General features: G+C 41.4%; 1 pseudogene; it reads left to right on the forward strand.

The window, feature by feature from the left end:
* The first annotated feature begins 408 nt into the window (after positions 1 to 408).
* Positions 409 to 15,873, forward strand: LOC120049510 (annotated as a pseudogene).
* The last annotated feature ends 41,270 nt before the right edge of the window (positions 15,874 to 57,143 follow it).

Genomic DNA, 57,143 nt, shown 5'->3' on the forward strand with positions numbered 1-57,143 from the left:
TGTAATCAATGGCTTCTGGTTGGGGTATGTATGTACAGTCACTGTGGGGACGACGTCCTCAATGCAATTGATGAAGCCAGGGACTGATGTGGTGTTCCAACATGTTCCAGTCTGTGATAGCAAAACAGTCCTGTAGTTTATCATGGAGACAGAGTAAGATTGACTGCATCCATCAAGTATAACCAGAATGTTCAGTGCAGTACTTCTTCCTGATTTCTAACATGTAAATGTGATATCACCGATTACAGTCATTAATGTAGGACTTTGTTCTCTGTGTTTCAGGTTTGGTCTCTGTTTTGGTTTCTCAGTCTCAGACTATGATGGTCCGTACTGGGGATACCATCACCTGTGGGACACATAGCATGGTTCACGCGAGTCAACGGATCAGAGCCTGTGTGTATCTCGTCTATGTACAGCTTTAATTCAACACCTGATCTCCACAATGGTTTTCAAAGGAGCCATTTTGAAATGTTCAGCAACAACACCACTATCTTTCTGAAAATCACAAATGTGGAAATAGCTGACTGTGGTCTGTATTTCTGTGGACTGTATCCACATAGCCACATGTTCTTTGTCAACAGAACAGTTCTAAAAACTCTACGTAAGTTTTCAACTATTTATCTGGCTTTGGATAAAATGTTATCAATCGATATGTCCATTGATGGACATATTTTTTTGCATTATAATTTTGAGAAAAAATACTTCTCTATTCTTACTAATCTCAATGTTACAGGGCACAATGGAGGTGAGGAAACACCAGAGTCACCTAAGTATAATGAGTTTCTCAATGTTACAGGGCACAACGGAGGTGAGGAAACACCAGAGTCACCTAAAGAGAGTGAGTTTCTCAATGTTACAGGGCACAACGGAGGTGAGGAAACACCAGAGTCACCTAAAGAGAGTGAGTTTCTCAATGTTACAGGGCACAACGGAGGTGAGGAAACACCAGAGTCACCTAAAGAGAGTGAGTTTCTCAATGTTACAGGGCACAACGGAGGTGAGGAAACACCAGAGTCACCTAAAGAGAGTGAGTTTCTCAATGTTACAGGGCACAACGGAGGTGAGGACACACCAGAGTCACCTAAAGAGAGTGAGTTTCTCAATGTTACAGGGCACAACGGAGGTGAGGACACACCAGAGTCACCTAAAGAGAGTGAGTTTCTCAATGTTACAGGGCACAACGGAGGTGAGGAAACACCAGAGTCACCTAAATATAATGAGTTTCTCAATGTTACAGGGCACAACGGAGGTGAGGAAACACCAGAGTCATCTAAAGAGAGTGAGTTTCTCAATGTTTGTCAAGTAGATGTAAACATTATAATTAAGGAACAAAAACGCAAAATGTTCAGGTCTGTGATTAAAGGATCACCAAGTGATTTAATAAAATGTCATCTAATAGGAGATTGTAATGGAACTATCAGTCTAGTAGGAGAGGATGATGATGGCACCATGTACCTCCTTCCCCTGGTTGTGATCCTGGGTGTTGTGACTGCTGTTCTACTGATAGTCATCCTCATCCTGGTCCTCAAGATCCGACGAGACACAAACAGACACAACACATGTAGGATTCCACTTCATGATTATATTGGACCTGTGAACTACACCTTTAATGATGATGTTTTTCCCATGAGTCAGTGAGTTCACTAGAATGGAATGATCCATGAATCCGTTGTCTCGTCTATCTTTTATATCATATTCAGGACCTGATTCTCAAAGACAACAACACAATGATCAGGTAAATACTGTATGATTAAATAGTGAAATATAAGCAGTTCAGAAATCTTGAAAATAGCATATGTTGATTATGTCATGGTGTTTGAATTATGCCACTCTGAATTTCACCTCTAAGAAGAGGAAGATGGAGAGGAGAAGAGAGAAGGAGCTGGACCCCCATGTAGTGTATGCTGCTACAAGATGATAAAGTGGAGGAGGATGGAAGTTTGGTTGGCCATATCTTTGAATACATTGATTTGCCATGTCTTTGAATTCAAGTTTAAATCCTTCTATATTGTATGTGTAGATAAATTAAATGTATTGAAATGTAAATCAGTAAATATCTCTGTAAGTACCTCAGGGCCACTGTAGCCCTCTCCAACTCAGTTAGTTCACACAGCTCAGTGGTACAGGGTGTGGTTAGAGAGGAGGAGTTAGAAATAAAAACACTGTTTAATGGCTGTAGAGGAGTTGCCTCATTTGGCCTCTCTTAACTTAGATCTCTGTTGTGTGTGTTAGTAATTTTGTTATTTTTTTATAGGATGACCCTGAGGGACAAACTACCCAGCAGTAGACAACTGTATTATACTGATCACTTCTAAAGACAAATAAAGAGCTAAAGCAAAATTGCCTTTGTCATGATGTTATTCCCCCTTAGTATTTCCTGTCTTGGCTTTGTACTGATCACAGCCCCCTATTCCGAGAAGCACCCTATAAGGAGAATATGATTGGGGTCTGAGGTACAGGAGGGCCCAGTGAGGGTACGCATCACTTCCTGTGGTGTGAGTGGCAGGAAGGAGCAGCTCAGTGTACAGTGAGACCTGCTGAGGTGAACATCACTGGGTCTCTCATAGACTAACATTGCGGGATGAAATGTCCCTTATGCTCTCTCTCTCTCTCTCTCTCTCTCTCTCTCTCTCTCTCTCTCTCTCTCTCTCTCTCTCTCTCTCTCTCTCTCTCTCTCTCTCTCTCTCTCTCTCTCTCTCTCTCTCTCTCTCTCTCTCTCTCTCTCTCTCTCTCTCTCTCTCTCTCTCTCTCTCAGTATGTCTCGCCATATTTCCAGTCCACCTGCCAACAGATAGAATGTGCAAAATAGTTGTGTGTAAGAGTAAATGCCTGGGTGATTTGAGGGTGTGGGACACTTTACACACCTCTCTTCTTCTGAACGGTAAACACCAGACCCTTGCCGCTCAGTTAGATGTGCCAACCATGTCAAGAATACTAGCAACAAGCTGAAGCATTTTCCAAACCCCAAAATGTGCAGGGTTTCTTAAACTATGGGGTCTGAGAATACATCTATAATCACACACTATTTCGTCTTACTTTGAGTCATTGGAAGTTGATTTGTCACGGTGGGACAGTCAATTTCTCATTTGGGTCTCGAGTTAACATTTAAGAACCCGAAAGCATTCAGGAAGAGGGAATAGTGCAGATAAAGATTGAGTGTAATCTCAATAGTTTTGTCAACTCTTCCTCCTCTTTGCACTGGAGGCCTAGTGCGTGGAGCTGACACAGGTGGTACCGGACTGGTGACACGCTCTTCAGGGCGAGTGCGAGGAGGAGACACAGGACATACCGGACTGGGAAGGCGCACTGGAGGCCTAGTGCGCGGAGCCGACACAAGTGGTACCGGACTGGTGACACGTTCTTCATGGCGAGTGCGAGGAGGAGACACAGGACTGGGGAGGCGCACTGGAGACGTGAAGGGTGGAGCCAGCCCAAGTTGCACCAGACTGCTGCTAACCGGATCCCCTGGTCGGATGTTGAGCAGAACACACTTGCACAACATCTCTCTCATCTCTCTCTCTCCTAACCTCACCAATGCCTCCCTGACCATCTCTGGCACTTCAGGGCGAGTGCAGGAAGCAGGCACAGGACGTACCGGGCTGGAGACACGCACTTCAGGGAGAGTGCGAGGAGGAGACACAGGACGTACCGGACTGGGGAGGCGCACTGGAGGCCAGATGCGTGGAGCCGGCCCAGGTTTCACCGGACTGATGACACGCTCCTCCAAACGCCTGCGTTGAAGCATACTCCTAGCCAACTCCATTCTCCGGTATCCCTCCTCACACTGTTCCATTGACTCCCAGGTGGGCTCTGGTACTCTCCTTGGGTCGACCGACAACCTCTCTATCTCCTCCCATATGTTCTCTGGCTCTTCCCTCTGCTCAGCCGGCCAGGTCCATGTGCTCCCCCCCCAAAAAAATTATTGGGGTTTCTGTGGTCGCGGTCCCTGGCGTCGTCGCCGTCCTTCTTGCGTCCACTGCGACTCCTGCCAAGGAAGGGTCTCCTGTCCTTCCATGATTTCTTCCCAGGTCCAACTTATTTTCCCCATCGTAGCACGCTGCTTGGTCCTTGGTTGGTGGGATATTCTGTCACAGTTGTCGTGAGAACGGGACCAAGGCGCAGCAGATGTTGAGTTCCACATATTTATTGCAAAGTGAAACTTAAAGAAAAAAACAATAAATCAAATAAACGAACAACTAAATGTGACTAAGTGGTGCACATGCACAAACACAAAACAATATCCCACAAATACAGGTGGGGAAAAAGCCTACGTAAATATGATCCCCAATCAGAGGCAACGATAAACAGCTGCCTCTAATTGGGAACCACATTAGCACCAACATAGAAATATTTATACTAGATCACCCAAAGTCACGCCCTGACCTACAACACCATAGAGAACTAAGGGCTCTCTATGGTCAGGGCGTGACAAACAGATACGTCTCAACATCAACTGTTCAGAGGAGACTGTGTGAATCAGGCCTACATGGTCTAACTACTGCAAAGACACAAATAAGAAGAAGAGACTTAATGGGCCAAGAAACACGAGCAATGGCCATTAGACTGGTGGAAATCTGTCTTTTGGTCATGATGAGTCCAAATTTGAGATTTTTGGTTCCAACCGCCGTGTCTTTGTGAGACGCAGAGTAGATGAATGGATGATCTCCGCATGTTTGGTTCCCGCCGTGAAGCACGGAGGAGGAGGTGTTATGGTGTGGGGGTGCTTTGCTGGTGACACTGCCAGTCATTTATTTAGAATTCAAGGCACACTTAACCAGCATGGCTACGACAGCATTCTGAAGCGATACACCATCCCATCTGGTTTGCGCTTAGTGGGACTATCATTGTTTTTCATCAGAACAATGACCCAACACACCTCCAGGCTGTGCAAGGGCTATTTGACCGAGAAGGAGAGTGATGGAGGGCTGCATCAGATGACCTGGCCTCCACAATCACCCATCCGCAACCCAATTGAGATGGTTTGGGATGAGTTGGACTGCAGAGTGAAGGAAAAGCTGCCAACCAGTGCTCAGCATATGTGGGAACTCAAGACTATTGGAAAAGCATTCCAGCTGAAGCTGGTTGAGAGAATGTCAAGAGTGTGCAAAGCTGTCATCAAGGCAAATGTTGGCTACTTTGAAGAATCTAAAATCTAAAATATAATTGTATTTGTTTAATACTTTTTTTGGTTACTACATGATTCCATATGTGTTTAAAAGTGTTGATGTCTTCACTATTATTCTACAATGTAGAAAACAGAGTTACAGTGTAAAAAAAAAACTTGAATGAGTAGGTGTGTCCAAACTTTTGACTGGTACCGTATATTATTGAATGCTATTGCGGTTACAAATAATATTCGTATTTAATGTTGGAGGCTTATGATGAAAACCAATAGCCAGAAATGCAGTGGTGGGTAAATTTACATTATGAATCACTTTAACCCTTGGGCTGGGCTGGGCTGGGCTGAGTTGGTATGGGGTCGGTAGTATTAGCAGCACTAGAGATATTTCTTGTCCAAACATCTCATTTCAGAAAATGTAAAAATTTTCTCAAAAAAGAAACAGCCATATCAGGCAAATATTTGATTGCCTTGATCTAGTAACTCTGAATCGCTTTATAATGTCTTCTTGAAAAGTCATTCCCGTGAAGCTCAAACTATGGTAAGCCAGAGGACACACTTCTGAGATTGTAGTCAGCCAATAAAATCTCTAGTTTCAGTGTTCCCTCCTACTGTATGATGGGTACATGTAAAGTGCCATCATATACAAGGTGCATATAAAGTCACCCACTGTCAGACCCACACACTATACAGTGAAGAAGGGACTAATGTTACAATGATGAATAGAGAAGTATTTATATTTTACATCAACTTGGGTAAGTGTAAGACATTTAATTGAGTTCCTTATTTAATCATTTGTAGTATGTATGTAGTTTAAATATGATAAGTGAAGTGGATGTTGTCTGTAATGGGTAGAAATGCCTGTGACTTTGTTCCATTTTGTTTGTTTGCTTTGACAGTTTGTGCTTTCACCGAACCAAACGTAATCCAACCAACCCCTGTGATGGTTACTGAGCTGGGAGGCACTGTGACTCTCACTTGCCTTTGTCCTAATGTGTCGGTGACCAGATTTAATTGGTTCAAGCAGAGTTTTGGACAGAAACCACTCCACATGACGTCATCTCTTTATGTTGGCAAAGACAGTTATCATTCGAACAACTTTATCAAGGACTTTACCGATACAAAACATTTGGGTGTGAGGAGAGGAGACTACAGCTGTAACTTGACCATATCCAACACAGAGCCAGGGGACTCAGCTACATACTATTGTTCCACTACAGCCATCTATGAGCAAACATTTGGAGAGGGAACTGTTTTAATTGTCAAAAGTAACTAAACATTTGCTTCTTCAATGTCAAAATGTGTGGCCTTGTATGTTGGTGTGTTAGTACAACTGCTTCATCAAATGCTAGTAATGAATACATGGCTTTTCATGATTTTCACCCACTTAGTCTTACTTTAGTTACTCACTCTCTTCAGACTCAGAGTCCAACAGCATGTCTGTGCTCCAGCAGCCTGTGTCTGAGTCAGTCCATCCAGGAAACTCTGTGACTCTCAACTGTACAATACACACTGAGACCTGTGTAGGAGAACACAATGTCTATTGGTTCAGACGTGGCACAGGAGAATCTCGTCCAGGAATCATTTACACCCATGGAGGCAAGAGTGACCAGCATGAGAAAAGCCCTGAGGCTGGGTCTCCTACACAGAGCTGTGTCTACAACCTCCCCAAGAGGAACTTCAGCCTCTCTGATGCTGGGACTTACTACTGTGCTGTGGCCTCATGTGGGGAGATACTCTTTGGGAACGGGACCAAGCTGGACATTGAGGGTATATGATACAGCTTCTATTTCATTTTATATCTACTGTATAGTCTACTGTGTAGAACATACATTTACTTGCCATTCTGGTTTCTTCTACTACTGTTTGAAATTCAACAGACCATAGAACAGATCCTCTTCTCTTGGTGTCCTGCCTGGGTGTAGTATTGGGTGTCACGTTCACCTTGATCATTGTCCTGGTTTGCATCATGTACAAGATGAACAACACAACATGTGTGCAGTGCAGAGGTAAGTTACTATCCCTTGCTATTCGTTGATGTCACCATTTGTTGTTGTTTCAGTAGTAGAAGAAGAGGAAGTATCCAAATCTTTTGTGTCATTCTTTTCAGGACTCGTCTCACAGACCAAAGGTCCTGCAGTTACCAGGTCAGACGCAGGGGTAAGCAGAAATCATTTTATATTGTTTGAAGTCTATTGTGAAGCCTGTCTTTAACCAACGTCACTATTGTGGGTAAAAAAATAAAGAATAATAATAATTTTATGTCAACAATGCTAATTTGTGCTTCACAGGACCAAGATGGAGACAGTCTCCATTACGTAGCTCTGAATCTGAGCAACAAGAAGAACAGGTCTAGAAGACAGAGAGGTCACATGGAGACAGTGGAGTACGCTGGGATCAGACAGTAGAACTGGATGAATTAACCAATGATCCGTTTATACTAGATAACCCTTTAATAACTCGTTCTAGCTTCATTAACTATCTATGAACGCATAAGCAGTCAAATGTGATGAAAACAGTGGTCATAGCTTTTTTGTTATTCAATGTTGGAATAATTGAATGCATTGCTATTTTTTTATTTGAATAATAATAATAATAATAATAATTTGGGGTGGTGCTTATATTTGTCTTGGTACACAAGTGTGTAATGAAAATGTTGTTGTTGTTGCTAATCCCAACTCCCCCTGAGACACCCGCAGGGAGTGGGTTCACAGCCAGGGTCACCATTGTACAGCACCCCTGGAGCAATTAGGGTTAAGTGCCTTGCTCAAGGGCACCTCGACAGATTGTTATTATTTGTATTTATTTGTGTGCCCATTTTAGCAACAGTAAACTAGTTACTTGTGTAAAGAAAAATAAAGTGTTTCCAACTGTTTGAATTTGAATAAATTGAACTCATTGCATACTATGATGATATGGCGCTTTTTACAGACAGATGCTCTTAACTGTCTCAGACATTATGGTCTGTTTACAAAGTCTTGTGGTGAAGGTGGAAGTTTTGCAGTAACTTTCCACTGATGGAAACTAACCTCTTATAGACATTTAACACAGGAAGACTGACCTGCACCCACACTGCTCTCTACTTTGTCCCTTAGGGCCCCTTACTGTTCACACTACTTAGTGGGTGTGAAACAGACCCTTAGTGCAGCAAAGGCCAATCAACACAAATGTGTAGGTCAAAGTTGACTTAATGATGTGATGTCTAGCAGTACCACATGTTATGGAAAATGATTTAGGCCTCTTGCAATAGATCTACTCATAGTGAAAGTTGCACAGTAGCCAGCACCACAGAACGAGGACAGGCCATAGTCAAGATGCTGGAGGAAACAGGTACAAAAGTATCAATATCCACAGTAAAACGAGTCGTATATTGAAATAACCTGAAAGGCTGCTCAGCAAGGAAGAAGCCGCTGTTCCAAAACCAGACTACGGTAGCCAGACTACGGTTTGCAACTGCACATGGGGACAAAGATCTTACTTTTTGGAGAAATGTTCTCTGGTCTGATGAAACAAAAATAGAACGGTTTGGCCATAATGACCATTGTTATGTTTGGAGGAAAAAGGGAGAGGCTTGCAAGTGACCATCACAAAGCCCTGACTTCAATCCCATAGAACATTTTTGGGCAGAATTGAAAAAGCGTGTGCAAGCAAGGAGGCCTACGAACCTGACTCAGTTACACCAGCTGTGTCAGGAGAAATGGGCCAAAATTCACCCAACTTATTGTGGTAAGCTTGTGGAAGCCTACCCGAAACGTTTGACCCAAGTTAAACAATTTAATGGCAATGCTACCAAATACTAATTGAGTGTATGTAAACTTCTGACCTACTGGGAATGTGATGAAAGAAATAAAAGCTGAAATAAATCAACTATTATTCTGACATTTCACATTCTTAAAATAAAGTGGTGATCCTAACTGACCTAAGACAGGGAAGTTTTACTGGGATTAAATGTCAGGAATTGTGAATAACTGAGTTTAAATGTATTTGGCTAAGGTGTATGTAAACTTCCGACTTCAACTGTACACATTGCCGCTCTTGCTGCTGGTGAGTCTCTGATCCACCTCTACGTAGACGACACCATTCTGTATACTTCTGGCCCTTCTTTGAAAACTGTGTTAACCACCCTCCAGACGAGCTTCAATGCCATACAACTCTCCTTCCGTATCTTCCAACTGCTCTTAAATACAACTAAAACTAAATGCATGCTCTTCAACCGATCGCTGCCTACACCTGCCCGCCCGCTCAGCATCACTACTATGGACGGTTCTGACTTAGAATATGTGGACAACTACAGATACCTAGGTGTCTGGTTAGACTGTAAACTCTCCTTCCAGACTCACATTAAACATCTCCCAGTAAGTTAAATCTAGAATTGGCTTCCTATTTCGCAACAAAGCATCCTTCACTCATGCTGCCAAATATATCCCCGTAAAACTGACCATCCTACCGATCCTTGACTTCGGCGATGTCATTTACAAAATAGCCTCCAACACGCTACTCAACAAATTGGATGCAGTCTATCACAGTGCCATCCACTTTGTCACCAAAGCCCCATAGATGACCCCATTATTATCTGTATGGTGATTCTGCATCTCACTTGTAAGTAATGTATGTGCATATCTACAGTAGAATGCCTAGTCCATTTCTCATGTGTTTAAGTAGCTATTTACAGTAAAGATAACTGACATTGTCTTCTACCTTGGCTCAAATTACTGACATGGCTTCACTGTAACTCTTATGCAAACTGTGCATTTATATATTTTACTTCTACATCAATTAGCCAAACTTGAGCCCTTTACCTCTGAATGATTTACACCATCTGCAAATAAAGGGGCGAACTGGGACCAAAAATCATAGTTTTTTAGTATTTTGATACTTTGTTCAAGTTGATAAGTATTAAAAACTTTATAGATTGGGCCTCCCGATTGGCACAGCGGTCTGAAACACTGCATCGCAGTACAAACTACGTTGCTACAGATGCTGGTTTGATACCCATGCCGGTTGCGACTGGGAGACCCATGAGGCGACGCACAATTGGCCCAGCATTGTCCGGGTTAGCGGAGGGTTTGACCAGCTGGGATGTCCTTATCCCATCGCGCTGTAGTGACTCCTGTGGCGGGCCAGGCACATGCATGCTGACATGGTCACCGGGTGTACAGTGTTTCCTCTGACACATTGGTGCGGCTGCATTCCGGGATAAGTATGCATTGCCTCTTAGCGCTAGGGGTCAGATTTAAATAACGTGCCCAACGTAAACGGAAATTTTCTCTGGCCCAGAAAACCCTCCAAAGTTTCCAAAACTGTCAAAATATTGTCTGTGAGAATAACAATGCTTATTCTGCAAGCGAAAACCTGAGAAAATGTAACCCGGAAGTTATATATATTTTTTTTAATCTGTGTTCCCTGGCCCGTCTAACCACCATTTAAAGGGGTATCAACCAGATTCCTTTTCCAATGGCTTCCTCAGGCTGTGACCAGGCTTTAGACATAGTTTCAGGCTTTTATTTTGAAAAGTGTCCTCCGAATATTTCTTGCGCGCGCGGGAGAAACTCACCATTTTCCGTTTGTCTCTTATTGAATAGGTTATGCTCCGGTTGAAATATTATCGATTATGTTTTTTAATGACAACCTGAGGATTGATTATAAAAAACATTTGAAATGTTTCTACGACCATTACGGATACTTTTTGGAATTTGTCGAACGGAACACGGCTTTTGTTTTCTCAACATAATGCGCAACCCAAATGGCGTTTTTTTGTGATAAAAGTAATATTTATCGAACAAAAATAACATTTGTTGTGTAACTGGGAGACTCGTGAGTGGAAACATCCAAAGATTATCAAAGGTAAGCGATTAATTTTATTGCTTTTCTTACTTTCGTGACCAAGCTAACCAAGCTAATATAAGGCTAAGCTGTTGTAGCATTGAAAGCTACACTCACAAAAGCTTGGATTTCTTTCGCTGTAAAATATATTTTCAAAATCTGACACGATAGGTGGATTAACAACAAGCTAAGCTGTGTTTTGGTATATTTCACTTGTGATTGCATGATTATAAATATTTTTTGAAAATATTTTTTAATCTGATACGTTTGGAAATTTTCATCTTCCTTTCAGGACCGGAACGAGGCTGTAGTTTTCTCATCATAACACGCAACCCAAATGGCTTTTTTGTGTGATAAAAGTAATATTTATCGAACAAAAAGAAGATTTGTTGTGTAACTGGGAGTCTCCTGAGTGGAAACGTCCGAAGATTATCTAAGGTAAGCGATTAATTTTATTGCTTTTCTGACTTTCGTGACCATGCTAATTTGGGGCTAGCTGTTGTAGCATTGAATGCTACACTCACAAAAGCTTGGATTTCTTTCGCTGTAAAATATATTTTCAAAATCTGACATGATAGGTGGATTAACAACAAGCTAAGCTGTGTTTTGGTATATTTCACTTGTGATTGCATGATTATAAATATTTTTAGCAATATTTATGCATTTGGCGCCCTGCAATTCTAGCGGTTGTTTAGGAAAGTGATCCCGTAAAAGGGATGCGTAGCGCAGAGAAGTTTTAAGAAGCAGTGCGGCTTGGCGGAGTTGTTTTTCGGAGGTCGCACGGCTCTCGACCTTCCCCTCTCCGGAGGCTGTACGGGAGTTGCAGCGATGGAACAAGACAACTTGATATCACGAAAATATCAAGTGCAATAAATACAATTATTTAAAAAAATTGTGGATGGGAATAATTTGTATGTAAAAAATGTATAATAGTAATATTTAAAATGAGTAAATCGGGTAATTTTGTATACATTTATTTAAAATTGCATCGGGACGCTTTATGGGGGGATTCTGGTAAGATGCCAGCATAGTCGCCTGAATTCATTTAGACGGAAATGGCCCGATGTACTTGGGCCGATTCTGGGCAGTCATTAATTTTGATTCCGTGCCGAGTCCGACACCAGATTCCAGGCGGATTCAATCAGTTCCGGTCCCCTGGAAGAAGGCCGCTTCTGGCCAGATTCCTCATTGCTAGCTGGGTAGTGGATAGTTCGTTTGAACTGGTATAATCCATCTGTAGGGGACAATACAAATAAAGCCTTAAGACCACTAACCCTGATAAGGTGAAGTCTTGTCGTCACCTATTAACCCCACTAAACCCAAACACCTACTGTATATGAACCCAAACACTTATCTCCATTTTAATTCAACATAACTATGCTAAACTTTTGTTTTTACACTCCATATAAAATGTCTCTGTCAATTCTGCTCTCTGTAAATAGACATTGTGGTCCAATACCAACTACCACGCCCACTACCAATGAAATCACCTTTGATCTCAGAGTGAATGAAGAGGTGTTCTCTGATTCACAACCAGACAGAGCAGAATAGATCTACACACAGAATGGCGAGAACCTTCCTACCAGCTCTACTGCTCTATGGATTGAGTAAGTAAGCTACTGTTAAATCTAACATGGAGACAGAGTAAGATTTCCTGCATCCATCAAGTATAACCAGAATGTTCAGTGCAGTACTTCTTCCTGATTTCTAACGTGATTTCAATGACTATAGTAATTAACTTTGTTCTATCTGTTTCAGGTTTGGTCTCTGTTTTGGTTTCTCAGTTTCGGACTATGGTGGTCCGTACTGGGGATACCATCACCTTGCAGTGCTCCAATGTTACAACGGTTGTGGGACATACAGCCTGGTTCAAGCAAGTCAACGGATCAGAGCCTGTGTGTATCTCGTCTATGTACGGCTGTAATTCAACACCCGATCTCCACAATAGTTTTCAAAGTAGCCATTTTGAAATGTTCAGCAACAACACCACTATCTTTCTGAGAATCACAAAAGTGGAAATAGCTGACTGTGGCCTGTATTTCTGTGGATTGTATCCACATAGCCACATGTTCTTTGTCAACGCAACAGTTCTAAAAATTCAAGGTACGTTTTCAATTATTTATCTGGCTTTTGATACATTTGAAAATGAGTAGCAACCTAATCAGGAGTTGTCATAAAACAAAGGCAAACCTTTGCTGGACATATTTTTTATTATAAAAATGTTGAGAAAAAATGAATTCATTATTTTGACTAATCTCGATGTTATAGGGCACAACGGAGGTGAGGAAATACCAGAGTCATCGACAAAAAGTGAGTTTCTCTTTCTTTCTCATGTACAGCGCCTTCAGAAACTATTCATACCCCTTGACTTATTCCACATTTTGTTGTGTTACAGCCTGAATTCAAAATGGATTAAAAAAATAATTACCTCACCTATCTACACACAATACCCTATAATGACAAAGATAAAATGCCTATCGACCGAATCAGGTGTTATCATGAAACAAAGGCAAACCGTTGATGGACATATTTTTCATCATTATATTTTTTTTGCAAAAAATACATATGTTTTCTTACTAATCTCGATGTTATAGGGCACAACGGAGGTGAGGAAATACCAGAGATGTCTCAAGAGTTTCTCTGTCTTTCTCATGTACAGTGCCTTCAGAAAGTATTCACACCCTTAGACGTATTCCACATTTTGTTGTGTTACAGCCTGAATTCAAAACTGATTAAATAGATTGACACAAAATACCCATAATGACAAAGTGAAAACATGTTTTTAGACATGTTAGCAAATTTATTGAAAATTAAATGCAGAAATATATTTATTTAGCTAGGCGAGTCAATTAAGAACTCATTCTTATTTTCAATGTTCCTAGCCTAGGAACAGTGGGTTAACTACCTTGATCAGAACGACAGATTTTTGTCAGCCTTGTCAGCTCAGCGATTCGATCTGGCAACCTTTCGGTTACTAGTCCAAAGCTCTAACCACTAGGCTACCTGCCGCCCCTGTAAAATATAATTTACATTAGTATTCACACCCCTGAGTCAATACATGTTAGAATCAACTTTGGCAGTGATTACAGCTGTGAGTCTTTCTGGGTAAGTCTCTAAGAATGTACAATCTGGAATGATCAATATTTGACCATTATTTATTTTTTTATTCATCAAGCTCTGTTAATCGGCTAGAAAATCTATGAAAAGACTTGAAGATGTCTGTCTAGCAATGACAAACATATTGCTAGACAATCATTTTCAAGTCATGCAATAGATTTTCAAGCCACTTTAAGTCAGAACTGTAACTCAGCCACTCAGGAACATTCAATGTTGTCTTGGTAAGCAACTCCAGTGTATATTTGGCCTTGTGTTTTAAGTTATTATCATGCTGAAAGGTGAATTTGTCTCCCATTGTCTGTTGGAAAGTAGACTGAACCAGGTTTTCCTCAAGGATTTTTCCTCTGCTTAGCGCTATTATGTATGTTTTTATATTTTTTTTTTAACTCCCTAGTCATTGTCGATGACAAGCCTACCCATAACATGATGCAGCCACCACCATGCTTGAAAATATGAAGAGTGATACTCAGTGATGTGTTGTGTTGGATTTGCCCCAAATATAATGCTTTCTACTCAGGACATGAAGATAATTTCTTTGAAACATTTTTATCAGTTTTACTTTAGTGCCTTATTGCAAACAATAATATTTTTTTTATTTTGTTCAGACTTTCTTTCCCTCTGTCATTTAGGTTAGTATTGTGGAGTAACTACAATGTTTTTGACCCATCCTCAGTTTTCTCCTATCACAGCCATTAAACTCTGTAACTCATTGTGAAATCCCTGAGTGGTTTCCTTCTTCACCTTCAACTGAGTGAGGAAGGACGACTGTATCTTTGTAGTGACTGGGTGTATTGATACACCGTCCAAAGTGTAATTAATAACTTTACCATGCTCAAAGGGACTTTCAATGTCTTATTTTTTTACTCATCTATCAATAGGTGCCCTTCTTTGTGAGGTATTGGAAAACCTCCCTGGTCTTTGTGGTTACATCTGTGTTTGAAATACACTTCTCAGCTGAGGGACCTTACCGATAACTGTATGTGTGGGGTAGAGAGATGAGGTAGTCATTCAGAAATCATGTTAATAAACACTAATATTGCACACAGAGTGAGTCCATGCAACTTATTATGTAACTTGTTATTAATCACATTAATCTGAACTTATTTAGGCTTGCTCTAACAAAGTGCATGAATACTTATTGAACCAAGACATTTCAGCTTTTCATTTTTTATTAATTTGTAAACATTTCTAAAACATATTTTCACTTTGACTTTCTGAAGGCACTGCCGAAGCAATACCAAAACATTGTAATGAAACTATCAGTCTAGTAGGAGAGGATGACGATGGAACGACGTACCTCCCTTCCCTGGTTGTGATCCTGGGTGTTGTGACTGCTGTTCTACTGATAGTCGTCCTCATCCTGGTCCTCGAGATCAGACGAGACACAAAAACACACAACACAGGTACGATGGAGGACCATAAACATTTTCTAAAAGGTGTATATATCAGATTATATCAATTGAACGCAAACCACACACACACATGCTTAGGGTATTTCTCTCTGACCAAATTTCTTTACAGTAAGACACAACGTAAAATGTATGTTTGAATAACTGTTTGTGTACTGACCCAAATTACTCTTTCCTTATTCAGGTATCGAGGCTCAACTGCAGCCACAAAATAGCCAGGTAATAGAAACGGTCATATTTCGTAAATGACATCCAGATACTTGTACTTGATTAGAATTGTGTGTTTAATTGAGATTTGTTTGATACCTCTAACCTTATTATATGTTTTCTACAGGATCCGGATCAGGACCCAGAGTCTCTGAACTACTCAACACTGAGTTTCCTTCAGAAGAGGTCCAGAAATAAGAAGACAGCTGAAGGTCAAATGATGGAGTCGAATGTTGTTTATGCTGCCACAAGATAATTGTCAAATGTTTTAATGTTGATATCAGTGTACTGTAGCACTGATAAAGAACTGATGTAATATATTGAATAGTAGTAGTCAACAATCCCCTTGTGACAGCCATCGTGATTGAGTGCTGAGGTAGAGGAGGGGCCAGTGAGGAACACATCACTTCCTGTGTTGTGAGTGACAGTAAGGAGCAGCTCAGTGTTGAGTGGGACCTGCTGAGGTGAACATCACTGGGCCTATCATAGTCTTGACAGAAAGATAGTGTAATATTATTATATATTTTTTTACTGATCACCAATATTATACTACTTTTTGATATTAAAGATGACATGGCCCTGGGTGTGTATCTCTAATTCTGTGTAATAAGATTTAGGATGCAAACCGCAACAAAATGGGGGCACTAGTTTATGTAATATATTTGAATATATGATAATAATAATGTATGATAATGGTGACACTGATAGGCCTTGTTATTTTCCACTGAGGTAAAGTCCTCTCATTCTCTCTCTTTCTGCAAGCAACCTGCACCACAGGAAGACTGGCCTGGAGCTCTCTCTCTCTCTCTGTCTCTCTCTCTCTCTGTCTCTCTCTCTCTCTCTGTCTCTCTCTCTGTCTCTCTCTCTGTCTCTCTCTCTGTGTCTCTGTGTCTCTGTGTCTCTGTGTCTCTCTGTCTCTCTGTCTCTCTGTCTCTCTCTCTCTCTGTCTCTCTGTCTCTCTCTCTCTCTCTCTCTCTCTCTCTCTCTCTCTCTCTCTCTCTCTCTCTCTCTCTCTCTCTGTTTCTCTCTCTCTCTGTGTTTCTCTCTCTCTCTCTGTCTCTGCATCTAACCACACACTCTCTTCTCAGCATTCAGGCCCCACATCAATTTCCATCCATACCGCCAGACTGAAAATACCTGACCAAAACCAAACTACTCCAGGCTCTAGACTAGAGAGTTGTGTACAATGTGTGAAGTGTACAATGACAAACACTATAATACTTCAAAACATCTGCTGTTGTTATCATAATTGTATGGTTGAATTTATTTAAATGCATGATGTACAATGATTTGGGTGGACATCTGGGGTTTGGGACACCTGTACACCACCTGTACACCGCCACCTGTACACCGCCAATAAAGGTGGGGGAAAAAATAAACAATCTGCTGTTTAGTAAAATAACCATGCATTTAGTGGGCGATGTTCAAAAGTCCATAAAATGTTTTTTTTTTCAACTTCTTGAACACTTTTGTGCACTTGTAGACATTCTTCAATCATAGCATCCATAAACTATAGGCCTACTGCACTAATGTTGTGTGTGCCGAGGCAGGTGTCAATGCTCTCAGCCTGGTCTCATACACTAGACGTAACATAGTAAATGTAAATCAGGGAAGTTCTAATTAGTATGATATGTTACGTTTGGTATGGTTACATAAGACAGAATTACCCAAAGGTTGCTTGTTCCAGTCTCATCATGGACAACCTTAGCATTTTAGCTAATTAATAACTTTGCAACTACTTACTACATTTTAGCTACTTAGCAACTAGTTAGCTTGTTAGCTAACCATTCCTCTAAACGTAACCCTTTACCCAACTCCTAACCCTAACATTAACATTAACCCTAACCTTGACCCTAACCTTTACCCCTAACCCTAACCCCTGTCCTAGCTAACGTTAGCCACCTACCCAACGTTAGCATTAGCCTCCTAGCTGCCTAGCTAACGTTAGCCACAATAAATTGGAATTTGTAACAAATAGCATGTTTTGCAAATTCATAACATATTTTATGAATTGCAATTTGTAACATATCATATGAATTGTATTTCGTAACTTAAAACTTCTTAATGCTTGGGGGCAGTATTTCGACGTCTGGATGAGAAGCGTGCCCAAAGTAAACTGCCTGTTACTCAGGCCCAGAAGCTAGGATATGCATATAATTGGTATTTGGATAGAAAACACTCTACATTTTCCAAAACTGTTAAAATAATGTCTGTGAATATAACATAACTGATATGGCAGGCAAAAACCTGAGGAAAATCCATCCAGGAAGCGCAATTTGTTTGATGTGGGTAGTTTTCAATTGAATGCCTATTGAGTATCTAATGGGTTAGGACCCAGATTGCAGTTCCTATGGCTTCCACTCGATGTCAACAGTTTTTAGACATTGTTTCAGGCTTGTTTTCTGAAAAATGAAGAAGAATGAGACCTTTCTGTCAGTGGACTGAGGAAGCATGCAGTGCTGGTTTGCGTGCGTGACCTTTGTTGTTTTTCCTGTCTATTGAATAAGCTATTGTCCGGTTGAAATATTATCGATTATTTAGACAATTGACAACCTGAGGATTAATTATAAACATCGTTTGACATGTTTCGACGAACTTTACCGGTAATATTAGGATGTATTCGTCTGCATGTTTTGACCGCCTTTGAGCCAGTGTATCACTGAACAAATTGCGCCAACAAAACAGAGTTTTTGGGATATAAAGAGGGACATTATCGAACAAAACAAACATTTAGCTGTGTAGCTGGGACTCTTGTGACTGCAACCAGATGGAGATCTTCAAAGGTAAGTGATTCATTTTATCGCTATTTCTGACTTTCATGACTCCTCTACTTGGTTGGGAAATGTTTGTATGCTTTTGGAAGCGTGGCGCTATCCTCAGATAATTGCATGGTATGCTTTCGCCGTAAAGCCTTTTTCAAATCTGACAAAGCAGCTGGATTACCAAGAAGTTCATCTTTAAGCCGATGTATAACACTTATAACACTATCGTAACATATTATACAAATTGAGTGTCCCAGATTTACATTTACTATGTAACGTCTACTCCTGAGTCCAGGTTGAGGCTCTCTGCAAACTCTCATCTGATGCATTCGCTGCAGACACAACATCCTCGACCTGTGGTCAGTGTCACCTTGCTGGTGTGAACAGGGATGGAAAAAACACGTACATCTTATACAAAGGTCTTTGTGGTGAGAAGTTTCCACTGAACAACAAAACATACATGTTTTTTTCTTTGGTACTTTTGATTTCACACCTCATCTGTTCTGTGCTATATTTGTTATGGTTTGTTACCAAGGCAGTTTGATGTGCATACAAATAATCATGTTGCTAATTGTGTTGCTAAGGTCTTGGACACGCCTTGTTGTGTTTTTGGTCAACACATTCTATTTCACTATTTCTGCTGGACAGAGGGATTCTGAGGAGGTTGATAACAAACCCTCAGGTCCAACAGTTTCAGCCCATAGTTTTTATATTGTTACTTTCAGGGAGGCAGGAGGGTGGGCCGTGCACACATCAGGGCTTAGTTTACTTTTCGCTGACAAAACTGTTATCTTTCTACAGCATCAACCAAATAACAAGTGTGCTTCTGAAATGGCACCCTATGGGCCTTGGTCAAAAGAAGTGCCTCTGGTCAGAGGTACAGGACAGGTATGTGCACTATATAGGGAATATAGTGAACTTTCACCAAACCCTCTTTCTGAACCACACTCATACCACATGTTTATATGCAGACCACAACCATTTTTTGTCACTATACTCATCAGACAACGGAAAAAAATACTTTATATGACATGCAATGCCTGACATCTATCAGAATTCTTTCAATAACTTGAGAAAGTATTGTGAGGATATACAAATTATATAGATACAATCTCTTTCTGTGAGCCCTATGGAGATATAGTAGGTATGAGGAAGTACAGAGTCAGGGCCTACAGTATTATTGGTCATTTTCAGAGCATCAGAATGAGACAATATGTAAATGTAAAAGCACTCTTCCGTTTATACATTCAACAGTATCATATCACAGAAAAGTGCATGACTAGTGTGCTCTCTGAGAAGGCATTCATAAGCAGAATAATAATACTGATACCTTTGACTGTGTACATATGAGATGGCCAATCATAATCATGCCATCCCATAAAAATTATAATTCAAAAACTGAAATGAGAACAAGTGTCACGTTCCTGACCTGTTTTCTGTTGTTTGGTATGTGTTTTATTGGTCAGGGCGTGAGTTGGGGTGGGTAGTCTATGTTATGTGTTTTCTATGTTGGGTTAATGGGTTGCCTGGTATGGCTCTCAATTAGAGGCAGGTGTTTGACGTTTCCTCTGATTGAGAGCCATATTAAGGTAGGTTGTTCTCACTGTTTGTTTGTGGGTGATTGTTCCTGTGTCTGTGTAATCCACATGGGACTGTTTCGTTTGTTCGTTCGTTTTAGGTAGTCTGTTCCTGTTCTTGCGTCCTTCGTCTATATGTAAGTTCGTTTGTTTCAGGTCTGTTGCCTTCGTTTATTGTTTTGTAGTTTGTTCTAGTGTTTTGTCAGTGTTTTCGTCTGTTCATTAAAGTCAGTATGTATTCATCACCCGCTGCGCCTTGGTCCGTTAATACACCACCAGACGAACGTTACAGAATCACCCACCAAACCCGGATCAAGCAGCGGGTTAACGGACAGCAGCGACAGCAGCAGTGGGTCAAGGAGGAATGGACATGGGAAGAGATTCTGGACGGAGAAGGACCCTGGGCAGAGCCAGAGGAGTGTCGCCGCCCCAAGGCGGAGCTGGAGGCATCTAAAGCGGAGAGGCGACGATATGAGGAGGCAGCACGGAAGCAAGGCTGGAAGCCCGCAAGTACAACCCAAAAATTTCTTGGGGGCGGGCTAAGAGGTAGTGGGTCTAGGGCAGGTAGGAGACCTGCGCCCACTTCCCAGGCTAACCGTGGAGAGCGGGAGTACAGGCAGACACCGTGTTACGCAGTAGAGCGCACGGTGTCTCCTGTACGTGTGCATAGCCCGGTGCGGGTTATTCCACCTCCCCGCACTGGTAGGGCTAGATTGAGCATTGAGCCAAGTGCCATGAAGCCGGCTCTACATATCTGGCCACCAGTACGTCTCCTTGGGCCGGCTTACATGGCACCAGCCTTACGCATGGTGTCCCCGGTTCGCCTACATAGCCCGGTGCGGGTTATTCAACCTCCCCGCACTGGTCAGGCGAAGGGGAGCATACAACCAGGTAAGGTTGGGCAGGCTCAGTGCTCAAGGGAGCCAGTACGCCTACACGGTCCGGTATATCCGGCGCCACCTTCCCGCCCCAGCTCAGTGCCACCAGTGCCTACACCACGCACCAGGCTTCCAGTGCGTCTCCAGAGCCCTGTTCCTCCTCCACGCACTCTCCCTGTGGTGCGTGTCTCAAGCTCAGTGCCTCCAGTTTCGGCACCACGCATCAAGCCTCCTGTGCGTCTCCAGAGCCCTGTACGCACTGTTCCTTCTCCCCGCACTCGCCCTGAGGTGCGTGCCCTCAGCCCGGTACCTCCAGTTCCGGTACCACGCACCAGGCCTATAGTGCGCATCGAGAGTCCAGTGTGCCCTGTTCCTGCTCCCCGCACTAGCCTTGAGGTGCGTGTCTCCAGTCCGGTACCACCAGTTCCGGCACCACGCACCAGGCCTACTGTGCGCCTCAGCAGGTCAGAGTCGGCTGTCTGCCCAACGCCGCCTGCACTGCTCGTCTGCCCAGCACCGTCTGAGCCATCTGTCTGCCCAGCACCGTCTGAGCCATCTGTCTGCCCAGCACCGTCTGAGCCATCTGTCTGCCCAGCGCCGTCTGAGCCATCTGTCTGTCCAGCGCCGTCTGAGCCATCCGTCTTTCCAGCGCCGTCTGAGCCATCCGTCTGTCCAGCGCCGTCTGAGCCATCCGTCTGCCCAACGCCGTCTGAGCCATCCGTCTGCCCAGCGCCTTCTGAGCCATGCGTCTGCCCAGCGCCTTCTGAGCCATCCGTCTGCCACGAGCCATTAGAGCCGTCCGTCAGTCAGGAGCCGCTAGAGCCGTCCGTCAGTCAGGAGCTGCCAGAGCCGCCAGCCAGTCAGGAGCTGCCAGAGCCGCCAGCCAGTCAGGAGCTGCCAGAGCCGCCAGCCAGTCAGGAGCTGCCAGAGCCGCCAGACAGTCATGAGCTGCCCTACAGTCATGAGCTGCCCTCCAGTCATGAGCTGCCCTCCAGTCATGAGCTGCCCTCCAGTCATGAGCTGCCTTCCAGTCATGAGCTGCCTTCCAGTCATGAGCTGCCTTCCAGTCATGAGCTGCCCTACAGTCATGAGCTGCCCTACAGTCATGAGCTGCCCTCCAGTCATGAGCTGCCCTACAGTCCGGAGCTGCCCTACAGTCCGGAGCTGCCCTACAGTCCGGAGCTGCCCTACAGTCCGGAGCTGCCCTACAGTCCGGAGCTGCCACTCAGTCCGGAGCTGCCACTCAGTCCGGAGCTGCCACTCAGTCCGGAGCTGCCACTAGTCCAGAGTTGTCCCTCTGTCCTGAGCTACCTCTTTGTCCTGAGCTACCTCTTTGTCCTGAGCTACCTCTCTGTCCTGAGTTGTCTCCTCTATTGTAGAGGGGCGTTGGTGAAGGTTCCTGGACCATGGTCGGGGGCGAGGGTCGCCACTCAAGGGACGCTAAGGAGGTGGACAAAGACAGTGGTGGAGTGGTGTCCTCGTCCACCGCCGGAGCCGCCACCGCGGACAGATGCCCACCCAGACCCTCCCCTTGAGTTTTAGGGGTGCGCCCGGAGTTCGCACCTTGAGGGGGGGGTTCTGTCACGTTCCTGACCTGTTTTCTGTTGTTTGGTATGTGTTTTATTGGTCAGGGCGTGAGTTGGGGTGGGTAGTCTATGTTATGTGTTTTCTATGTTGGGTTAATGGGTTGCCTGGTATGGCTCTCAATTAGAGGCAGGTGTTTGACGTTTCCTCTGATTGAGAGCCATATTAAGGTAGGTTGTTCTCACTGTTTGTTTGTGGGTGATTGTTCCTGTGTCTGTGTAATCCACATGGGACTGTTTCGTTTGTTCGTTCGTTTTAGGTAGTCTGTTCCTGTTCTTGCGTCCTTCGTCTATATGTAAGTTCGTTTGTTTCAGGTCTGTTGCCTTCGTTTATTGTTTTGTAGTTTGTTCTAGTGTTTTGTCAGTGTTTTCGTCTGTTCATTAAAGTCAGTATGTATTCATCACCCGCTGCGCCTTGGTCCGTTAATACACCACCAGACGAACGTTACAACAAGTATTTATCCATATCGTACATATTGTCACACCTACTCCCGCTCCCTCCAGTGCTTGACGTTGCCGGTCTACTAACCACCGTCCCTGGCAACAGTTATTACGCAGACCTGCTCGCCATCATTACGCACACCTGGTCATCATTATCTCCTTGATTACTCCCCCTCAATCATTAGGTAGTATTGTTTTCTCGTGCGTTTTGTACGTCATCGCATCTATGTGCACACGGGGGTAACATATCGGCTGTTTACCTGGGCACACACATCCCTCGCCACTGGATCACCCAGGTATCACCCGCACCATCCAATCCCTCTCCGATAAGTACTGGTGGTCCACCTTGGCGCAGGACGTCGTACACTATGTCAACCCCTAATCCCACTCCCTCTATCTAGCACTCGACGTAGCCGGTCTACTAACCAAAAAGTTGTTTTTTTTACCACAAAAGTAGTGCACTGGGCCTTTCCTAGCCATCTGCAGTGGCACAAAAAAGTATCTGCATCTGTCCCGTTGTAACGTCCTGACCAGAGTTCTTATGTGTTTTGCTTGTTTAGTGTTGGTCAGGACGTGAGCTGGGTGGGAATTCTATGTTGTGTCTAGTTCGTCTGTTTCTGTGTCCAGCCTAATATGGTTCTCAATCAGAGGCAGCTGTCAATCGTTGTCCCTGATTGAGAATCATATATAGGTGGCTTGTTTTGTGTTGGGGATTGTGGGTGGTTGTTTCCTGTCTCTGTGAGAGAGAAATGAGAGAACAGCTCACTGAACATTACTGACCCTAGCAGAGCTGGTTAGGCTGTTATGTTATCCAGAGCGTTGTTGACTGCAACTGTGCTGTCAGATTGTCAGTTCGTAAATTCAGAGCGTTTCGCTCTCGAAGCGTTCAGAGCACACACTGGACGCTCTGGCCGATGAGTAGGGTTGCTCCTGATCGTTCTGACCTCACAACGGCATTCAAGCACCGAAGCTAACTAGCTAACATTGGCTAGCTTGCTAGCTACTTACAGATACAAATGAGAGAACACCCCACTGACCATTTTCCTCACCCTAGCAGAGCTGGTTAGGCTGTTTATCATGTTTATCATGTTATCCAGAGCATTGGTGACTGTAACTGTGCTGCTAGCAACAATTTAATTCTGCTTTTTTGCCGACGTTTACGGACACCGGCCATATTCAATAGGTGTTGAGCGTTCGTAAATTCATCAGTTATTCTGTGCTCTGGCACACTCAGACGAGAGTGCTCATCGGAGTATATGGCCAGACTGAATTTACGAACGCACCTGAAATGGTTACTTGCATGGTGGATTATTTTGTTAACTTCTACTTCCACACAATCCCGGATCCGGGAGCACCCCCATCAGTAAAAAAGCTGACTAGCATAGCCTAGCATAGCGTCACAAGTAAATACTAGCATCTAAATATCATTAAATCACAAGTCCAAGACACCAGATGAAAGATACACATCTTGTGAATCCAGCCATCATTTCTGATTTTTAAAATGTTTTACAGGGAAGACACAATATGTAAATCTATTAGCTAACCACGTTAGCAAAAGACACCACTTTTTTTACTCCACCATTTTTTCCTGCATAGGTAGCTATCACAAATTCGACCAAATAAAGATATAAATAGCCACTAACCAAGAAACAACTTCATCAGATGACAGTCTGATAACATATTTATTGTATAGCATATGTTTTGTTAGAAAAATGTGCATATTTCAGGTATAAATCATAGTTTACCATTGCAGCCACCATCACAACTCTCACCAAAGCGACTAGAATAACTACAGAGAGCAACGTGAATTACCTAAATACTCATCATAAAACATTTTTGAAAAATACACAGCGTACAGCAAATGAAAGACAAAGATCTTGTGAATCCAGCCAATATTTCAGATTTTCTAAGTGTTTTACAGCGAAAACACAATATAGCATTATATTAGCTTACCACAATAGCAAACCACACAACAGCATTGATTCAAGCCAAAAATAGCGATAACGTATAAACCAGCAAAAGATATTAATTTTTTCACTGACCTGCTCAGAATTCTTCAGATGACAGTCTTATAACATCATATTACACAATACATATAGAGTTTGTTCGAAAATTTTAGGATTAGTTACTGATTAGACTAGGTGCCTCTCCCAAGATTTCTCCCGACATATTGTTGGCAGTTTGGCTACTTTTCTCATTGTATAACCACGATTTGTGCCGCTAAATATGCACATTTTCGAACAAACTCTATATGTATTGTGTAATATGATGTTAAAGGACTGTCATCTGAAGAAGTTTGAGAAGGTTAGTGAAAAAATTTATATCTTTTGCTGGTTTATTCGTTATCGCTATTGTTGGCCTGAATCAATGCTGTTGTGTGTTTGGCTACTGTAGTGAGCTAATATAATGCTATATTGTGTTTTCCCTGTAAAACACTTAAAAAATCGGAAATATTGGCTGGATTCACAAGATGTTTATCTTTCATTTGCTGTACACCATGTATTTTTCATAAATGTTTTATGATGAGTATTTAGGTATTTCACGTTGCTCTCTGTAATTATTCTGGCTGCTTTGGTGATATTTTTGATGGTAGCTGCAATGTAAAACTATGATTTATACCTCAAATATGCACATTTTCGAACAAAACATACATTTATTGTATAACATGTTATAAGACTGTCATCTGATGAAGTTGTTTCTTGGTTAGTGACTAATTATATCTCTATTTGGTCGGTTTTGTGATAGCTACCTATGCGGTAGAAAAATGCTGAAAATATGCGGTTGAGTCTTTTGCTATTGTGGTTAGCTAATAGAAATACATATTGTGTTTTCGCTGTAAAACATTTTAAAAATCGGAAATGATGGCTGGATTCACAAGATGTTTATCTTTCATTTGCTGTATTGGAATTGTGATTTCATGAAATTATATTATATGATATCCCTGTGGCGTTAGGCTAGGCTATGCTAGTCAGCTTTTTTGATGGGGGGGATCCCGGATCCGGGAGAGATTAACTTGGCTTTCGAAGATTTAACAGTAGCCTCTGACTGTAAGATTTGACAGAAGCCTGACAGTATGCCTACATACCTCACATAGATATATACTGTATATGATTTACAATAAATGCTCTCTTTGTGTGCAATACAGCGTCTGTTCACCCACTTACCTACAATACAGGAAGGGTGTGATTTGAAGTCTCAAACACCAATCAAGTTACTACATCACATTACGGCATCAGTCCATTTGGACTAAGGTCAGGTCAGGGGTTAAAGGTCAGGTCAAAATGACCCCGATATCTATCTGTACGGTGATTTTGCATCTCCGTTGTAAGTACTATATGGACAGTAACATACATACATGGACTAGCAAGTATAGCGGCTATTATTTAGATTTCACTTAAACTAATGGCATGACTTAACTTCTTAGCGCTAGGGGTCAGAATTTTTATTTTTATTTTTTTAATAACGTGCCCAACGTAAACGGACATTTTCTCTGGCCCAGATTGTAGAATATGCATATAATTTACAGATTAGGATAGAAAACACTCCAAAGTTTCCAAAACTGTCAAAATATTGTCTGTGAGTATAACAATACTTATTCTGCAAGCAAAACCCTGAGAAAATGTAACCCGGAAATTATATTTTTAAGAAGAAAACTGTGTTTCCTGGCCCGTCTAACCATTTAAAGGGGTATCAACCAGATTCCTTTTCCAATGGCTTCCTCAGGCTGTGACCAGGCTTTAGACATAGTTTCAGGCTTTTATTTTGAAAAATGAGCGACATTTTTCAAAAGTAGTCAAGTGTCCTCTGAATATTTTCTGCGTGCGACAGAGGGGCTCACCATTTTCCGTTTCTCTCTTAAAGAATAGGTTATGGTCCTGGTGAAATATTATCGATTATGTTTGTTAAAAACAACCTGATGATTGATTATAAAAAACATTTGAAATGTTTCTACGACCATTACGGATACTTTTTGGAATTTGTCGAACGGAACACGGCTTTTGTTTTCTCAACATAATGCGCAACCCAAATGGCGTTTTTTTGTGATAAAAGTAATATTTATCGAACAAAAAGAAGATTTGTTGTGTAACTGGGAGTCTCGTGAGTGGAAACATCCGAAGATTATCAAAGGTAAGCGATTAATTTTATTGCTTTTCTTACTTTCGTGACCATGCTAATTTGGGGCTAGCTGTTGTAGCATTGAAAGCTACACTCACAAAAACTTGGATTTCTTTCGCTGTAAAATATATTTTCAAAATCTGACACGATAGGTGGATTAACAACAAGCTAAGCTGTGTTTTGGTATATTTCACTTGTGATTGCATGATTATAAATATTTTTAGTAATATTTATGCATTTGGCGCCCTGCAATTCTAGCGGTTGTTTAGGAAAGTGATCCCGTAAAAGGGATCCGTAGCACAGAGAAGTTAACTGTAGTCGTTACCTACATTAAGACAGATAGATAGATGTACTGTATGCATTAATTAGTCAAATGTGAGCCCTTTAACTCTGAATGATTCACACCATTAGCAGATATTTCCTTCTTCAACTATGTACTCTGTCCTGTTTGTTCTGGATGTTGCTATGCATTCCATTGTATCAGCCTTTGAAGACAGCTATAGTCCCCATAGAGGGTTCTCTGACCCTTGAATGCTCCTCCACATTAAAGAAAGTAGAAGTAAACATTAAAGTATGTTGTTGTTGTAAAAATATGTTAATAGTGTATACAAGAAATACCATATTTTGAGTACTAGATCATGTTTTGTTACGTTATAATGCATAGATCTGCAGTTTGGTGATGCGTTATCATAGTGGATAGTCAAACATCTAAGAAGAGGAGGGATGTAGTGTATTAGCGACACCTAGTGGTGCTATACCAGCGGAGCACTAGGATACACTAGAGGAACGGAGGGGGGCGATGCTTGGGAAGACGAGAAATAAGGTCAATGAATCCCGTGAGTCAAGTTGATACATTACAGGTCCAAAGTAGCACCGATCCACAGCAGCACATCACAATGTCGTCTTGCTTTGTAGAATAGAATAACAATTTATGATGTTATTTCGTATTTCTGTGGAAAATGTTTAGTCCTATTCTCCGCCCTTTTAGCGGGCGCTGTCTCGCAATAACGCAAGCTGTATGTCGTACTAAAGTTATTTTAAAAAATCTAACACAGCGGTTGCATTAAGAACCAGTGTATCTTTCATTTGCTGTACAACATGTATTTTTTAGTAAAGTTTATGATGAGTAAAAAAATCGGAAATATTGGCTGGATTCACAAGATGTTTATGTTTCATTTGCTAAAAGTATGTTGTAGCACCGATCCACAGCAGCACATCACAATGTCGTCTTGCTTTGTAGAATATATATTTAGGTGAAATATCCCTTCTTTCATCAATACACTAAAAGCCCATTGCTAGAACATGTGATCAAGATTACTGTTGAAACGGCATTCAACTGTCACGTTGTCCCCAACTTTGCAGCTAGGAATGGAGCAGGCTGAGAAATCTCAGATGATTTGGTCACATCTGAAACAAAATCAGGTATTTCCATTGAGAAAAAGACAGAATACCAAACACTTATTATTGAACCCAGATTGAAAGTAGACTTTCTTAGGAAATATGTCACGTACAGGAGTTGCAGAGAAGAAGAAAGACCAAGAGCTCAACCATCTTGTCCTCTCCTCTAGATTTTCTGGAGCTGGAGTGATTTGTTAAGTGCATCCTGTGCTAAGTCTCAGAATCACACATCTTATGTCTGATTGGTTAGATCTAGATGGCATCTGATTGATCTGTCAGATTTGTTAAGCTGAACACCCGATTGGCTGCCCAGTAGGTCTTTTGTGGAACAGGAACAGTCTTTCTATGAAGTTTGAATCAGTGTCACTTTGCAAGAAAGGATACAAGAAAATACAACCTGAAAATATGATGTTTGGTCACCCATGTTGTCAGTCTCATGTCTTCCCTTTGACTTTACAATTCTCATCTTTTTTAACAGTTTAATATATCTAAACGTAACATATAACACGTGATTAAAATACACTGGGGAGTAATAACAAACTCATAATGGAAGCAGTGATTTTTGATCAGCAACATTTATTCAGTTATGAGGCAATTTGTATATTTAAGACATTAGAGAAACAATGAAAGCCTACTCATCGAAGTTGCTTTTATGGGTTACAAGTACATATATTTCCTATTTTATTTAGTTATTAGTTACGTACTAAAATCATTTTTTTTTTACCAGTCATCACAAGGCCTTCAAAGTTATCTCTAATGTATATGGATGTGGTTTGCGTTCAATGTGGTGAGGTTCTTCCCATGTCTTACTCCTGCTGAAGGTACCTGACCTCAGAGTACTCTGCATCCTCTCTGCTGGTCTGGGCTCTCTCTCTTCTGGAGGAGGGGCTTTTCTTGGTGGTGAAACTCACAGCTGCATAGTTTACCACGTCACTGTCTTGGTTCTGTGTGAGAGAGGTGGAGCCATAACAAGACATTATACTGGTCACATCTACTAGATAAACCCTTTTGAGATGGAGAAAAAAGTGATACAACAAAGAGTTTACCTGACCGACTGGTGACCTATCAGTCGCATCTTCAAATTAAAAACAAGATGAAAAACACATTACATATACAAGCTATCTCGGTCAGGGGTGAAAGTAGATAGAATTTCTTACCAGTACGGGACACCCAAGCACGCACAATTTTTATTTATAGCCAAGGTGTAATTATAGAATTACATATAGAATCCCTATTAATTTAATGTATGATCTCTATGCGCCTAGAAGCCTTGGCCTAGTAAAAGATTTGTCATATCACTTTTAACGTTTTGACATGTAGGGGTGTGATCAGTCTACAGTGGTCCCTGCAGCTTATGCTCAAGCCTTTGTGATTAGAACACTTATTTTGAACGTCCAGTTACGATTGACGCAACAGTCAGCGTTTGAGCTGGCCACACTGTTTTTATACTGAAACATTTTGCACAAACACAGTCTTTACAACTTTATGAACTCAATGTGAGTAGTTCATTATAATTAGAAATTGACAAGTTGAAACAGCCTATAGATAATTAGCAGGCAGCGTGCCTTGGTTTGGGGCGCGTCTTCCTTTTTCCCAACGCAGTTATGCCAAAACCACGCCCCATTATTCAGAGGGACATTCACCTACGCTCCTATTGGCTAGCTAGCATTATCTCACTCACAGGCAATCAGCGCAGAGACAGTGACCTTCCAAGGTAAGGATGGAAAGTGTAATTTAACAATTAGCTGCCTACCGTAATGCAGGCCTATTATTATCATTTTTGGTAACATTTGCCCATGTACTTACTTTCAGAGCTTCAATGAGTTGTAAAAATGTCTCAGAAAACTCTGCTGAATTCCCTCAATTGAAGGTCAGCTAAGTTAACCTAGGCTACTGAACGTTACTAGCTCGGTATTTGAAGTTGTTTTATCATTAGTAGTCTATTATCAGGTAAAAGCATATGTTTGTTATTCATCATTTCTCAAATATTTACTAGCTTATCATTCAGTCGAATATGCTATGTTACAGCCATTGAATCTGTGTTTGAGCGATAAGGGACGTTAATGGCTAGCTCGGTTCAATCTTGAAATACAAGGGCGAATGTAGTTAATCAGTGACTGAAATTTCGCGCTACGTGATTTTCACTTCCAGACTTGGAGACTTGGAGAGCGCTTAAAGCTTGTAGAATGCTGCTCTGAATAACAGAGCGTGGTTTTGCCTTAACATCGTTGGGGAAAAGAAAGACGTGTTTGGGGGGGAACCCATTAGACATATTTGGAACTCACGCATGAAAAGGTTAACATTTATTACCTTTTAATGTGGCATAAACACAACCAGTCATGATGTTTTCATCTGATTGTCAAACAATCACTTCAAAAAGACATGCCTCTAGGCTACTGTCAGGTCTACTCCTGCTCCCCCTCTCCGGCGTTTGACGTCACCGGTTTACTAACCACCGGTCCTGGCAACCATTATTACTCACACCTGGCATCAATCATTACGCACTCCTACTCCTCATGATGAGGCACACCTGGACTCCATTTTCTCACTCATTACCTCCCCTATATCTGGCACTAACTTAGGTTTATTCCCCAAGCATTATTGATGTTGTTTCATGTCCATACGCTACCCTTGTTTCTTGTATTGGTCCATGTTTCGTTTTTTATTACTAAACTCACCACCTGCACTTGCTTCCCAACTCAAAACATCTACGTTACAGAATATTGCCTCAACAAATGGAAGCAGCAGGAAATCAGGACATCTCCCAGACGGTCAATGAACAGGGATACCTACTACTTCGTCAACACCACGACCAGCTGGCGCAACTGGGGAAGGCTGTGGAAGAGGTCCTTTGCAGTCTTCAACGTCTCAGAGGATACTCTGCCACTAGACGACCCAGGGAGCCAGCACACCAGTCCATTCAGCAGTCCGCTCAGGTCAGCGATGCCCGTTTGTCCCTCCCGGATAAATATGATGGAACCCCATCTAAATGCGGTGGCTTCCTACCCCAGTGCTCCATCTATTTTGCGCACCAGATGGGAGCCCCCACCACTGAGAGGTCCACGGTTGCCACAATTATTTCTCTGCTGACTGGACAGGCGTTGGATTGGGCTATGGCCGTCTGGGAGAGAGGAGAGGAGGAGCTGGATTTGTATGAGGGGTTCATGGCTCTGTACAGAGGTATCTTCCATCATCCGCTGGAGGGCAGAGAGGGGGGTGAGCGCCTATTCCAACTACAGCAGGATGACCAGACCACTGCCGAGTACGAGCTCACCCTCCGGACTCTAGCAGCAAACAGCGGATGGAATGAGCCGGTGCTCCGTATGCTATTCAGAAGAGGACAGCTCGAGGAAGTCCAAACAGTACTGGCATGTCGTGACGACCACCTCTCCTTGGACACACTCATCGCGGTGGCCATCCGTCTGGATAACCTACTTTGGGCGCGTCGGTACCCTCATCGCTTCTCTCCCTTCCTCAGTGACCACTCTGTATCAGAGCCTGAACCTATGGAGGTAGGGGTCACAGGCCTCCTCGCGGCTGAACGATGGAGATGGAAACAGCTGGGGCAGTGTCCGGTACGTCCCAACTCTGGATCCACGAGTGCAGAGGGACAGTCACGTGATCTTCCACCTCCTAACGCAGGTGTGAGTATCCCATCTTCCAAATTTTCTGCCAAACCCTTTTTAGTGTCGATCACACTAGCTGGCTGTCCATCATGTACTGTTTCTACAGCGCTAGTGGATTCTGGTGCCGGTCAGCCTCACTTCCGGGTACCGGCCTCAGTCCAACAGACAGGTGGAGAGGATGAACCAGGAGCCGGGGAGGACAGGCAGGGGAAGTGAGCCTGATTCCTTCCATGGGAAGAATACGCCCAGAATGCATTACATCACTCCTCCACCAGGCTTACCCCCTTCCAGTGTGTTCTGTGTTATTAGCCGGCCCTGGCTCCATGGACTCCGAGCCAGACCGAAGCCCCTGCAGTGGACGAATGGAGTGATGCTCATGTGAGGCTCCACCGTGTTCCATCCCGGTGATCGTATCTGGCTCTCCACCAGGAACCTCCCACTCCTCCTGCCCTGTAAGAAGCTGAGTCCCTGGTTTGTGGGGCCATTCAAGGTTCTCCGGAGTTTCAATGAGGTTTTGTATAGATTACAGCTCCCCACTGGCTACCGTATCTCACCCTCCTTTCATGTCTCCCTGGTCCCCTGGCTGAGGCTGTCCCCCACGACACCCCTCCGCAATCCCTTGGACGCTGAGGGAGATCCCGCCTATGCCGTCAGATCCTTCCTGGATTCCCGATGATGTGTGGGTCGGCTCCATAACCTGGTGGACTGGGAGGGGTACGGTCCTGAGGAGCGGTGTTAGGTTCCGGTGGAGGGCATTCTGTATCCTAACATCATCTGTGATATCCACCTTCCCCGTACTGACCGTCCTGCTCCTCACCCTCGGGGCCGTCCCCCTGAATCGCTCATCATCAAATTCATTGTAGAATAGCACATCATTCAGGTACGTGGAAGATTTAGCAATTTTGTACCATACCATATAGTTAATGTTTTCCCTGATCATGTGGCACTCAGTAGCCACGTTGCCTACAAGCTCTGCTCTCTGAAAAGAAGCAGGCTGAACAATTATTTGTGTTTGAGATGGACCGGATTTAAAATAATAAATGTACCATGTTGACAACACATGCACCAAATTTAGTAAGAACATGTAATGTATGTTTAACAGTTATAAGATTAGTAAATTGAGCTAGATGTTACTTACAAGCTTTCCGGATGAAAAGATGAAGAGTTTTTTCATCTTGCTTGTTCCTTCAAGTGACGAGATTGACCTGTGTGAAATGCAGTCTCTCTACAGAACAGAAAGTAAACTTGCATTAGCTTTCATTGGTTGATCTTTGGTATCGTCTGATCTGGATGTTCAGATTTGATTGGCTGGCCAGTAGGTCATGAATGCAACAAACACTGTCCATTCATGTTTTTGTACAGTTGAACATGTGCTGCACAACTTTATCATATTGCAAGTTTGAATATGTCAATTTTTAGTTGTATTTTTAAACTGAATGTGACTACTGTGTTTTTATCCTTTATTAGACCTAAATACAGCTCATACTGTCTACAATACTATGTACTACAGCCGTCCACCTGAGGGCTTGTCCACCTGAATGTATAAGACATAACCACAAGCATCAATGGATCACTTTACTTAATCTGTTGTTCTTGCCATTGTTGTCCATGGGAGTCATACAGTAGTTGTGACCTTGTTGGCCGCATGTTATGACACTGTCATCCTGTAGGGCTTCTAACACAAAGAAACATCTACAGAAAACATGATAATAGTCTTTGCTTAACCAGCAATATCTCATATACAATTTATTTTCCAATGTATAGATGGATATAAGCCCTCCCATGATATAAATATGAGGAGGCTCCTTCTTCTTGGCCCTGATTTTGATAATACTTTACATCACACTTAAAACTGTCATGTGTGTGTGGCAAAGTACTTCAGATGTTTAGGTTAAATTACCCAATAGATAGTTCATTATGTTTTTTCACAGATTTCAGTTTACTATGAATAAATAAAAAACTGCCTTATGAAAATAGTGGTCTACTGTTGCATAGATGGTCAACTTGAAGAGCCAGTAGATTGTGACACACCTGAGACAGTCTGCAGAGAACCACACAGAGACAGAGAGAGAGAGAGAGAGAGACATAGAGAAAAAAAGAGCAATAGAAATACATACAGTACCAGTCAAAAGTTTGGACACACCTACTCATTTAAGGGTTTGCTTTATTTTTACTATTTTCTACATTGTAGATTGATAGTGAAGACATCAAAACTATGAAATAACACATATGGAATCATGTAGTTACCAAAAAAGTGTTAAACAAATCAAAATACTGTATATTAGCTAATAAGAATTGAGATATCTGAAAGAGCCATGTGAGGAATTATAATTATTGTATTTATCCCAAGGGCACAACAGCCACTGGCTGCAAAAGACATGGATTGTTTTAGGGGGCATTACGACCACACAAAGGGGATGCTGCTGGGAAATTCGAGCCATTGTCAAGTGCTTGTCGAATTGTGAATGAGAGACTGATGAAGTGTGTGCAGCCTGTGTAAAAAAAACTAAGCAGAGCTCGTGCCTTTCATGTGACCTTTTTCAAATCATCATTAGAGTCGCATCATGCAGCCTTAGAATGTATAAAAAATCTAAACATATAGCCAAATGTTTATATCACAACTAATGTTGCATAAATAACTCTAAATTAAGCATATAGGAGGACCTGTTTCTTTGTTAAGCGCTCAACACAGAATAACCGCATGTGCACACTCCGTCAAATTGTTTGGAGAAAATGTCCTTTATTTTATTCAGCTATGTTCAATTGTATTCTTCATACTATAAAATAATATAAAATAATGCCATCAGAATTCTAAGCAAATCTTGTCTGCTAAAGGAACTAGTGTAGCCCACAGCCATATGGCATAGCCAGATCAGGGCCTAACATAAGGACAACTCAGAGTATGCTTTGCTGTTCCTCTGAAAAATACAACATTTTCTTCATGTCATGTTTCTTTAGACCTGTCTAAAATAAATAATGATTTATTGAGATGGTGTAGGCTATATTAAATGGATTTAATAGATTTAAAAAATATACTGTAGATGTTCGAATGGTCTGCATCAGTGGCTTGTAGGCTATGCTTGGAACCAGGAGATGCTAAATGTGTTTATGTTAATTAACGGCAAGTACAATGAGACTGTCAAGCAAATAACTGCCGATCTCAGGCTGACAAAATGTCATGACCGCCACAGCCTTACCTCAGAGTACCTCTAAATAGGTTAAATGTGTATGTGAGGGGGTGTATGTGGCATGCAATGAACAGGTCTATATCTTAAAGAGAAAACAAACATATTCCTACCCTACTAGAGAATGAGGCATAACAATAGCCTGCCCTCCTTCTCTAGTGGTGGCTGTTGTGCAACTTTCACTATGAGTAGTTCTGTTGTAAGAGACCTAAATAATTTACCGTATCATGGTGTGGTACTAGACTTCACATAATTAAGTAAACATTGACCTAAACATTTGGGTTGAGAGGCCCTTGTTGCACTAAGTGTCTGTTTCACGCTAAGGGGTGTGAACAATACAGATCCATAAGGGACAATGTAGAGAGCAGTGTGCAGGTCAGTATAAAAAGTATAAAACAATATAAAATGATTTTGACCGGGTAGATGCAGGAAGAAGTGGAAATATCAGACACAGTGTGATCATCTTTGAAATTGTCATCCTTCTCACAACCTGTCTTGAGTGGAAAAAGTCCACCTATGTAAACAACACTTCAACAATGGAGTTACAGATGATTGGTCAAACTGGAGGCGTCATTCTTGTTGTCATTCTTGCATCTATCACCACACAGTCACTTCACCTCACTAAAAAACATCTATGGAAAAAGACATAACAATAACAGTACAATAGTCTTGTTTTAGTGATTCCTCATTCAGGATTTACACTCAATTGTATATATGGATAGAGTGCCCTCCCATGATATTGTTCTTCAGTAGGTCAATGGTTCTAGTGGCCTAACATCATCACACTTATAATCAACGTCGGTGTTTGATTGACAATACCGATCTCTACGTCAAATGACCTGATAAATAGCTTATTGTGTTTTTTGCATGGTTCAGTCAACAATACATAGGTAATCTGCCTCAAAAAAATAGTTGGTTTACTGTTGTTAAAATGTCCAACTTGAAGAGCAAGTAGTATAGCATACAGTGGCGTGCCGTGGGCCTGGGGCCTGGGCCTTCAGTGAGGTATTACACAGTCCCACCCGAATTAATCCACCTCATTATGATGCCATGGCTTTAGACACTATACATTTAGACAGAAACGCAGTATAACCAGGCGTTGCGTCACCTTGAAATTGACAAATTGACATTTTTGGGTAAACAGTGTTTACCCAAAAACATGACACAATCAATGAGTCTTTTCAATATTTCCCTTCACCTTTTCATTGTGCAGCTCCGTTGCCCTGCGCGCGTGTTCTTTGAGCTGTAGATCCACTCCGGTGTCCCCAAAAGTTTTCAAAAGCACCATTGCTTGTTAGTGCCCAGCCGTACTTTGGTGTCTCGTTGCTGCCTTGGTTAGACAACTCAAGTTTGCAAAGCCAGTGTGGCTCCAAACACCAAATCGATCACTTGCAAATAATAGGCATTCCCAGCAGTACAGTTTGCAGTGCTTCTCGGAGCCAAGGAGCCATTGACAGCGCTCGTAGTTGAAACTTTGAAAGTGGCGAGCGAACGAAGCCCTTTCCCGCCTGTGACAGTCTTTGTGGCGTCGGGCGACCTCTCCTTACAATGTCTAACTTTTCTTGAAAAGTTCGTCTTGAGAATGGCGTTATAATTATATCCTCGACCAAATCGATATCTTCTCCTCCTTCCGCCATTGTGGGTTGAAAAAACAGCTTAGTAGTACGCGAATTAATTCGTTTATCAAATTCAGTTTCCTAGATCTCCATAGGACCTGCCTCTCAATATTGGTAATCCAATCAAAAGACGTGCACGCACTACGCCTGCTAGCTGGCTCCTGTGTAACACTGGAGCCAGCCAGCAGGCGTACAATAGCCAACTCTAAAGCTGATTGGTTGACACTAAATTTTCATTTCCATTCACTATAAGCGACAAGCGCCCGCACTGTTGATTCTGAAGGCCTGAGGGCAGATTTTAGACCCCTGGCAACACATGATGGCTGAATATGATTGGATAAAAGATCTAACATAAAGACAAGCCCTCCAAATCTCAACCTGGGGCTGGAAGCAGTGCAACCAAGAGGAAAGCTATGAAATGAAGAGTATAACTCTTACTCTGGGGAATAATTTAATACATATTTGTGGGAAAATATATTTAAAAAAATTATATTCTGATGATGTTTAGGCCAGCAGAGAAGGCCTTGCAGGCCCTGACGGCCCACCACTGATAGCATACAATATGAGAGTGCTAAGAGTTCTGAGACATTCGGCTGAAAACCACACAGAGAGAGAGAGCGAGAGAGAGAGAGAGAGAGAGTGTAGAAGGTCCTGTGTGTACAAGGCCAGCAGGCCCAAACTAATCATGGAGAAATCGTAATCTTGTGTTCAGCACAGACCTCTGAGTACATGTAAATAGGTTGCTGTATATGTGAGGGGGTGTCAGTGGCATGAGAAGAGAAAAAACTGTTCAACACTTAAAGATGCCTGAGTATGGCCTAAATAAATAAATTTGTCAGGATTGTTGTTACGTGCTTTATTCATCTTATGACAAGCAAGTCCATTTCAAATGAGTTTGGTAGAGAAGCAATGTACTTAATTCATTAGTAGCAACAGTTACAGTAATTAAGCTAATACAGTTGATAAAGCTAGTGTCGCGACTTCCGCAGAAGTCGGCTCCTCTCCTTGTTCGGGCGGCGTTCGGCGGATGACGTCACCGGCCTTCTAGCTATCGCCGCTCCACTTTTCATTGTTCCATGTGTTTTGTCTTGTTTCCCCGCACACCTGGTTTATATTCCCTAATCACACTACATATATATTCCCTCTGTTCCCCCCCATGTCTTTGTGTGGAATTGTTTTTGTTACGTGTTTTGTGTGACGCGCCAGGCTGTTTTTTCTCCGGGTACCATGTTCAACCCCTAGTATGTTTAATTGTTAAAAAAAAATTCATCTTTGTGACTTTGTTGCGCTTTTCACTTTTGCTTTTGGCTGGAGGTTTGTTTGACGCAGTTGCGTCCGTCTGTTGTTTGCTTCTGCCAAATAAAGTGTGCGCCTGATCACAACTCTCTGCTCTCCTGCACCTGACTTCTACACCAGTAGCGCACAACTTGACAGCTAGAGCTAATAAATAGCTATTTAATAAGGCTGGTTAATCTATCCACTTTTACTGTCATATTCCAGAGTACCCTGTCTCTTCCTCCATGTTGCTTCTCTGTCTTCTACACCTGTTCTTCTTGTTTCTCAGATTCAGAGCTACGTAATGGAGATGGTCTGCATCTTGGGCCTGTGAAGAACAATGAGAAAATGGGGGAAATATGACTATATGTTACTATAAAATGTAACAATTATCACACATATAAAATATAAGGACTTCTACTTACCCCTGCATCCGTACAAGACACTGCTGGACATGTTGTCAGAGAGACGGGTCCTGAAAAGAAATACCGCAAAGATAAAAATACAACCCCTTCTTCCACTACAGATACATCTGTAGATGGTGATATAAGGCTAGGTCTCCCGCTAGACAACATCTGGTGAAATTGGAGGGCGCGCAATTCAAATAAATAATCGTAATATTAAACATTTATGAACACACAAGTATCTTATATCGGCTGAAAGCTTACATTCTCGTTAATCTAACTTCGTTGTCCGATTTACAATAGGCTTTACAGCGAAAGCATACCATGCGATTGTTTGAGGACGGCGCCACACATCAACATATTTTTCAACCAGCACAGGCTTCATAAAATCACAAATAGCGATTAAATAATCACTTAGTTTTTGAAAATCTTCCTCTGTTTGCAATGCAAAGGGTCCCAGCTACAACATGAATGGTTGTTTTGTTAGATAAAATCCTTCTTTATATCCAAAAAAGTCAGTTTAGTTGGCGCCATCGATTTCAGTAATCCACTCGTTCAACATGCAGACAAAGGAATCCAAAAAGCTACCGCTAAACTGGGTAAGAAGGTTTGCTGTGTCTGTCAGCGTAGTGTCCAGAGCATGGAGGCGCTACCAGGAGACAGGCCAGTACATCAGGAGAGGTGGAGGAGGCCGTAGGAGGGCAACAACCCAGCAGCAGGACCGCTACCTCTGCCTTTGTGCAAGGAGTAGCACTGCCAGAGCCCTGCAAAATGACCTCCAGCAGGCCACAAATGTGCATGTGTCTGCTCAAACGGTCAGAAACAGACTCCATGAGGGTGGTATGAGGGCCCGACGTCAACAGGTGGGGGTTGTGCTTACAGCCCAACACCGTGCAGGACGTTTGGCATTTGCCAGAGAACACCAATATTGGCAAATTCGCCACTGGCGCCCTGTGCTCTTCACAGATGAAAGCAGGTTCACACTGAGCACATGAGCACATGTGACAGACGTGACAGAGTCTGGAGACGCCGTGGAGAACGTTCTGCTGCCTGCAACATCCTCCAGCATGACCGGTTTGGCGGTGGGTCAGTCATGGTGTGGGGTGGCATTTCTTTGTGGGGCCGCACAGCCCTCCATGTGCTCGCCAGAGGTAGCCTGACTGCCATTAGGTACCGAGATGAGATCCTCAGAGCCCTTGTGAGACCATATGCTGACACATGCACATTTGTGGCCTGCTGGAGGTCATTTTGCAGGGCTCTGGCAGTGCTACTCCTTGCACAAAGGCGGAGGTAGCGGTCCTGCTGCTGGGTTGTTGCCCTCCTACGGCCTCCTCCACCACTCCTGATGTACTGGCCTGTCTCCTGGTAGCGCCTCCATGCTCTGGACACTACGCTGACAGACACAGCAAACCTTCTGCCACAGCTCGCATTGATGTGCCATCCTGGATGAGCTGCACTACCTGAGCCACTTGTGTGGGTTGTAGACTCCGTCTCATGTTACCACTAGAGTGAGAGCACCGCCAGCATTCAAAAGTGACCAAAACATCAGCCAGGAAGCATAGGAACTGAGAAGTGGTCTGTGGTCACCACCTGCAGAATCACTCCTTTATTGGGGGTGTCTTGCTAATTGCCTATAATTTCCACCTTTTGTCTATTCCATTTGCACAACAGCATGTGCAATTTATTGTCGATCAGTGTTGCTTCCTAAGTGGACAGTTTGATTTCACAGAAGTGTGATTGACTTGGAGTTACATTGTGTTGTTTAAGTGTTCCCTTTATTTTTTTGAGCAGTGTATTTCATACGGAAAGAAATATGTTCAATAGAAAATCAAAATTAGCAAGTGCGCATCCTCTTCGTTTCGCGCCCACAGACTGATTTCCAAAACTTCAAATTCTTCCTCGTTTTGGAAGAAACAAGCCTGAAACCTTGAACAAAGACTGTTGACATCTAGTGGAAGCCATAGGAATTCCAATCTGGGATCTGGAATTGCATAGGACTCATAGTTTTCCATTATAAGAGCCTGGGATCTCAACATTTTTTATATTCTGGTTGGTTTTTCATTGGATTTTCTCCTGCCATATCAATTATGTTATAGTCTCATACATTATTTTAACATTTCTACAAACTCCAAAGTGTTTTCCTTCCAGTGCAACCAATTATATGCATATCCTGGAGTCTGAGCCTGAGTAACACGCAGTTTACTTTGGGCACGTCAGTCAGGCAGATATTCTGAAAAAAAGGACTCTAGCCCTAACAAGTTTTTAAAGAAGAGCAACTTCTAAAAGGGAGTCACTTACCTCTGCACTGCAGACACTTTCTCTGGTTCATATTGTACATGATGCGAGCAAGGACAATGATCAGGATGAGAGAGAGAGCCAATGCTACTCCCAGGCAGTACACAAAGAGAAAAAGGTCACCGCCATTTTGTTTGAAAATAAATATGGTTATAGAAGTATAGTAACTACATGTACGCTTGCACGTTTTCTTATGTGATCTAAAGATACAGTTTGACCAGAGCATGTGAGTGGAGTTGAGCAGTTGGAAATCCCACTCATTGCTCATGGAGCCTTGCTCAAGCACCTCTCCAGTGCTCCATGTTCTTTCCAACCGCTCCATGCTCACAGGGAAAAAAACTGCCGCTCCAAATTCGCTCCATTCATTAAAATCACAATTTAACCAAACCCCATCTATTTTTGTGACTACCTGGACCTCCAATTTGGTTTTGAAGTATTGAAACCAAACCATATGGATTTGAATGAAAAGTATTGAATAAACATGAAAAGGTGAAAATACAGTAAGAAGCACACATCAATCAATCAATCAAATGTAATTATAAAGCCCTTTTCCATCAGCAGATGTCACAAAGTGCTATACCCAGCCTAAAACCCCAAACAGCAAGCAATGCAGATGTAGAAGCACGGTGGCTAGGAACCTAGGAAGAAACCTAGAGAGGAAACAGGCTCTGAGGGGTGACCAGTCCTCTTCTGGCTGTGCCGGGTGGAGATTATAAGAATACATGGCATTTAAGGCCATATATACTATCAAGATGTTCAAACGTTCATAGATGACCAGCAGGGTCAAATAATTTACATGTACCCATCATATAGTAGGAGGGAACACTGAAACAAGAGATTTTATTGGCTGACTAAAATCTTAGAAATGTGTCCTCTGGTTTACCATAGTTTGAGCTTTTCAGAGTTACTGAATCAAGGCAATCAAATATTTGCTTGACACAGCTGCTTATTTTTTGAGAGAAATTAAACATTTACTGATAGGATTTCTCTTTTGATGTTTGGACAGGATACAGTCAATGATCTCTAGTGCTGCTAATATTACCGACCCCAACCCAGCCCAGCCCGAGGGTTAAAGTAGACATCCATAATGCACATTTACCCACCACCTAATAAAAGCTGCATTTCTGGCTCTTGGTTTTCATCATAGGCGTCCAACATTAAATACTAATATTAGAAGTAACACTAACAGCATTGAAGGAAATATGCAGTTGAAGTCGGAAGTTTACATACACTTAAGTTGGAGTCATTAAAACTTGTTTTTAAACCACTCCACAAAATTCTTGTTAACAAACTATTGTTTTGGCAAGTCGGTTAGGACATCAACTTTGAGCATGACACAAGTAATTTTTCCAACAATTGTTTACAGACAGACTATTTCACTTATAACTCACTGTATCACAATTCCAGTGGGTCAGAAGTTTACACACACTGAGATGATTGTGCCTTTAAACAGCTTGGAAAATTCCAGAAAATGATGTCATGGCTTTAAAAGCTTCTGTTAGGCTAATTGACATAATTTGATTCAATTGGAGGTGTACGTGTGGATGTATTTCAAGGCCTACCTTCAAACTCAGTGCCTCTTTGCTTGACATCATGGGAAAATCAAAAGAAATCAGCCAAGACCTCAGAAAAAACATTGTAGACCTCCACAAGTCTGGTTCATCCTTGGGAGTGTCGTGGAAAATCGGTTCAAACCATAACACTTACAAGAACTTGTAAATTCAAATAGACTTTTAATACTATGTATCACAAGCCGGAACGATCCGCGGATCCCACCTCTTCCCAGAGCACTGGTTCGCTCTTTATACACATCCACACACATGAGATCATTACATACATTAATTAAATTACTTCTCCTATGGTCATCTGCCACCATTATCCTTCATTTCAGGCTTCCTGCTTGTCTACGCCCAATAACGCCTGTATCCGCTCTTGATTAGATTATAATGGGGGCAGGACCCCCTTGTCCCCTAAAATTAATATATGTCTATCTTGCCCTAAGCACTTATGGCCTTTACCCTAAGCACTTATGGCTGTTCCTGTCAATTTTATCTTCATAATGGTGTCCTGCTTTTTCCATACATGTACTTTAAAGCACGTATGACTTTGGCCATCTGCTAATCTTTGGTTTCCTGTATTTACCAGAATGGCAAATGCACTCACGTCTGCCTTCTTCTCCTATTTTCTAGTGTACACCTGTCTATTGTTTAATAGTGTGATATCTACCTACATATGTATCAATTACTCCTACATAATCCCTCCTCTTGAGGGTAATTAGCCTCAAAAACTATACTAAAATGACATATAGAGAGTAGATATCAATACCAACAATTGACTAAAACATTATCAAAATAAAGCTTACAAATCACTTGGACCAAACATCTCCAATACATAAACACAGACAGGAAGAAAAGATCCAATTGAAACATAATACACTTACAAAACCCAACTAGACCAAACATCTCCAATTAATAACATAAAATAGGAGTGAAAGATCTAGTTAAAATAAAAACACTTATAATCAACCATTATATTTTGATGAAGCATGAGCATGTAGTATGAAGCCTTGCCTGAGGTTACAAAGAACACAAAGCATTAGGCAAAATAGATATGCTAAAACCCCTTTACATAAGAGCACAGTCCTCATCCTTACATATAAGACAATCTCCTCTTTGACACTTTGACAGAAAAAAGGTTCTAGGTGATGATAATGACCATCCTCATGAATTTTTGTACACCACTTGCAATTGTGACGCAAATGACACTTTTTGTGGACATGTATGAGTAAACATTCATCTGAACTGGGTAATTGAACATATACAGGGAAACCGTGACACGCATGACCACCCCCCCCCCAATCACTTCATAGAGACAGTTAGGGTTACCAAAGGGACAGTCAAGAGGTCCTCCAACCGCATTGCAAGGCTTTCCATACTTATTGGTATAATTGCCTGGGCTTCCCGGTACAGGATCAATCACCACAGGAGGGTCATCTCTCCTTACAGACATCTGTTTAACTGTTGTCTGAACCACAAATGACTTTACCAGGGGTAAAACACAACAAAATACAATACCCAAAGCCAACAACCCTCCTCCCAACATGATGGCCATCCTAGCAAACATGGCTCCCCACTTTCCTAATGCTAGGTCCAACCAATCCCAAACATGAGAGTCTAAACCAGAATTAGCCTTTACTTCTGCTCATAATCCTTTGAGTTTGGCCATAGCAATATTGGGAATAAAGGTGCAACAGTCATCCCCAAACATGACACAAACTCCACCCTTCTCCGCTAAGAGCCAATTAAGTATAGTTAATGAATCCCTGTTGGTTATAGCATATATAATTAATCCACTCTAAGTTCTTATTTGGTGTTATCCACAAAAATATATATTCAAATCCTGATTTAACCTCATCTCTGGCCTTGAAATCCCTGAGGTACACCTCTAGGCTGTCCAATTGCATCAAGGTATACCTCAGGATCCTTCTCATAAGCCCTTTTAACTCTAGGTTTAACATAGTCATCATGGGGTGATTTAATAATAGTATCCTATTTAATTGCTCTAACTAAGGCACAAAGACCAATCCATCCATCAGGCAATACATTCAACAGTTAGTTTTTTCCACACATCCAGAAACTATCAGCAATACCTCTGTCTTGATTTTTCAACATAGTAAGAGATGGCGCAACCTGAGTTATGTAACTACACAACCCTTTTCTATTCATAATCAACCCTTTATCATTACTTTTACGAACTCCCACATTCTCTAACACCCAAATAGTATCACATTCTACAGTGGTGTTTCCTACGTCAATTCCTTCGGTGCGGTGTCTGTAAAAACATTCATATTTTCCTTTAACCACAGTACCTCTGTCTAATTGAGGTCCATTTAATTCAGTTCTAATGTTATAGGCAGCACAATCATTGTCTCCCAGCATGGTCTCATTCAACATATTTTTACCCCTAGTGCTTACCCAGAGCAATCCTACATTCTATGTCACACAAGGGAATAGAATACTTTCTATTGGTACAATGGTCATTTTTCCAACTTACACAGTTTTTAAATGATGTCGGTTCAGAGACTATTAAAAGATCAGACAAAGGTGATTTTCTACACAAAATACAATTGTCCATTCTGTGTTTGTTTGCCATATACTTAGCCCATTCGTATCACTCCTTCTTCACTACTTCTTCTCGTGTGCTGTCCTTGAGTGGTTCTAATATATCTAATTCTGTCGCTTTTTCAATGTTCTTATCTTGAGGTAGATCATTAGAGTTTATCAGAAAGTTCCAAATGTCAGTAAAAAAACTCTCCTGACTCTGATGTCTCAGGTTGCTTTGTGGATACGGTGGTCTGCTTGGTAAGGGAGGTCGATGTCATCTTAGTGGTAGCTACTGTGGTCGTCACAGCAACCGCCACCCTTGTTGTTGTCACAGGTTCTTCCTGTTCAGGTGCAGGGGTAGGATCAATCTTAATGACCGTGGTGCTACTCCCTTCGGTCACTGTTGTTCTTGTTATTTCAACTATTAATTCTTCACCTTCAACTGGTTCAATCTGATTCATGATGAGCACCCTCTCGTCTTTTTCTTTGATTAATGTCAGGTCACATCCTTTCGGATCCCAAACGACTTGTCCCTTTGTTTGGTGATGTGTCCATCCACAGAGTGCCATCTCCGGTAAGGGTTTGATCCTTATGATTGAGATAGACTTCAGTTCTCCTGCTCCTGTTATAAGTTGAGGTGGAACAGAGATTCTAACCTTGTCAGTCTTTTTGGATTGTTCGGCTGATTCCTTTCTTCTCTTCCTGCTTCCACCATACATCTTGATTGTGCATTAGTCTGTTGTTTCTATACTAGCATTCACTGTTACTTCTGTTATGTCAATGTCATTATTCTTTTGTTGTTCTAACATCAATTGTCTGTAAAGGAGGCCATTCAAAAGTTTAAAAGTCAATTGTGTGGAAATCCCCATTTTCTTCAGCTTGCGGGACTTTTCCTCCTCTTTCTTCACCTGAGGCTCCCTCCTCAGGCCGGACTTAGCTTCCATCTGGAAGGGTTTCAATTTTTAGGGAAAAGATGTTCTCATTCTGTTCCTTGTGAGGCCTCTCCTCCTCTTCTGGGTGCATTAGTCGGTGCACTTGTCGTATTTTGGCTTTCACTTGATTTGCTGTTTTCTTGGCTCCTCCCTGGCGTCTCAATCATTTCCGCTGCTCCTGCTCCCTCCGGGCTCCCTCCTGGTGAATCAGCATCCTCTGTGTCCTCATCTCTATGTGGTTGTATCCTTCTCTCTGTTGGGACTCAGCTGCAGTGGTTCAGATGGTACCACGTCTGGCTTCCTTTCACTTGGACGGCCGTTCTTGTTGCTTTGGCCACCTCATAGGCCACCTCATTCTCTCCTCGGTTGATCCCACTTCCTCCGGAACACTCGAACGTGGACTAGATCTCCTGGTATCACTGGAAGAGGTCCTTCTGGTCCCCTTGGATCATCAGACGCGGAACCTCTCGTCCTGGTTCAGGTTTCTGCCTACTTTCTGTGAGGCATTCATACTTAGAGACTTATGGCCTCTGTTCTATGAATGCACCATACATCCTCTTACTTCCATCACTCATCACACAACAAACTGACATTCCAGTTGAAGCTGGCGAACCCCTCTCCTTCTGGTTTCCTAAACATAAGACTTGGAAAACAACAGACAAAACATAACAGCATTGACAATGTTATGTGTTATGCATAAACATATTCATGAAAACTGAAATCTGAGACCATGACAATTCCCACTCTCTCTTCACCTGACTCTATGCCTCCAGGATACTTTTCTGCTGGACTCCACAAAAATAAAAGCCCTAAAAAGCTTCCTCATGCTTCCACCCAGTCTTCCCCTTTCGGCCCCAGGTTCTGAGAGGTGTTCCCAAATCATGTCATTTTTTACTTAGTTTCCCATCTGCTCCATTTCAACTGACAATCATGTGCATAACCTTAATCAACATTATCTCTTCTTGAAGTAATTCAACACTGTATATGCTTTCACATCAATTCCTTTAACATGTTTGTTTAGAGTACAATATCCTATCATCTATACCCTATCATCCATTCTTTTTCACATGATGCATTAAAAAATAAAACCAGTAGCCCCCAAACTCAACCCAGTATGTCTATAGTGGAATCTAGTCTTTCTCTCTCTCTCTCTCTCTCTCTGGTTCCACGTCCTCTGTCATGGTGTTTTCAAGCTCACCCATTATTCAGCTGGACCTCACTTCTCGTGAGACTTATGCACCCACCAAAGAGAGACATGAAGATCTTTACCACTGCAGTGTTGTAAGAAGTATACCACCAGCCTGGTGTATCTTGATGTACACTCAGTCTCCAGAATGCAGCCCAAGCCCTTCCATTTCTGGCTGTTTTTTCCTGAGGACATACACACTAACACATGGGTTACTCCCTGACAACAGACTTTCTTCTTATAGCAAGATCACTAAATCTTAATTTTTAATAACAGCCCTATGTAACCATTCTGCCTCAAATACCTGGCCTCCTGCCACAGAAATATTCATAATGATAGTCAAATGATGGTCCCTACAGCAACTGCTGTAAAATAACATGTAATCAGTCAAGTGTCTTCCAGTTGGAAGAATATCCAATCCAAACAAAACTAAGTCATAAGTTTCTTAAACTTTTGCTCTAGTGTTCAAAATGACACCACTTATTACTTTTACCATAATTTAGGTATGTGAATTGTTCTATTTACTTTAGAATTGTCCCTATATTTTACACAGCCAGCTATCTTTCCTTTTCTGTGAGTTATCTCCTCTAAAAATATACATAGTTTCTAGAAATAACACCCCTTCACTACCATAACCTTCATTTATGAGTTCCCTCATATCCCCAATGTAGTCACAGTTTTTCTAACCAATAACACATAAGTCACTACTGATAATTTCCTTCCATTGTTTGATTCATACTTAAAACATTCTTAAATCAATTTATATCATTTATATCAGTAACAGTCCCTCCTCAGGAACATATACACAACCTTATGTTCCTCAAAACAAAAATAAATTGACCAAACGAGAAAAAGAGAAACATAAATTATAATAACTGCTCATTTGCAATAAATTACCACTATTTGTAATGTAATTAAACCTGGGGAAAACGTCCATCCGTTTCATTCTATGCCAATGTTATTGTTGGTCTCTTTCTTCTTCATCCTTGGGTATCATCGCACAACAGACTACCTTTTTATTCAATTACTTTTTATCATTACACTTCCAATGACATTATAAAACAAAAGAAACAAAAAACCTTTAATCTAATATTCTGTAAGTTTTGTCAACCACCTTGTCTCAGGATTAGTTTCCAGAGCTTCCCTAGGCCTATTAAATTTAAACAGTTCTATATCCAAATAACTAAACAGTTCTTTTTTTAAATACATTTTCCAACCCAATATTCAGGATAACAGTCCTTAGTGTTTACTTTAACTCAAATTTGACCTTATCTATTCAATACACATCATCCCTTTAATAATTAACATTTATACTAAACACTTTCATTACCAGTAATATCTATCTTCCAAATAGCCCTTTTGTCTCAGTTTCTCTCTCATGAGTGGCCTGGTAATAAAAGGTCAGTACCCCAATTCCTTTTAGTCATTATTCCAGCAAATATAATTTCAGCATGTCTATTTTTAGATACAGTTCACAGGTCATCAGACACAGTTGTCCCTCACTATTCAGTCGGTTAGGGTGGGTTTGAGCTCCACACCCACTTGTAGTGATATTCTCTCCCATGCCTTAAAGCATTCTGACGTCACCTTTTATGATAACTCCCTTATTCTACTGGTGATCTCTCAGATGAATTACAGATGAGGTATTAATCAACAAAACCCTCACAGAAACCCACACTCCAATAAACCCTTTGGAATAACTTTCAACACTTTTTATATGCAGAATGAACAAAGCACATTTGTGTATTTACCCAAAGACCATAACCCCAAGGAACTGATAATTTTACCTATGAACTCATGTTATATCAAAATTAAAATTAAAATACAACCTATTTGAATAAGTTATTCAATTTAAGGGTACAACTCTTCATAATTTTCCCAGGGACATAATAGATTTTCAAAGTAATTATACAGTTTGAATAGAGTCTGGTGTCTTTCAATCATTTTATAATTCAATCCCACCTGTTCCAACAATTTCTAGTAAAAGGTGATCAGTCTTTCACAGGAAATTCTTAGGATTCAGGGCATTTTGACACCATTAATATGTTTCCACTCCCCCTTTCTTTAGGAACAACTTAAATACATTTTTCAAAAACATTTCCATCTTTTGCATACCCAATTTGAAACTGAATTGGAAAAAACCCTTCCAATAAATCTACTAATGCATATTCATTCCCAGTACATGGTGTACTTACTAGTGAACCATAAGCCAATAACACAAAGGGACTGGACTCACTTATCCAGAACTCCATTTTTAGCCTTATCCAGATATTTTTATTTTTAAAGCGGCTGACTTTAACTAACTGCTTTCCACAGTAATGCAGTCTCCAATGACAATTTTGACCAGAGAAGATTAAAAACCCTTTTTTTTTCTTATTCTTTCTGGAAAAGAAAGTGTACATATCGTTAATATTCACAATGTTACCTTTTAGTCAGCAAACCAATAATTTTACTTATCCATAGATTTTATTCTAAAGCGTCTTTAACAGTTCCAGAGAATTGTGGTATAGAATGTCTAACAATTAAAATTCCATCGGTACTCTACTAGAAGTTAGGTAAAAACATGATCTAATACTTTTTCCATCACATATAAACTGTAATCTCTATGAACCACTCATTGATCAATCAGAGACTATACACCGCCATGTGAAAATTCCATACCCACTAACCTCAAACCAATTAGTTGTTTGTTATTTTGACAAGGATACAAACTCTTGTATAGCGACATTTCCTGCTATTGCACTAAGTTCTAGTGTCACCTTACACTAATTTTCCCAACCCCCGCTATAACCATATCCAAAACAGGGAGCTATATTCTTATTTGTTCTTAGATATTGTCAATAGTTCTGCTAATCACCCGCACGTCTGCGAGGACGAGAGAAACCACATTTGTGCTTCATCATAATGTATTTTCTTATGATAGAATGTTGACATCAGAACGCCTGCAAATCGAGCTTCACATTTTGGTCCCATGCGACTGTGCCTCCCTTATTCTATTTATCCTGTTTATCAGGTAATAGTGTCCTCCATTATCCAGTTTTTCATATTCAATCCGAATTCGGTAGAACTAATGTGCGCTTCTTTCAATGACTCCATGGCTTTTTTTAAAAATCCCTCAATGCTATGGAGAAACAGTCCTTTTGTTTTCATGCCACTATTTATTTATTTATTTTTCCTAAATACTCCCATGTATTATACACCTTTTATTTACTATTTTTCCGAGGTAGAGCTAATCTCCTTTCCAATTAATAATTCATTTGTCACATCACTTAATTTCTTTTATCGAAGCCTACTCTATATAGTACAGACATTATTTCTGAATACTACAGATGACTTAATGTCTTATTCTAGTACAGTACTTCAAATATCACTATGTTTTTCCCTTTACAGATATAATTATTTATTCATTTTATTCGTTTGGTTTGTTGTTACAGTTCTAATCAATTTTTAAGATTACATTTACATTACATTTAAGTCATTTAGCAGACGCTCTTATCCAGAGCGACTTACAAATTGGAAAGTTCATACATATTCATCCTGGTCCCCCTGTGGGAATTGAACCCTGGTCCCCCCGTGGGAATTGAACCCTCAACCCTGGCGTTGCAAGCGCAATGCTCTACCAACTGAGCCACACGGGACCACTGCCCGCTCCGTTAAGATCTCTATCTAACGTCTTACTTTTACCTTTATTTATTTATGTTGTCTATACTTTCTTACCTCTTCTCTATATTCTTATTGTTTGATCCTATGGTCAATCTACTAGTGAGACAAGCCTCAGTATTTTTTACACCCCTCTCTGCCCTTCAGACTATTTTTAGACCGTAGTTTCTGTGAACACAGAGTGACTAGCACCTGTTTTTTCCCCTTACTCCGTTTACACTGTTTATGAATTCTTAATGTGTCCTGGATTTTACCTATTTATCACTCTTTATCTTAGCTAACCTAGATTCGTTTTAACGTTATAGTACAATTTCAGTTTATTGGCAATTCTGTTTTCTCTTTTGTTACCTACTTCCTATCCGTCCTTATACTATTCGGTTAACGCCTTTTTAAGTATTTTTATTTATTATTTGTTTTGACACCTTTTTGTTATTCTTACCGCGGTCTCTTACCACTTTATCACATCAGTGTTTTTATCCTTGCTTATAACTTCTTTTACTTCGATGTTTCTTAACTTCATTCCATCTGCCTAATAGCAGTTAACTGCACCCTTCTACAACTCTATACTCTATTCACAGGAAGGCTGCGCGCTCCCTCTTCTGGACGTTCTGCCTACACACACACAACCTGTCTTTCCTTATTCCTAATGTTCTATCTTTACACAGATCCACTCATTCTCTTACAGTATTTTCATACATTCGTTTATTTTTCCATTCGTTCATTCAATCACTTTGTTTTTACCTAAAAACAACTTACAGTCTGTCTTTATTGACGTAATCCATTTCTTCAACATAAGCCTAGACTGATAGGATTTCTACGATATGACGAGACTACTGTCTAATCGGATCAGCTTGTCTTCATATCCTATTCACCCCCCAATACTGATCTTTTCTTCTATTTTAGAGTAGTATTGTGGCGTGACCTACTGAATTACAAAACCCCGTTAGCTAGACAGAGCGTTTTTTATTCGCAGGATTTCTTTTGCATTTGAACGCCGCACAATCGGGCAAACGTTTTTCCTGCAACCTAAATATTTCACCCGTACAGTCCTCCTTTCAGAGCGGTAACCATGAATATTTATTTAACTACTGATTTATGTTTTAACCATATAAGCTACTTTTGCAGTTGAACGCCGCACAATCGGGCAAACGTTTTTCCTGCGTCCTAAATATTCATCCGTTCAGTCCCCCGTTCTGGGGCGGTAGCCATGAAATATTTATTTACTAAATATCCACCCACAGATTATTCTGCCGTGAATATCCCACCCAAGCAGACCTCTTTAAAAATGTTCCTTTTTTAAAGAGCGGTATCGTGGCTTCCTAACTACTTATTTATGCAGTTCTCTATTATTTTTAGAGCCGTTATTCATAAGTAACCTGTCCAAGCATTCCTTCTACTAATTTTATTGAAGAGGTATCACAGGATTTTCTACCTACATTATCTGTCCCTTATTATAGCCAGCCATCTCAGCCAGATGCGCAAACAACCGCATCATTTAAGCTACACATTCGAACGGTCTGATCAGAACGAGCGCATGCATGCCCACTCCGCTAAACACCTAACACAAGCAAAGTTCACAGCGCCTATTCACTCAGTCTCTATACTACATGCGCATACATTTATATTTAATACAATTCCCCAAATTACACATACATGCAAATTCATTGAATTCAAAAGTTCTTTAGTATTTACTGGTTTCTTTTTAGGAAATTTGAAAGAGAGACTTACATGGCGCCCCTCTCGCTGAGACAGGATCTCTGAAGCAATCTACACAAACATTTCAACTATTGTAAGAACTTGCTTACCTTCTTATAATTGGGCGGCCACCCTTGTTTGTCAGATTGTCCAAAGAAACTATCTCCAGCCCTGAACGCCATTCCTCAGTCCCTGTCCCTCCTGGCAAGCTCGCCAAATATGTCGTGGAAAATCGGTTCAAACCATAACACTTACAAGAACTTGTAAATTCAAATAGACTTTTAATACTATGTATCACAAGCCGGAACGATCCGCGGATCCCACCTCTTCCCAGAGCACTGGTTCGCTCTTTATACACATCCACACACATGAGATCATTACATACATTAATTAAATTACTTCTCCTATGGTCATCTGCCACCATTATCCTTCATTTCAGGCTTCCTGCTTGTCTACGCCCAATAACGCCTGTATCCGCTCTTGATTAGATTATAATGGGGGCAGGACCCCCTTGTCCCCTAAAATTAATATATGTCTATCTTGCCCTAAGCACTTATGGCCTTTACCCTAAGCACTTATGGCTGTTCCTGTCAATTTTATCTTCATAATGGTGTCCTGCTTTTTCCATACATGTACTTTAAAGCACGTATGACTTTGGCCATCTGCTAATCTTTGGTTTCCTGTATTTACCAGAATGGCAAATGCACTCACGTCTGCCTTCTTCTCCTATTTTCTAGTGTACACCTGTCTATTGTTTAATAGTGTGATATCTACCTACATATGTATCAATTACTCCTACAGGAGCAATTTCCAAACGCCTGTAGGTACCACGCTCATCTGTACAAACAATAGTATGCAAGTATAAGCACCATGGGACCACGCACCCGTGATACCGCTCAGGAAACAGACGCGTTCTGTCTCCTAGAGATTAACATACTTTGTTGCGAAAAGTGCAAATCAATCCCAGAACAACAACAAAGGACCTTGTGAAGATGCTGGAGGAAACAGGTACAAAAGTATCTATATCCACAGTAAAACAATTTCTATATTGACATAACCTGAAAGGCCGCTCAGCAAGGAAGAAGCCACTGCTCCAAAACTGCCATAAAAAAGCCAGACTACAGTTTGCAGCTGCACATGGGGACAAAGATCGTACTTTTTGGAGAAATGTCCTCTGGTCTGATTAAACAAAATTATAACTGTTTGGCCATAATGACCATTGTTATGTTTGGAGGAAAAAGGGGGAGGCTAGCAAGCTGAAGAACACCATCCCAACCGTGACGCACGGGAGAGATATCATCATGTTGTGGGGGTACTTTGCTGCAGGAGGGACTGGTGCACTTCACAAAATAGATGGCATCATAAGGAAGGAAAATTATGTGGATATATTGAAGCAACATATCAAGACGTCAGTCAGGAAGTTAAAACTTGATTGCAAATGGGTCTTCCAAATGGACAATGACCCCAAGCATACTTCCAAAGTTGTGGCAAAATGGCTTCAGGACAACAAAGTCAAGGTATTGGAGTGGCCATCACAAAGCCCTGACATCAATCCTATAGAACATGTTTGGGCAGAACTGAAAACACGTGTGCGAGCAAGGAGACCTACAAACCTGACTCGTTACCAGTACCTTGTTCATAAAGGAAGAGTTGACAAAACTAAATCTAAACTCAAATCTTTATTCACACTTTGTCCTCTTGTTGAATGCTTTAGGATCGGAAATCTGACGAGAGAGAGAGAGAGAGAGAGAGAGAGAGAGAGAGAGAGAGAGAGAGAGAGAGCATAAGGGACATTTAATCCCCCAGTGTTTGTCTATGAGAGACCCGGTGATGTTAACCTCAATAGGTCTCACATTACACTTAGCTGCTCCTTCCTTTCACTCATACCACAGGAAGTGATGCGTACCCTCACTGGCCCCTCCTCTACCTCAGACCCAAATCATATTCTCCTTATAAGGTGCTTCTCACAAAAGGGGTATGTGATCAGTGCAATGCCAAGACAGGAAGGGGTGAATAACATCATGAGAAAGGCAATTTTGATTTATCTCTTTATCTCTTTCTATGTGATCAGTATTATGCAATTGTCTACTGCTGGGCACACCCTTTAAACAAAAAAATACCAAATCACTAACACACACAACAGAGATCTAAGTTAAGAGAGGCCAAAAGAGGCAACTGATCCTCTGCGGCCATTAAACAGTTGTGTTTTTACTTCTAACTCTCTAAGCACACCCTGTACCACTGAGCTGTGTGGCCTAGAGAGCTAGAGTGGCCCTGAGGTACAACTAACAAACACTACAGAGATATTTACTGATTTACATTTCAATACATGTAATTTATCTACAGAGATACAATATAGCAAGATTTAAACTTGTTTTGAAAGATATGGCAAATCAATATATTCAAAGATATGGCCAACCAATTTTCCTCCTCTTCCATCCTCCTCCACGTTGTCATCTTGTAGCAGCATACACTACATGGGAGTCCAGCTCTTTCTCTCTTCTCCTCTCCATCTTCCTCTTCTTGGAGGTGAAATTCAGAGCGGCATAATTCAATGCATCTGGATCTTGGATCTGTGGATTTGCAAACATCATGAAATAGGCTACGGTTGTAATTTTCACCATTTCTGAATTGCTTATATTTCAGTATTTAATCATACAGCATTTACCTGATCATTTTGTAGTTGTCTTTGAGAATCAGGTTCTGAATATAACATAAAAGAGAGACGAGAGAACAGATTAATGGATCATTCTATTCTAGTGTACACACTGACTCTTCAGTGTACAGTACGTCATGGAAAAAACATCTAAATTAAAGGTATAGTTCACAGGCCACATATAATCATGAAATTATATGCTCCTACCTGTGTTTTGTCTTTTTGCATCTTGTATGATCTTGAGGACCAAGATGAGGATGACTATCAGGAGGACAGCAGTCACAACACCCAGGATCTCAACCAGGGGAAAGGGGTACATGATGGGTTCATCATCCTCTCCTACAATACCGATTGTTCCATTACACTACCACCCATCACAAACAGTGGGAAGAGGTTCATTGATCTATCATACTCTTATCATAAAAAATGTATTTAGAATCACAAGTATAAAAACTATACCCATTTAATCTAACAATTATTAGCTCATATTGAAGATATGGGTTAAAATTGATGTTTGAAATTATTTTCACCATACAATAACAGACTAAACATACCTTCACAACATTTCTCTGGCTCTTTGTCAGACTCCTTGTAACCTTGTGGATGAATAGGACAGTTGAATATTCCTACTTCATAAAGTTGATTGAAAGTTAACTTGTAGTAGTCACAGCTGAGAAATGATTGAAAAGATTACCTGGAACCATCAGGAAAGTCATGTTGGTGAAGATGAAGTATTTATCGTACATTCCACAGCAGTACAAACCAGAATCAGCTACATCCACCTCTGTGATTTTGAGGAAGGTTATTCCATTGTTGATGAACATTTCCATATGGCTGGGCTGAAAACCATTGTGATGCTTGACATACGGCTGAGAGCTGTACATCGACGCGATGCACAGAGGCTCTGAGACTTTAACTTGTTTGAACCAAGCAACGTGTCCTGGATCTTTAAGGACATAAGTGCACTGCAGGGTGACATTATCCCCAGGATGGACCACCATTGATGGTGGCGGAGAGAACAAGATGACAGGGGTCAAACCTGAAGGAGAGAAAAGAGATTTAGAAACATAACTTTCTGTGTAATTCTTATGGAATGTATATCTGGTGTGATTGAATAAAAAGCTATTGTTCACACACACAATCTTTTGCACACTAGACACAGTCACAACTATTTGACAGACGAAATCTATTAAAATCTGAAATGAAGATAAAGTATCTTACAGAAGCCGTAGAGGACCAGAGCTGGTACATATATGCATGCCATTCTGTGTGTACATCTACACTGCCAGACCATTAAGGAAGGACTGAATCTTCAAATATGAGAGATGAAAGTAACTTGTAATTATGGGCGGTACATAGTGTGACAACCATATAGCTGCATACACCACAGATTGATAACAAGCCACGGGTTTTCCACTCTTGCATTTGGTTTGAGAGAGAGAATGCAAAGATATTTTAGTTGTAGACTGTCGTATATCATTATCATAGAGGTTCCCAGAATATAGAATTGTAAATACTCAGAATTTATCAAATGTATTGCAGTAGACCAGTTGGTCACACATAGTGTCCATTTTAAAGTAATAATCTTTGGAAAAAAAAGTTTGGATGAAAGCAAATATTTCAAATCTGAATCTGTTTTCTCAATGATAATGCTCAGCATGGTTAGATTGCATACTTACACTACCTGTCAAAAGTTTTAGAACATCTACTCATTCAAGGGTTTTTCTTTATTTTTACTATTTTCTACATTGTAGAATAAGAGTGAAGACATCAAAACTATTAAATAACACATATGGAATCATAGAGTAACCCAAAAAATGTTAAACATCAAAATCTATTTTATATTTGAGATTCTTCAAATAGCCACCCTTTGCCTTGATGACAGCTTTGCACACTCTTGACATTCTCTCAACCAGCTTCACCTGAATTTTTTTCCCAACAGCCTTGAAGGTGTTCCCACATATGCTGAGCAGTTGTTGGCTGCTTTTCCTTCACTCTGCGGTCCGACTCATCCCAAACCATCTCAATTTGGTTGAGGTCGGGTGATTGGGGAGGCCAGGTCAAATGATGCAGCACTCCA

The sequence above is a fragment of the Salvelinus namaycush genome, chromosome 6 (assembly GCF_016432855.1).
Source record: "Salvelinus namaycush isolate Seneca chromosome 6, SaNama_1.0, whole genome shotgun sequence".
Lineage (NCBI taxonomy): Eukaryota > Metazoa > Chordata > Actinopteri > Salmoniformes > Salmonidae > Salvelinus > Salvelinus namaycush.